Genomic DNA, 66,903 nt, shown 5'->3' on the forward strand with positions numbered 1-66,903 from the left:
TAAAAAAAGAGGCCTTCATTAATGGCATTATCACATCTCATGACAAGTAAACTGATTCAGGTTGAAAACAGCACAATGAGAGACAAAAAACTACTACATCAATATTTTTAAGAAGTCCTGAAGGAACTTCCCACAAGGAATTACAAAAATAAATGTAAATGAATCTGAGAAAAAAGAAAAAGTTTAACTCTGACTTCATAGAAACTGTGATTTTTGTCAAATTGATTCAAATGTATTCATTAACTTTCACTTCAAATGTACAACTCTTAAACATTCACAATATCGTTTACACTGGGAGTGTAATCGCATAAAAAAAAAGACTAAATAATTTAATGAATGTGTCAAAAGCAAAGCTGTTTGCAACTGAATGTCTATTAATTCTGTCAGAAAATGTATTTTGATCATAGTTTTATTGTAATCATCTGAATTTCAAATTTTTAGTGGATTAGATTTATAATGATTTTATTCTAAACTATATCTGTCAAGGATTCAGTTAATCAAAAATAACTCTAATTATGCATTTTGTGTTGATATGTTTATACTTCCCACTCGAAGACCTTACAGCAATAAAAAAAAAAAAAAAAAATCTGAATAATTTTAGTCTTTAAAATTAATTTTTTGACAATTATCTCATGCATTTTAGTAATTGTCATTAAGTCATTGTAGTTATATGCATCTACTCCTCACCAAAACAAAGTATTGGCTTCTTTAATCAGAACCGCCTTCATTATCAAATAACATTTATTACCACATTATATAACACATGTATGCACACACTGCACAGTGAGAGAATGGAACTTTTAAACCCTACTACTTCCTGTGTGCTGTTGAACCAGGAAAACCATTGGTCAGGGAATTCATCAAGGAGAGACAGGCTGTTCCTGATTGACCACTGTTAAGTTATCCATTATCATAGGTTTTATTTGTTCAGTGGCTAATTAGTTTTTCTGTGGTTATTTTTGCTATTTGATCTTACTGTTGTGTGACAATAGTTCAGAAGCTTGCTAATGACATTTTTTTTAATCATAGATGCTTAAGAATTAACAATTAAGGTCATGACTCAAACTGAAGGCCTGGGGGCCAAATCCGGCCCTGTAGAGCATCCAATTTGGCCCACAGGAGACAAATGATAGAGATAACAAGAATTATTGTGAAAATTACCAAATAATCCAGTTGTAGATATCTCAAATTCACCCATTTAATGAAACTAAGCATTATTTTAGGAGCTTGCCATTTTCCTTTGTTTATGTCACATGAATACAATCATTTTTAATCGCAAATTGTGAAAAGAACTCTTGATTTTTTTTTTTTTGCAATTTTTTTTACAAGCATTTCAACAAAATTCCTCTAAATTACACAAAAATTGGTTACAAAATGAAGAATTTTTGAAGCGAAGATCCGACGGGGACTATCAATATCAATATACTGACATTCTATCCATACGCAGTTCCCCTCATTGGCCAGTTTATGTCACGTGACTAAGGCTAAACCTAAACGTGAACCTAAAAATTGTTGCGATACCCTAACCCTAAGACGCTACTACATGTACTTTGGTAAATGTACCAGTAGCACCAGTGGTATTAAAAACTACGGCACAATTGAGGTGTTTTTTCCCACCTAAAATCTGTCACCCACTTGAGATCAAACTGGTCCATATTTGGCCCCTGAACTAAAATGAGTTTGACATCCCCATGTAACAAAGAAATTATATAGATGTTGACACATTTATGGAAATAATGGTGAACAACCCAATGGGGCGTTTTTACATTAAAAACATCAAATAAAGGGAAAGAAAAATATTTAATGTAAACTGACAAAATGTTTTCAGAACCAACTATATTATTTGGTGGATTGACGTTTTCTTTATAGGTAGTTCATGTTGTGTTGGTGTCCTTGACTTGAGCATAAACACCTTATAGGACCTATTGGCTTGAGGTATTGGGACAGCCCTTGTTTTTGACATTAAAATTTTCCACAGTCAACAGAAAAAAAGTGGACACAACTCAAACTGAATAGCTGTGTGAAACCCCAGTTCTTATTGGGGTACTTTATGAAGACATTACCAGTCAATAGCTACATACCCTTTAACTTCATTAAAGCCCATGAACAGGACTTTAAAGAACTGGTTTCACTGGCTGAGCGACTGCATCCAAGTATTCAGAACATCACATCCACTTTCTGACTGAACTGTATAAAGTGGTGGAAATGTTTTCTCTGCAGAATAAAAATTATTCTCCTGTCTGGGACTCTGAAGGTTGGTTGTAAGAGTTTCTAGGAAAGTGGTATGTAGAGCTACCTGACTGCATTGTCCAAGGTGGGGGGTTGGATGATTGGGATTACTATGGGAGTTAGCTTGCATGGCCTTTAGCTTTAGTAAAAGAAATTTAAAATGTTCCAACTATTTTTCAAGCTGTCTTGAAGGCTACCTGTTCTAATGTGACTATGAACCAGTGATAAAGCAAGGTTCATAAAGTCATGCACGCATTTACAGTAGGTGTAGAAGAACTCTACAAGCCAATCCATTCTGAACCAAAAATAAAGAAGAAAAAAAAAAAAAACATATCTGACGTGGATGAAGTTGTAGCTAGAACCAGTTTTTTTCTATAGGTATTATATAGTATGACTGACTAACCTGTTCCCAGAAGAGTTGAAAGGGTGAAGCTATCCAACCGATTTGTGATGGGTGTATTACAGTTAATATCATGTGTGCATGTATTGGCCCCAGGCAGACTTCTTGCTTTTGAACTAGTGAAAGTAATGGATTACATGTATTCACGTTACTGTAATTGAGTTGCTTTTATGGGTACTTGTACTTTTTTTCTAAGTTCAGTTCTAAATCAGTAATTTTACTTGTGCTTAAGTATATTTTAAAAGAAGTAAAGTAATTTGTTACATTTCTACACCTAGCCATTACTGAGTAAATTCTGTTTTTTTTTTTGTGATTATTTTTTTTCCCCCACATTGAACATAAACGTTCATAGTTGTGCCATTTCTACCTATTATATTGTTACCCACATGGCACATTTGGCATGGCACCGTTTATAAATGTAGTTCATGAGTTCATACATTTAGCTATACGTAGAGCCTGAGATTTTTTCTTTCTTTCTGTTTTTAATTGAATTTATTGTTGTTATTGTATTTTTTAAAAAAGAATTGTACATTTTGAAAAACTTTTTATTTTATACAGATTCCTTTGTAAAAAAATAAAAATAAATTAAGTTTCAATTGTGTAAGATTTGGTATCTTCTTGAAGTTTATACATGAGATGTTGACTGTATGGAAGGGAACTATGGCAATATTTATTACTAAAAATAATAAACATGGGGGGTGAAAATAACTAGTAACTTTCTTTAAGTACTATTTAATTGAGCTATTTTTTTTACTCTTTATTTATGTAATACCTAAATATCCCAAAATATACCCCGTGCCTTTATATATATATATATTTGTTTTACAGCTCATATTAATACATGAAAATGAACGATTGTATTTATTCAGTTAGAAGCTTTTATATTAGTCAACTGCTATTTAAATATTGACAGGTTATCTGTGTGTCATTGTATTATTATGTGATCCTTAAATAAATGAATCCTCGTTTTGTCGGATGAATGTGTTGTTCACATAACGCTGTTAAATGTGATGAGAGGAAATGCTGCGGATGTGTTTCTGAGAGGAAACCATTGCGAGCGTCTCCGTGCGCGCTCCCCGTGTAGACCGCTACAGCAGGGCGACGGTGCGCGTTCCCGTGGACTCGCCATAGAAAACAAAGCTGAACGTCTTCCATATCAACCAGGGGTGCAGACCGGAGGACTGTCCCAATTTATTCTGCGCACATCGGGCTGAGTATGGATCCACAGTGGGTGTAACATAGCGGGAGACCGAGCCTTCTTGGCTGGGGTGACGGCAGGACATTAGCGACGGCAGTAACCTCCGTGTGTTTTCTTTTTTTTTTCTCGGTGCGCTTTGTCTTGTCCACCTAACGAAAGCAAACCATCATCTCGATTATAACAGACCCCAGCTAGTGATCGCTAGCTGCCGCCGGGATGCATCACTATGGTGTCGCCTACAAGTAGGTGCTAAAAAGGCTTGGACTGTGAGGGAAAAGCAAGAAAATCATCTCCTCGGGTCCCCCACGGCTGGTTCACCGGATCTGGATCTGCGTTAGCCACTGTTTGCAGCGATATGGCGGAGCAGGGCTACTCATCCTGGTGAGTACGCACAGGCGTTGCGCTACCGATTGGTAGCTACCTTAGCTGCTGCTGCTACTACGGACATAAGTCATTTCACCAAATAGTCTTCAATAAAGCACTGATTCATTTAGATAGTATGTCCATGTTGCACATTTACGGTTGTCCTTTTTACTCATTTCACAGCAAATGTCTAAGAACTTGTAATTTTCTGTCCTGCAGCTTAGATAATGCGATTGGCTAACTTAGCTGGAATGTTAGCCGCAGCTAATCGTTGGTACCAGCTGATGCTTTGGTCAAATCCAGCGATGATGCTAAAATGCTAGCTTAGCTACCCCTGCCATCAGTTTTGGTCACTAAATCGATGCACTCGCGTTTTTCTGAATATTATGTGTCTGAAATCGTAAACAATGTTCATTTAAAGCGGTATAGCGGCAAGTCAAGTCAAGATAAAGATGTTAGACGGGCATTAGCCGTGCCCATGAATTAGCTTGTTAGCATCTGCCGTCGATCCCATTGCACACAATAACAAAGGCACTGCCATTGGAAGCTAAACCAGCATCACAGTCTGTATTCCTTCTTTATTGGGACACTAGACAGGTTGTCACGTTTGATGATATTGCTCAGTGGTGCTATTATACCTTAAGTAGGTGAATGTTACCTGTAAATGTTACTTGTGGAATAAGGAGGTGTTATGATGAGGTTAATGCGTGTCCACATGAATGAAAATGACCGCCTCGTGGGGGCCTGGCTTTTCGGTTTGGGATTAATGTTCGATGGTTTAATTGTTTTTGCTCGTTTTTACACCATAATGTATTTTTGTAAGTCTAGTAGGTAAGCGCATTAAATTGTACAAATACCACATGGGTACGTGGACACTGATGCCTTACAGCTGAGACTTAAAACCCCACACAACTAGTCGCAAAGTTTTGTATTTTTTGGGGGTGGGGACAATTTACACAGTTCACGAGACGGGACAATATACGATACTTAACTCACGATAACGACACAAAATAATATTTTTGGAAAGGGAAAATGGACCCAAAATATATTTAGAGAATGATTGTTTTAAAATAATAATAATAATAATAATAATAATAATAATAATAATAATTAATTTGACATTAATTCTGGGCATACTTGCATATACTCTGAGTATATATATATATATATTTATATATATATAACCTTTTCAACACAAGTTAATATAAAATAATAAATAACAATAACGTTTCCTGTTTAAAGTGAAAAAAGTGCTATTCTGCAAATTGTTGTATCCATCCAATGGCAACAGGTAGGGATGTCCCGATACAACTTTTTCACATCCGATATCGATATTGCAGCCTTGTGAAATTGGTCGATACAATATGATACCAGCACGAATCATGCATAATTTTATTACTTATTTTGTAGTGTGGAATGTTAAAAAAAGGCTTGATCAAGTGATGTTATTCAAACAGAGAACAATGGTCAGTATAAGAAAAACTGATTTCAATAAATGCCCTTCTTCAAAGTAATGCAGATAACTAAAGAGCGGGCTTGTATTGTTCTGCTACTGTAGCATGTGCTGGAGTTGATTATCAGAGTAGCATCATTTAAGTTTGTGATTGACGGTGAGAGGTGAACTGTAGTTTATTTAGATGTTTGATGTCTGCCAAGATGGAATAAATAAGCTTAATTTTATGGTTTCTGTCAATGCTGATCAAGAGAACTCATAGTATCTTTCTCCGCACCCCAACACCTGAATTCTACCGCACATCAAAACCTAAAAGCAGAAATATAGTCTTGAGTTTCCATGTCAAAATGTTGAGAGCTACCCATATCTGTTTGCCTATTTCCATTTTGTTCCCATTTCATTGGCTTTCACTAATCAGATGTCATTAGACTCATTATTGTCTATTAAACTTCCCAAAATTGTGCCAAACATGCTTAATACAGGCAATTGAGTCAACTAGTTTTAATTTTGTAGTTCTCTGCTGAAAGATTGTGCTTAAATGTCTGATATTGTCCAGAAAAATGCATGTGAGGGTATATTCTGTTATATTGGTATTTCTGGTGGATTTTGTTTATAAATATAAATAATCAAAACTATTAACATTAATGCAATTTCCATTTCAGAAGGATGAAATCCGTAATTTCCATCCATTATCCACATCATCAAAAGTCAGATGTTCTAGAAATACATACAGGTCAGCTTTTTTTTTTAAGGAGTTTTATACAACAGCCCATGATAGGAATGCAGTTTAGAATTGGTTCCCAACCTTTTTTTTTTTTTGTTCAAAGTGTTTTTATTTTAGGCATGATACAAAACGGAAGAGAAGAAAATACAACCATTTCTTTTTTTTTTTTTTAAGCTTATAACCCCCCTCCCACAGAACACTCCCACCCTGTTGCACCTTAAAAAAAATTACTAATAAAATAGAAATATGAATACGACATCATTCTGATAGAATAAGTGAGGGATCCACCTGTTTAATTTGATCCAAGATGGGTTGCCAGAGAGTAAAAAACTTACTGACACAACCTCCTATAGAATATCGTATCTTCTCCAATGTTAGATGAGACAAAAGATCAACAAACCACATTCTAAACGATGGAGGGTATTTGTCTTTCCATTTAAGCAGTATATGCCTTCGGGCAATAAGTGTAGTAAACGTGTAGTAAATCATATCTTTTTGCTTTTGATTAAATTTAGAAAAATGAGATACAATACCAAATATTGCCGTTGTGGCGCCCGGTTCAACATTAATCTGAAATACATCTGAAAGAAATCTAAATGTGGATTCCCAAAAGTGTGTCAATTTTGAGCAGAACCAAAACATGTGAGATAGAGTCGCTGGTTCAGTTTCACAGCGATCACAGTGGGGGTCTAGGTCAGGTTTAAATTTTGTCAGTTTCACTTTTGACCAATGCAATCTGTGAACAATTTTAAATTGAATTACCCTATGCCTTAAACAAATTGAAGAAGAATATATATTATCTATCACAGATTGCCATACATCTGCAGGGATTACAGTTATAAATTCCTCCTCCCACTTTCCTTTGACACGAGACAATGGTTCCAAATCATAGGAATTAATAATAGCATAGATTTTACCAATATGTCCTTTTGAGTTTGCATTCAAGTCCAAAATGTTTTCAAGGGGTGTGTCAGGTGGTCGTGATGGGAAGTGATTAAGTGAAGCAGACACAAAACTGCGAAGCTGAAGATATCTGAAAAAATGAGAATCATGAATTTGAAATATCCCTTTCACTTGTTGAAATGAGGCAAACATGTCCTTCAGTGTCCTCAGGCCATGGGCGACCCACACAGCAAAAGACTCATCAACAACGGAAGGGACAAACATATGGTTTTGCATTACAGGAGCGTAAATTGACTGATTATTTAGACCGAAACTTCTTCTGAATTGAGCCCAGATCTTGAAAGAATGTTTAACAACTGGATTTGTGGAAAATTCGCATAAAGGTTGAGGGAGAGGTAACTGTACAAAGCAGGGAATGCAAAGAAGTAGATCTACATGACATGTTCTCAAGTTTCAACCATTTAAAACTACTGTTGTGTGAAGAATGAGGCCAATATAGCATTGCGCGGATATTGGATGCCCAATAGTAATATTGAAAATTGGGAAGTGAGTCCTCCATTTTCCCGGTGTCATTGCAAAATATTTTTTGAGATGCGTGCACTTTTCCCATTCCATATAAATGATGAGACTAACTTGTCTGTGTAAGAAAAACGATTTTGTTAGAAATAATAGTATAGATTGAAATAGATATAAAAATTTGGGTAAAATATTCATTTTAACAATATTTATTCTGCCCCCTAGAGATAATGGTAGTGTATTCCAACGTTCAAAATCCTGCTTCATAGAATCTAGTAGTGGAATAAAATTTGTCTTATACATGTGTTTGTAAGTTTTTGTTATCCATACACCTAGGTATTTGAATTTCTACTCAGTTTAAATGGGAGTGACCGCAACATATTCTGTTGTGCTTCAAAATTTATGGGCATAAGCTCACTCTTCTGCATGTTTACTTTATAGCCTGATATTTTCCCAAAGTCATCCAAAAGGTTAAGTAACCTTGGAAGGCTTTGAAGTGGCTCAGACAAAAATATAAGTGTGTCATCTGCATAAAGGGATACTTTATGTTCAAAATTTTCTCTTTGCACACCCCTAATACCAACGTCATTGCATACTGCGGCCGCTAGGGGTTCAATTACTAGAGAAAATAATAGGGGAGATAGGGGACAGCCTAGTTCTAGTTTAAAGAAATGTGATGGATTACTATTTGTTCGGACTGCAGCAACAGGCAAAAAAATATAAAGTATGAATCCAGGATATAAATTTCACACCAAATCCAAATCTCTTCAGAGTATAGAAAAGGTAATCCCACTCGACCCGATCAAATGCTTTTTCTGCATCCAGCGAGAGAGCCACTTCTGGTATATCGGGTGAAGTGGGATAATGAAGGATGAAGGACTACGAACATTATGAAATGAATACCGATCTCTAATTCCCAACCTTTTAAGGCTTGTGCACCCCCTTTGCATTTTTGTAAAATCAGCACCCTCACATCATAAGTACCCCCTCCATAATTTCATATTCTGTTTCATTTGTATATCAGCGACCTCTCCTAAACTCTTTTCTGTCTTAGCATTGGTTCCCTCAGACTTAATCCACAAATTCAAAAAAATTTCTTCAATAATAAATAAATACCGTCTCTTTTATAAAATATAGCTAAATATCTATTATCTGTTAATGTGTGACTAATTTGCCTCCACAGCATAAATCAATCCTGTTCAAATACATTACAACAGTATTTTATTTAGCAAATACTATTAGTTGGTGGCAAATTTATCAAAAAGTAGCCAAAAAAGGAACTAAAAACATTGTCCTATGCACTGCAAAGTGCTCCTGTACCCCTAAGGGGGTAATGCACGTATAATACAACTTTGTTACTAATTTATGTCGGAAATGGCTTAGAGTAATTTATATAAACCTTTAAATGCACCTAGCCCTTTACATGTGGGCATCGATCAGTTCAATTCAGTTCAAGCATTGAAACGTCACGTTGACTTTATGTCAGGTGTACTCTGTCACACTCCTATAGAGTCTATAGTGAAATAGCATTCCAATTTAATATGTTGATAGTTATGTCATCCAGTTATTCTTTAAGTTGCTTCTATGGCTGTAAGAACTTGATGACAGATTGAAGTATGTTTTTGCCATGAGTCAGACATCAATGACATTTGCATTAACTAAGGTCAAGGAGCAAGTTTGTAGACCAACGAGATTTATTGCTCAGAATGTCATGTGAGGACAAAGGTTTCATAAGTTGTGAGAAATTGTGAATCACAGTTTTTTGATAATGCTCAAATCAGATGCCCGTTTCTAAACTACTCACTGCTCCTTATCTCATCTGCTGTATCTCAGAGCCTTGTTATGAATTTAATTAGAGATGGTCAACTTTCTTCTAATTAAAAATGCTAAATAAAAGTATATATATATATATATATAGCTCTGTTTAGTTTCCTTATTTATTGTATTTTAATTTAATTTTTTAAACTATATTGGAAAGTCAGGAAACCATTGATGTGAGGTCATGAAGGCATGATCACAGGGCAAACCATACAGTTGATCCCTGTTCATTTTTTTGTTGCATAAAAGCGCTCTGATCAAAGGGGGACTTTTTGTCTTTATGTAAATGAACTATCGGATCTCTCATCTGGAATCAATTATGTCTGGTCAAAGTTAGCGTATAACCACAGCTACTGTTTTATGTTGCGACAGTAGCTGTGGGGGAAGGAAGAAATTGTCTCGTTTAGTTTAACCACTGAAATTCTCAATAGCTACTTTTTTCCCTTTGTGGATAATCCTTCTATAATCTCACAGTTAGCAGATGACACAACATTATTTAAAAAAAATTCTGTCAAAATTCCCAATGCCCTAAAAGGAGTGTACATATAATCTCATCTGTAAAATTCTTGAAAAAAACAGCCAACTTCACTCTCACCTATCATAACCTGTATGAATAGTTCCATTCTGGTTTAATCCATACCTCTCAGGCCACACTCAGTCAGTACATCCAGCTCAAATCCTTTAAATCAAACCCCTCCCCCATCACTACAGGTGTGCCCCAGGGCTCAGTCCTGGGGCCCCTTCTCTTCATCATTTATCTCCTCCTAGGCAATATTTTCCGTAAGCATGATATTCACTTTCACTACTACGCGGATGACACCCAGCTTTAATTCTAATTGAAATTGTTCTACAAAAAAAAAATCCTAAAATCTTAAATGGCAGGCTACAAAGAAACATTTCAATATTTGGTAGAACATTGTCAACAAAAACGAAAGGAATTTCAAGAATTATCTCCCCATCATATTTTGCTATATAGTGGCTACTATTTAAATAGTCGAATATGTTAGAAAATTAAAATGTTATGGGTTTTTTTTTTTTTTTTTACCAGGAGTTTATCAATAGCCAAACCTTGTCGTATGTTATGCATTGTATTTTTATTTTAAACATGGCTTTTTTTTGTTGGTAATTTCTCATTTTGAATTTAAATCATTATAAGAAATTAACTTTATATGATTTGCCTAAATAACTGAATGTAAATTGTAGAAATTCTGTTGTAGATCTGGACTGATGCCATGTGTTGATGAGTTTAAGAAAGTGTTCTGCCAGAAAATGTCATCATTAGACATAATCCCCTCAATCCTATTTTTAAGAACGCCCAAAATGTTCTAGAATGGAATCTTGGCTTTTGTATGTGCTTTCTAATCAAGAGATTAGTTAAGTTTTGGATGTCTCTAAAGCTAAATACTTTTTTGATTCGGGATGGGAATCAAAAACCAGAAAGAACCGGTTCCCAGTAATTCAATTCTTCGTTTGTTTGCTTGCCTGTCGTTTCCGTTTATCAGTTCCTCTTACATCGCAAATGCATAATGAAAAACTCCTCCAGATCCTGTATATTACATTTATGCTAGCACCAAGTGAAGCACCGCTGTTCTTTGTGCTCTGTTTGTAGCATCTCTGTTGCTATGCTACTCACTTCCGGGATCTGTACACTCGCGCAGAAGTTGCTTCTTGCGCAGACTTTACTTCCAAAAATGACTAACTTCAGCAAGAACACACACCTCGTCGCCATTTTATGTCCTCATAACAAGTAATCAAACACAAGAGACGGACTGGTACTGATCGTTGTCTTTAGTTTACTGTTTCACACTTTCAGACACGGCTGATGACGTCACATGTAACAACGGGGACGGCGTCTCTGAAGGTCCATTTATAGAAATGTAAACAAAGTCTAAACTAAAGTTTAACTTTAACAGTTGAAGCAAACAAATCCATTTGTATTATTTAATTCCCTCACCCAATGAGAATCGGTAAGGAATCAAATCGATAAACAGTATCGATAAATTCTTATCAATTCCATCCCTATAATTTGGAGCCTATCCTATTAGCGTTTGTGACTTCATTCACAGACTTGTTTCACTTTGGATTAGTGAAGCACCTGTTGTCAGTGGCTTGAGCTGAAGTACCAGCAAGATTATCCTTTACTACCCAAACCCAATTAGTTTGAATTTGAAAGGATGCAAGTGGCTTCCATTATCAGGTTGAAGTTTACAAACGTGGCGTGATCTAAAGAAACAAATACCAAAAACAAATTGTTCCCACAGCTGTCTTGGTCTGACCGTGTGATTTTTGTGATTGTGAAGCAAAAACAACACTAGGTTCAGGATTTTCATTACATAAAACTTTTAACATTTATTGAATTACGGTGATGTTAAGTCTTTTTCGGTTTTAATACTCGGTGAGCAGTTTGTGACATGGAATTTATGCAACATGCCATGTATGATGTATTTAGATTTTAATAATTTATAAAAGAGACAATACATAATGAGCTTACAGTAAGTGTGTCATATTATAGCAAGAACTACCTGGACCTTGTTTAGGATTTTGGTCTTAATTGGTTATAAAAATGATTGAAGTCCCTGTAAATCAACAAGAATAAAAACAAATGTATATATTCTCAGATTTTACATCTAGAGCTGAAGGAAAAAAATGGATGAGGAAGAAAAACTAAATCTAGAGCCTCTGATTTTCTGCTTCGGATTTTCCCTAAACTTCTCAAAACCATGCTAATCTTGATTAATTAGGTGAACTAATTTTGAATTCATATTTCTAAGCTTCAGAAAGGTGCTAAGGTAACGTCGTGCTAAAAACATGCAAGAACTTGGACATTTCCACCTGTTTGCTACACTTTCAGACACTTGTTTTATTGGGGAAAATAGGGATCCATGATGCAACCCATTGTTTATGGGAGAAATAGTGTGTCAATGTGTGCTATTATTCCAAAACATTTATGTGAGGGTATATTCCTTGTCACATTCCCATTTTTGTTTGATTACAATAAATCAATATAATTGCCATTTCAGGACGTTTTACTGCTCAAAAACTAGAGCTATATGAAGACATATTTACTTTTCTATGGGTAGAATGAACTGAAATGCATCCATTTGCTTTACGTATCACCTTTATGTCAATCCAGCTTCTTTTTGAGATGAGAAAACACACCTGGCAACTTACCTGAGTGGTGGTTTTTGTAAAGACTTAAGGGCAAGAAAGAGTAATAATTACATTAATTTGATAATATTGTCTTGTTTCATTTCCTGCAGCTTTTGTAAGAATAAATCTCAGTGAAAACTGTAAAAGATTGAGTTAAATAATATTGAAAATCCTGTGTCAGTTAGTCATTTGTATTTAACAAAGTGTTGAATAGCCATAGCTATAGCAACATGATTTACAAGAGTCATTATTGCAAACAGGTGGTGAAGCCATGCAACTGGTTTGATGGTCAACGATATTGGAATTGTATTATTGAAAACCTCGTCTGTCAGCGAACAACGGTGTCTTATGGCACTTTGGGCCACCATCCAGGCCTCAACAGTCCGGGATTGTATTTAGTTTTTAAATGTTCCATTCATCTTTCTCAGCCATGTTCTACAGGCTTCTGTGCACGGAATTCAGACCCACCAGTTCGATCCCAGAATATGAATGAGGTCTCTGGACTTGCTCTGCGTTGTGTTGATGGTGATGAAGTGACATCATAAATGTCAGTGTGGCGATGAGGAGGTCATTTTATACAAGAGATGAGTTTGACTTTAAAGCTACTATTATCGTATGTCATGTAACCTGTTTGTTTGAATCTACAGGGAAAGTCTGTCTACAATGTCATATTGAGTCAGAAAAATTGTTGGACATTTTTTGTCACCTCTTTGTTGGGTCAAGTATTTTTTAGACCAGTGTTTCTCAAATGGGGGTATGCCATGGCACTACGGGGGGGGTCGCCTGGTGTTAAAATGGGGTTGCCTGAAATTTTGGGGAATTTAAAATAGATTTTTGAAAATGTTTAATTCTTTTTTTTTTAAGTTAGAACAACATGCAATCTTGTGTTTACGAAAAAGGATTAAGGCCACTGGAAGGGGAGGGAGGTAAGGACTGGAGAAAAAAAAGCACAGGATACAACAAAGTCATCTCAAAGCACCTAACAATATAAAATTCATAGTAAGAAAGAAAAAACCCAATAAGATCCACATGAACAATCATTTAGCGACAGTGGGAAGAAAAAAATCCCTTATTTTGTTTTTATAACAGGAAGAAATCTCCGGCAGAACCAAGGCTAAGAAAAATAACAATTTTCTTCCACCACTGGCTTTGTTTTTTCAGTGGCTCCTTTCTTTTTTTCTTCCAGTGGCCCTAATCCTCTTCCGTGTCAAAAAATAAATAAAACATCTGAGCTTAAACATGATCAAAAACTAATTTTAGGAAAAAAAACCACTGCACTAGGGCTTGGACAACGCATCGACGCAAAATATACGTTGACACAAAATGTGCGCGCCGATGTGTCGTCCTACCAAAACAAAGATGGCGGCGCCGGACAATAAGTAATGCAAGTGGCTCCTCCGAGTTTCAAAAGTGCAAGGCAGTGAAGACACGCTCGTTTGTCGAATGTAGCTGTTCCCCGTAACCCTCGTCAACAGCAGCGCATCATTGGGACAAGGCGGAAACACCTGCCGTGACATCAGTGGCAGCTACAGCAGCCGCACGCGCTTAGGCACACACGCAACGAAAGAACACATTTTCGTACCACTGTGATATTCTAGTAGTCCGTCCTGATTTGTAAATTAAACACAATGTATGTTTGCTGTACACATAGGCATCTATTGGAGTTTTTCCTTTGCAGTCTGACCTTTTATTTTAAGAATAATCGTTGATCCCAGCCCTACACTGCTCTAAATACAGTTTTTTTCCAATTATTTACAAAATGAGATTCTTTAAAATGTGTGTTATTTGTTAATTTCATCATTATGCTCTATAGTTGTTTTTAAATAGTTTTCTAATCAAAATGTTGTAGTCGGACAAAGGTGGTACTTGGATTCAGAAATAAGAGAAATGGTTTACTTGACCCTAAAAATTTTGAGAACCTCTGCTTTAGACCTTTGTGCAATGACCTTACTGTAAGGATAATGCTCAGCTATTAGGCAGGAACCAGTTTTGCACCTGTAGAAGTGGAGAAAAGCTAAATGATGTAACTTTGTCCTGGTGGCTTGTTTTCACTGTGAACAAAGTGATACCTCATGAACCAGAGCAGAGACTCCTGCTTCATTTTAACCTGCAGTTTCACAATGGAAATTGCTGAAGTGCTCCCGAATGAAAATAAATTAGCATGGTCCTTTTATGAAGTTCTATTACTGTATCTTTAAATGGTGTAAAATGGAAAATAACCTACAAAGCCTAAAGAGATTGCATTGCACTGCATGTATTGTTTTACTTTCCTATTTTTGACAAATCGGAAGCTGTTTTTTTTTTTTTTTTTCTTTGTTCTTTAACTTTTTAATAGAAACCCCCCTTTCAGTGTTGAAACTGTTCAATATTTCACTCTATCTGGGTCTGTATTGGCTAATGATCTCGCATGCATTTTTGCTACCACTATCAATCATGTATGTATTTTGTAATAGGAAAAACACTTGAAATCAATAGTAATCAAATTCATACTTGCACTTGAATGAAGATAGGAACACCACAATGCAACCTTTGTGTTTGTTAAAGAAAAAATTTTGGATTACAAAGTCAAGGTGTCAAATGACTGATATGGAATTGGTTTTATCCTTAAATAAAGCATGGAAAACGCAAACACTCTAAGGCATTTAGGGGGTATACTACAAAGCTAGATAATTATATCCTGGATTAATCTCCGTTAGCGGGCTTCACCTCACCACACATTTCCTGTCCGAGAGAAGCTGTCCTACGAAAGTCAATAACAACACGCTAATTTAAAGGGGACATATCATGCTAAATCCACTTTTTTAGCCCTTAAATGCATTTTGTTGCATTTTTAGAGTGCTTAGAAGTACAGAAAAAATCAAATTAGTCTCTTCAGGTGCTCCGTAGATATCTTTATATTCTGTTTTGGTCATATTTTTCAATCTGTTTCGATTTTTCTATTCTCTATTACGTTTTTTGAACTACTACGTCACAGTATTTGCAGCGGAACTGCCAAATTAGGACATCGACTCCAGGCCCAACACTCCGCCCTTTTTATTTCTCGCTGTGATTTTGTAGTCCAAGCTCAAGGATGCCGAAGTTAAGAGAGGATAAGTCAAAATGTTGGGTTGTTGGATGTAGTATCCCACACGCTTCATTACACCGTCTCCCAGCATCAGAACCTTTTCGAAGTGCCTGGTTGAGTTTTATTTTTTATGGAAATGTACCCACATCTGTGGGTAAGGTCATTTTTGTCTGCACGAAGCACTTCAAGAATGACTGCTTCGGCAACCTCCGACAGTATAAAGAAGGATTTGCCGAAAGACTTTGTCTGATTGAGGGTTCAATTCCTTCTATCTTTGGAGACGACGAACAGAGCACTTCAGCAAGCTGTAAATAACGCTAAAAAGTGTGATGATAAGACGTACCTGTCATTGTTTTGTTAGCATTAGCAGTTGCTTAGCAGTTGCACCGTCTTCAGACTTCATCTGTTTGCGCTGTGTGCTCGTTTTAGATCCTTGATGATATGGCCTACGTGATTTAATTTAAGTCTAAAGTTTTCATTAGTCATTTCATTTTGCCGTTTTTGTCTCAGAAAAGACTGTATGAAAATGCATTTCGTGATGTTTGCTTGGCGCTAGCGTTAGCTCGGTGCTTGTGTTAGCTCACTTGTTAGGGTTCTGCAGGTTCATCATCTTCATTTTCATCTCGCTCCGTCGGGTCCGACTCTGGCTCGAACATGTAAGGCTGGATGGACAAGTCTTCCGTTGTTGACATTTTGTAAATAACCTCTGATTAAAAAGTTTATGTGCCGCTACATAACCGCATCTCTTCTATCAAACTACAAAAATGGCCGAGCAGGGTGGAGTTGAACCGAGTGTCACCTCTGTAACCTGAAGAGGGGGCGGGGTATGGAGTGTCTCATTTGCATTTAAAGAGACCGCACCAAAACGAGTTGCTCTCAGAAGCACGGTAGAAAAGGGGCCTGTGGAGCTATAATAATGAGGAATTCAGACCCAAGCATTGCAGTTCTGCTTTATATAGACCACAACTGTATGATTTATATCTAAAAAGAAAGGATTTAAAACCATGATATGTCCTCTTTAAGCCAAGTGATTTTAGCTTGCCTACATGTGTACCCCCATAAAAGGGGTAGAGATTGCAGTGTCTGATAAATCACTAGAATGGAGAAATCTGGCAGAGTGACTGTCTTTACAATGGAGGAACAGCTTATGATTTTAAACAAATGTAATGGTTTTGAAACCATGACGCCAGCGAAGAGCAACAGTGTTAGTGCAGCGCACACCAGGAGGGATTGGTTAGGAGGCCTGACTTTTATACTCACTAAGATCTGATCCACATCATAACCTGGTTCAGCCATCGGCTGAATTTTTATTTTAGGTTGGTATTGGCGTCAGCCTATTGGTCGACCTCTAGAAATTAGGATTGATTCCAGGCTACATCTCTCCCGTCTTCTGATTGACATTATCGTCAACGAATAAAGGACAAGACGAAAATCCAATCAATTCATCAAAAATCAAAATCAAAGTCATAATTTTAGTCTCAATCAATGACTTCTTTTTTAGTTTCCGTTTTGTTTTTTTCTGTAAAAATATATTTGTGACGAAAATATTTAGTCAACAAAATTAACGCTGCTACTGTGATGTGTTTCAGAAAATCTATTTGAAGTGGGGTTCTGACTAGATTAGTAAAACAACCAAAGCAAAACCATTTAGGATGTCAGACACGAGTGCAATCCTCCACCAAGCATCAAATATCATCTTTGCCAGATATTGTTATCTGGATCAGTGGTTTTGATCATGGATGGTACCATGATCATTCACACTTTAAAGGCTTGGAAGACATTTATATCTGCACTGATAATGGGTCCAAATGTATGGGCATCCCTTTTTTTAAAAAAAAATTGAGAGGAAATGTGCAATCGAGATCCAATCTGTCTGCAACTTCCAGATCCCTCTCTCCCCCTCCCTCCCCTCTGCTCTCTTGCCCTGCCTCCAAACTTTCCAAAGTTCCTACCTCAGAGTAGCTAACAAGCTAACATTAGCCAGACAGCAACATCACAGTAATATAACATGCACTGTTAAAAGCATATTACTGTTGCTGCATTCATGTTTGAACATTAACCCTGAGGACATACTGTGTCCCCAGTTCTCAGTCAGAGGCTTGAAACAAGTATTGTTTTGTTGGAGTCTTGAAATTCATTTGTGCACATAAAGCAGGAGAGCTAAGGCCAGATGGTGCACGTTGCTTAAGGGCCGTCTTTGCTGCTACCAATCCAGATTTGTTGAAATAATCTTCTGTAGGTGATTTCAGTGGGTGGCCAGAGTAGATCTATTCCTCTTCTAAAATCTTATTAACTGCACTCATCAGAGAGGCTAATCTGCCACAGCCTAAAGAACAGAGGCTAATAACCAGTATAGGTTCTCAAACTTTTTTGGCTCAAGTATCCCCTTTTTCTTATTTCTGAATCCAAGTACCCCCTTTGTCTGACTACAACACTTTGCTTAGAAAACTGTTTTAAAAAACAACTATAGAGCATAATGATGGAATGAATGAGTGATAACACACATTTTAAAGAATCTAATTTTGTAAATATGTGGAAAGAAACTCTATTTATTACAGTGGTTTGAAATTTGAATTTGAAATACTTTATTAATCCCTGAAGGGAAATTACATTACACTGTTATATTTAGGGACGAATCACACACATGCACAAACAGGAACTGTGGCCATGCATTAATGGAGAGAGATGTCCCTTCATTGCTTTTACGATGACGCGAGCACACCAGAGCGGAGTTGGGGTTGAGTTGGCAGTGCCCGAGAAAAACAACTTCCGTTTTTTGCTCCACACCGTGACTTGAACCGGTGACCCTGTGGTTACCAACCCATGTCCCTACGGACTGACCTGATATACATTTTTTTCTATAATTATTTTTTGATTTTAAAAAAGAACAATCGTTTTTTTTTTAAAAAAAATTGAAAAACCATTTTAATGTTTCAGAAATTTCAGTCGACCCCATTTAAACTCCAGGCAACCTCACATGGGGTCCTGACCCCGAGGTTGAAAAACACTGAATTAGTGCCTCCTGAAAAGATTGATTACAATAGTTTTTATCTCTGCTCTGACTGTTTAAGATGTTTGATACAATAGAATCCAGTTTGTCTAGTTTTACGAGTCTGTAGGAGTTCATACCAGGTGAATGGAGTTCAAAGTGTAACGGCTGTAATAAGATAATGATGATAATAATGCTAGTTTGTGGCTGACTCAACTTTTCTTTACTTGCGCATTCAGTGGAGGGAAACCCCTGCGTACCTCTTTAGTAAGGACATGACGTTGAGACAACATGTAGCATCACCCAACTGCAATTATTTTTTCTAATTGCCTATTTGGGCTGCTGCTTTGTGATTATATTTGTTGCCTCAATGTGAGCTCTTTAGCTACAGTACATTGATGAGACTACAATGCACCTTTTAAATTAACCTCAGTAAGCAACATTTCATATTCAAATGCTCTTTTATTTCCTGGAGGAGCCAATTTGTGCAGCTCAATAAAATGACCAACTACAATAAGTAAATAAAATAAAAATAAAAAATAGGAGTCGGACATAATCCTTGAGTTGCAAGCCAAGGATACAATCATTTGAACCAGAGGAAAAAACAGAATACAAAAGTAAATGAATGTTAGGGAATTATTTCTTTTGTCCCTTTTTGTTAATTATCTTTCTGATTAATTCAATGAGCCTCTTTTGACATTGTTTAATGAAGTAATCTTCCAGCTTTATAATTACACAACGAAAGTAGAATTTGTGTATACCTGTTTTGATACAAAACATAGTGGCACACTTTTCTTTTATGTTACAATTTTTTTCAGGGGGTGGTTAATAAATCACAACTTGTGTAGTTGTGTAGTGTGGCTTGTTTAGGGGAAGGTCAGAAATCATCTAACTGGGATTTTCCTTCTGTTCTGAGAAGTAATGAAAGCATCAACTCCTAAAGCAAGTGGTTTAAAACAAAATAAGCTAAAAAAAAATTATATATATATATATATATACACACACACACAAAAGCGATATTGTAATTTTCTATATCGCCAAAATAGAAACATATCGATATATTGCCCAGCCCTACCCAGGACACAAGTGAATAAATATTCATACTGTAGGGCTGTAAGACTCGTTGAGCAGGTTTTAGGTTTGTTTTAGGACAAGATCGTAAAGAATGTCATTGAAGATCATTCACACCTTAAACTAATTTCCCACAAGTCACAAAATAGCTGATGATGGAAATTTTTAAAATGCTCCCCCAAGACTCACCGACTATATCTAACAGTACGGCTGAAACGATTTCACATTTTTGTGACTATAGAAATTACTTGATGCAATTCTTTTTGATTTAAATCATTGTTTAATTCCAGTCCAACTTCAGCTGAGTGCTGGGTTCTGCTCCACCTGGATAGGCCTTTGTAAACAGTGTTTGGAATAATGCCGTTTAAAATAACAGCATTATGTAACGGCGTTTGTTTTTCAGTAACGGGGTAATCTAACTAATTACTTTTTACGCCGTTATCATTACTGAACGCTAAATGCAGTGCGTTACATGCATTGATTGAATAAACTTTTATCCCAAAGCATCCCTGGCTTCTTACACAGCTGTTGCGAGGATGTGGGTTAAAAACAAGATAAGCGATTATGATTGGCTTAGGCGGCGTCATGTTTCATGGTAGCCAATCAGAGCCAGTGTTTTTACACATGTGCCAGCAAGAGGAGGCGGGTTAAAAACAAGGTGAGCGATTATGATTGGCTAAGGCGACGTGCCAGCACACACGACACACACACACACACGCGCGCGCGACACACGCACACTACAGATTTGATGAAGCAGCAGAGATGTTGAGCGTGGAGCAATCTGATGAAAAGTTGTCATTTTTAAGGTGACGATACAAACACTACTTTAAATTAATTGTGGTCAAAGGCAAGAACGTACATGTGAAGTGTTGATTATATCCAGGAGTGAAGAATTTGTCGACATCCGTTGTAAGCAACTCAAATTTAATGAAGCATCTCACGACACATGCATCTAAAAAATGTGAATTATTTGACATATAGCAACTTTTTTTTTTTCAACAGTAACGCAAATAGTTACTTTCCTTGGTAATGAGTTACTTTTATTATAGAGTAATTCAGTTACTAACGCAGTTACTGTTTTGAACAAGTAGTGAGTAACTATAACTAATTACTTTTTTAAAGTAACGTTCCCAACACTGTTTGTAAAGCACAAAGCATCTCACACTCATGCTTGTGTTCTGATAGCTGAGTGCAGCTACAGTGGATATCAACACTCTGGTGAAATTTGCGCCCAGAGTCAAACTGTTGTTACAGAAGAAAAATAAAATAGCCCTTCACTGACTGACACTTTGTGTGGAGTGCAGTCTAGTCGTCAGCCCAAGGCCAAAATGTGCACCGCGTCCTGCTTATGTCTGCCCTCAGACCACAGTCTGAAGACCCTGAGTTACTGTGTTTACATAAACATTGACATAAGAAACAGCATTTGGGAAAATGCACAATTAAAGCAACAAATGCTTAGAAAAAAAGCTTCAGCTCAAGTTACTGTGTCCATAATATGTAATATACAGTATATAAGTTGATATTTTGAGTTTGTCAGCCCTTTACATCTGTAGCATTTACCTGTTGCTATGTAATGGCTGCATCTACTTGTAGCTCTGATTTTATGTTAAATTTAGAAACTAATCTTGAGCGCTGCATGAAATATTATCATTGGAAATATTTTTATTTTAATTTTCAAAATGGATTGACATTTTTGTTTATTATTGTACCTAAAAAAGGTATGTGTAAGGGAGTGTATCTAAAGGATTTTATTTGAATTTTAATTTAAAAATTGAATGTAAAAAGTCGCCTTTGAGAAGAATTGAATTGTTTTGATTGCAAAGAGTTGTATTACTCATAACCTCAACTGGCATTGAAGCTGCAAATTGCATTATCTGATTGATAGACTAAAGAATGAATGCAGCTCTTGTATGTATACATTTATCGTTATTATTCTTTCTTGTTTGTTTTTCTGTTATTTCATGTTCTTCGCAGCAACCACCAAGTTAAATTCCCTGTACTGTCTTTAAACTGTACTTTTCTGTAAAACTTTTTTTGATTCTGATTATTTGACATCTAAAATAATTGTTTACGGCATTTACAATTTGCGTCACTAAGCTCAAAGAAGCACAAGTTCTGTATATAATTCCCCCTCCTCCTGCTTCACTGCTGTGTTTGAACTCTTCTGAGGACTTTTCAAGCTCATAGCCTGACGAGGGAGCATGCATTTGTATGGAGGCTGTTACTACTTGAGACGTGCAGCTGTACTATATACAGTACTATAAATTATATTATAATGAACACCAAGCCAAGAGAGTTGGAATCTTAGATGGCTCATTTATGTTTTCCCTGCATGTTTTAATCAGTTTCTTCTTCTTTGTTTGCAGGGCATATTCCCTCGTGGACTCCAGCCAGGTGTCCACCTTCCTTATTTCCATTCTTCTCATCGTCTATGGCAGCTTCAGGTTTGTTCACTCATTCATGATGGTACCTCAAAGACAAAAGAAAAGTATTCTTTAAAGGCATAATATGTCGCATCAAAAATTGCTGAGCACTTTGGCTATGCCTAACCTGGTAAGAGCCAGATTGATGTGTAGCCCGCCCTCTAACTCGAGTTCTCCACATCAATCTGGGTCTGTGTCTAGCGAATCCTTTCGGAACCAGGGAGAGGGACGTGAACAGAATGCTTGAAGCTGATTTCTCGAAGCGCCTGTTCACCATGATTTGTTTTAGCCAATCACGTGGTAACAAATGATGACGTTGTCATCAGCATGCGCGGGAGACGTGCTGCTACAACAACAACAAGGCTCCTCTTGCTGGATTCTTCTAAAACTGAGTTTATAGCAGCTTCTACACATTCATCCTCCTGCATCGACATCTTTGTTTTGATTCGGAGCTATGCTAATAGCAGTAGCCCGGCTTGTTCCTCTCCCCGCAACTGCACATGCACCAGTTTTGCTTAGGCGCCTCTGCCTTAGTCACACCCGGATATCCCGCCCTAAACCACAACACTGCCTCATGATTGGTTCGAACCATTTCGGTTCGGTTTCGAAAGGCAAAGGTGGAAACAGCACAAGATGGATTCTGGTGTTTGTGAACACCAGCAGAATCCATCTTGCAGGCAAGTTAGGCTATGCCATCCAATTACACAGAAACAGGATTTTCAGTGAATGAGATCACTATTCATAGTGTATGATGTTAAGTTTGCAAATCCCATTTATTTATAAAGCACGTTTGAACACAAACAAGGTTTGACCAAAGTGCTGTACAATAAAAGATAAAATATATACAAGAAATGCAACATTGAACATAAAAAGATGATCTCAAAAATGACATCGACTCACACGGTGTTAAAAGCCACATCAAACAAATGTGTTTTTAAAAGAGATTGAAAAATGAGAACAAAAGAGTCTTTTCTTATATGTAACGCTAGCTCGTTAGAGAAGGCCCGATCCCTTCTGAACTTCCTTTTTTATCCTCTGCACGGCCAAGAGCATCTGGTCAGCTTAGCGTAGAGCCCGAGATGGCTGAAGAAGTTCAGACAGTAGGATGGACTGAGGCCATTTAGACATCTGTAAGTCAATAAAATCATTTTAAAATCTACCCTTTGGCAAACAGGGAGCCAGTGGTGTTTCATGCTCCCGCCTTTTTTTACCAGTCAGAAACCGGGCAGCAGTGTTTTGTACCCACTGGAGGCGAACAAGGCTGCTTGGCTGAACCCAACATAGAGAGAGTTACAATAGTCTCGTCATGGTGTGATAAAAGCATGGATAACAGTCTCCAATTATTTCTTACCTAAAACAGGTTTAAGCTGACCTGCTCATTATTAACTCATTCACTGCCATCTCTTTTCAGAGCAGCCAACTCCATATTGCCAGGCGTTTTAGATGATTTTCACTGATTCTTTAAGACCCACAGAATATTTTGTACTATATGACAATCTGAAATTCTGAAAAATTAGACTCTAGTTTTATCAGAAAAAATAATTTGGTTTCTAGCTTGTTTTGTTCTTCCGTAATCAGCAGTTGGATAGAGGCAAGTTTCACATAAATCGCCAGTTTGTGACGAAAAAGCTGAGAAAAACGTCTTTTTCTGAAAAAAAGTATTTGTGACTTTGAAGCAATTTTTTTTTTTTTTGTTTTAGTGACACCTCAACATTGGTTTCCTTCTATAAAACACTGAGACTGGGCTTTTGATGGCAAAATTATTATTATTTTGCTATCTGGCTCAGAGTTGAATGGTTTTTCTCCTGAACCAAAAGAGGATAACAGGGTAGCAACAAATGCAGGGTTGGGATCAATTAAGACTTTTAATTACAATTACGTCTTCAATTATCCATGTTCAATTACAGTGACCAGCGTTTTTCCCCAATTAAATTATTTTTTTTAATTATTTTCCCCCTGAAATTCAATTACAATTATGTTCTCAATTACTAAAAATCAATTACAGTTAAGTACTGTTACTTAGTCTGAAATAAATGACCCCATAATACTTAACCTTCCTCTAGTGTTTGCTTTCTGTTAGCATCTCTTATGATAATGGGTCAGATTTGACCCATGTCTTAAATCAAGAGAAAAATAGACTAATATTATCTACCTACTAATTTGTATTTCATCCCGAGATTTGCATTAAATTAATTATAATTTGCAGATTTTATAAAATGTTGATGCCAATTACAAAATACCTTATCAAAACTCAATTAGAATTCAGTTATGATTATTACGGATTTTTTAAATTATAGTTGTGCCGTAATTGTCATTAATGATCAATTCCACGATTACAATTATAATTTTCCCCAACCCTGAGCAAATGATATATTTTGCAATAGGACAAAAAAAAATATTGTTTTGTTTGTAAGGTGAAAAATTTATTCTAAACAAGCCCCCACAGCTATCTCACTCTCCCTACAAAACCACAACGTGTCCATCTGGTGTCTGATATTGCATGTGTAAGGTCTGACAGGAAGGAAACACTATCTTCATCCGCTTATGTTAGAGCTATGCCTGCAATGACTTTTCACTGGTATGGATGTGAGGATAGATATATAGATCAGAGCTATAGGCTGTTTGCAACATGCAGCAAATGGGTGGGAAATGATTTTGGGGCAGCATGAGTAGCTTTTCTCTGAAAGGGCACATTATCGTCTTTTTTACAGCGTTCTAGGAGTGTTGCAATGGAAAAACTATGGACTGATGTCTTTTTTTTTTTTTTTCATTTTTTTGGGGGGCAGCTTCAGATTGAACAAATTTCTGTAATTTCCACATTGTTTTACACATAAGTTTCTGTTTTCTTTACATGACATTGTCTTTTCATAATCAGATGTCATTACAGGCTCCTAAACGCCCCAAACATGCTTAATACTGTTGATGAGGTTAACTAATGTCATTAGTTTGATATTTAGAAACGTGCAGAAACCAGCACACTGAGAACATGCCAGAATTTGTGCAACATTTGATTTGACCTCCAGCCATTTGCTACGCTTGCTAAAGCTAGACATTTAGGGAAATGTGCAACATCGTTGTCCCAAAACATGTCTGTATGAGTTCTGTTTCCCAGTTGTTTCATTTTCAGTAAGTGGGGGCGAGTGGGGGCAAACGCATCCGCCCACAGATGTGGTGTGAAACAAATGAAGTGTGTCTAAAAGGGGGAAAATAAATCTGTTCTGTTACATTCTGTGTGTTTGTGCATATCGTATGTGTGTGAGTATGTGTGCATAGTGAGTGTGTGTTTGGAAGCACTGTATGTGCGTAAGACAGTTAAAGAGGAGGGGAGGTCAGGGTGGAGAAATAAATATATAAATTATTAAATAAATAAGGGTTTGATGTTTTCTGTTTATCCTTTGCGATGCGTTTCTGGATTTGGACATGATTGATGACTGTAACCAAATTATTTTATTTTGTATTTTTATTTTTATCTTGTTACCTTCTGTTTCTAAGTTGTAACCCTTTGTGAGTTGTTGTGATTTTTCATCATTTTGCGTGCTGTTCTGTTTTGGTGTAGTTTGGAATTGTGTGCATGCAGATTTTGCTCGAGAAATAACATTTCCATCTTTTTAACCTCCTGTTTATGTGTAATTGCATTATATATTTTCCCAAAACATCCATCTGAGGCAATTTTCAATGTCAATTTAGAATTTCCATTCGATATTGTTTGAAAAAAAATTGAATAAAAATAATTTGAAAAATAATTACAATAAGGAATTTCTTATTTTTTGTCAATTTTTTCACAATTACGGCCCTACACGAGCCCTTCCCCTGTCTCTCAGCATTCAGGGGCTGCTCAGTGCTTACATAAAGTCAGATTATTTGTTTTATTGTACTTTGATGTGGATAATAATTATTTCAGTACATTAAAACATTGTACTGGTACTTCTGTGTGCTTGCACTGTGTCCAAAGGTTTTATCCTCATTCCCTTGATTTTTTTTTTTCTTCCTTTCTGTAAAAATGAACAGATTTTGAAATGAAAATGATTGAAAATGGAGTAATTGTAGTTTGTACATCTGAAAACCATTAATCAAACGTCTTCTTGTGCGCAGGTCATTAAACATGGATTGTGAGAACCAGGAGAAGGATAAAGATGGTAACTGCATAAACACAGGGTCTTTCAATAACGGCAGCACAAACAACAGTAAGCACTTATCACTAAACAATAGTAGTAGATGTACAAGTAAAGAGCAAAAAACATTCTTTTCAAGACATTCTAGGAGTATTCAGCACAATGCAAATACTGAGATTGTCTTTTTGATTAGTAAACTGTTACCTCTGTTTAAAAAAATTACAAATCAAAATGATTATTTCTGTGTTTGCCACTTTTAATTTTCTCTACTTGTTCTATGATTGTTTTCCAGGCATTCAGACCATAGACTCCACACAGGCCCTGTTTCTGCCCATAGGAGCCTCCGTCTCTCTGCTAGTCATGTTCTTCTTCTTCGACTCGGTACAAGTGGTCTTTACCATCTGCACTGCAGGTAACTATTCCTGCTGATCAATGCATTACTTTACTAAGTAACGTTTAGCTTATGGAGCTGATAGAAATCCAAACAAATGGTCCAAATCCCATCACACCCAGACTGCTCTCACTGCTGTTCTTTGTTCTTCTCCTCAGTTCTCGCAACAATTGCTTTTGCATTCCTATTGTTGCCAATGTGCCAGTATCTGACCAGACCCTGCTCCCCACAGAACAAGTAAGGAAAACCACATTTTGTCAGGCTGTTGCTCCAACTGCTCCGTGCTTGTGTTTTATTTGTTCCTTTGATAGAAAATGAATGGGAAATCTTGCCAGTAGTTCAGCTTATAAAGACGATGATCTATGTTGATGCTTTGCTTTGATGCTGTAAGAGCCTTTAATGTTTTCTGTTGCAAGAAACCAGCCTTACTCTTCTCCACTGTTTTTGGGAAATATCTCGGCCAATTGTTGTCACTAGGTTGCACACTATTGCCAGATTGAAATAATTCAAACATGTTGGAGCGGTTAAAAACAATCACTATAAAGCAAACGTTGATGGGATGCGACACACCCTGGGAGTGTGAGGCCTGTGATGTGTCCACTCTCTTATTGTGGATAGGATCTGTTTGTTTTTGTTCCACAAATAATTTGTGGCAACTGATTGTGATGTTTTTTAAACAGTTTTAGATGATTTGTGAAAAACTCCTGGGGCATTTCCTGCTGAATTGTTGCATATACTGTAACTTGTTTTTTTTCTTTGTAAACTTGTACAAATGTTATTGATAATTAGTGAGGATACAGGAGGCATCCTCACTATTGGTATCCTTAAACTTTGTTGTGGTTATTATTAGGGATGTCCTGATACAACCTTGCATATCGGCCGATACTGATATTGATCAGATATCACATGATCATACATATTTTTTTTCCTTTAATAAAAAAAAAAATACATATTTTATAGTGTGGAATGTTAGAAAAGTCTTGATCAAGTGATGTCACTCAAACAGAGAACAATAGTCAGCAACGGTAGGTATGAGAAAAACTGACCCATTTATTATTAACCAATTGGTTACATACGGAAGAGCTGGAGGAAGTGGCCGGGGAGAGGGAAGTCTGGGCCTCCCTACTGAGGATGCTGCCCCCGTGACCCGGAAACGGCTAAGCGGGAGAAGATGGATGGATGGATGGATTGGTTACATACATTTTAACCTTCAACATAATATATACAGTATTCTACAATTGAATAAAATAAATAAAAATGAATTGGGGGAAGAAAAAAATTCTGAAATTTGAATCCGATATTTGTTTTCAGGCTGATATCGGGTTGATATTTTCAACCGATTTGAACAAGTTTGGGCTCAAACTTTTCAAATATTTTCTGGCCATTCTTCTGTCTGTTCACTCTCAGATAAAACCTTTAACCCATTACAACCTTTTTTAATCTTAATGCTAATGTTCAGCTATTGCTAGGTTAGTGCTAATGCTAGGTTAATGCCTATGCTTGGTTTATGCCAATGCTAGGCTATTGTTAATGTTAGGCTAATGCTAACATTAGGTTAATGCTATTACTAATGCTAACGTTAATGCAAGGCTAATGCTATCTAATGCAGTGCAACGCGGGCCAGTAGCTGCATCCCCACTTAATTTTCTTCAGGAAATGCAAATATTCTAGTTACACTTTATATTTGCATTCTCATTCATCAAATCGGTTCATTGAACGTATTTGTGGTTTTCACAGTAAAAAAATGACCTGTTTTTTCTACTCGAATTTGGTGTTTTTGTGTGATTTTAAGTCCATTGTGTTTATACATTATGTCAATAGTTATACCCTGGACTCCAAAGGGTTAAAACAAACACAAAAAACCAAATGAACCTCTGTGGAGACTTTTTAATACTGAAAGTCAGCCTAAGCATGATTCTGTTTAGCCAAAGTGTTGCAGCAGCTATAGCTAAGCTGCACTGTCCTCTCCTTGTTGCTGGAAACCAGTTTTCACTACCTACTGAATACGCCGAAGCTGAGAGAGGACAAGCGGAGCATTCATTCATTCAACCTTTGGCCTGAATCTTTTTTTTTTAAGGAAGGAGAAATATTCTAGGGAGTGAGGAAGGAGTAGTGTAACATCTGACAGCGCAATTATATTTAGTCTTCAGACAAATTGGATTCGTTTTTAGTTTTAATCTCATTTCAGTCAACAAAATTGCTTCTATTTCTTTAAATTGTACTATCCGGAGGCCCAATTTATAGTCATTTTGCTTTTTTTGCATTTAATCTTGTTTTAGCTTTGCTGCTTAAAAATCTTTTTGACAAAATCATAAGTAAATATTTGTCAAAATCTTAAGCACTTTCTGTCAAACACTGTACATTTTGAGCAAAGCCCATTGTTGCTAAGATGGTAAAGAATCAGGAAGCATCTCCCTCTCTGCCTCTGTTGCAGGATTTCGTTCGGCTGTTGTGGGCGTTTCACTCTGGCCGAGCTCTTTTCCTTCTCCCTTTCTGTTTTGTTGGTGCTCATCTGGGTGCTGACCGGACACTGGCTTCTCATGGACGGTGAGTCATAACGCTCCTGTTTAATTGACTGCAGCACAGTTGGAAACGAGCACCTGCCACAAGCCGGAGATTCTATGGAGTTCTAAAGTTGTACAACTGACGCTTGACAGTTCTACAACTAATAAAGTCTGTTCAAATGGCAAGAAACTGTTTTTATTGGTAGGAAAGATACATTCAGAGCCTATAAAAGACTATCGCTCCCATTAAAAGATACCACTCTACCTAAAAAATATTACTGAGGAAATTGACATGAGGATGTTCATAATAATAATGACATATTTTATTTAAAAGCACTTTACAGGTTAAAACAACAACAGTAAATACAGTGATGAAAACAAAGAAATATAAATCAGAAAAAAGAACATCAGTAAAAAAAATAATACGATTGAATAGTTTTAAAAAACACACCTTTTCTGATTTTAAAGATAAACTTTTAATCCAACAAATCTCTGACAAAACCTTGTATGTGCAAGGTTGAAATGCCATTTTCACTAAATATAACTGTTGGACTAAAATTGGAACGATAGAATCAATCATCTTTGTTATCAAACCACTTACGAATCAGAATAGCATTTGATTATTCACATTCTTTTATGATGAAATGTGACTGTAGGATGCTCAAATTGACTAAAATTCATCCCAAACACACTAATAGAAAATGTGTTTCCCATGGTGCAATGCTTGTATGCCTCATACTCCCACTGTCGTGTTTCCCCTCTCAGCTTTAGCGATGGGCTTGTGTGTCGCCATGATCGCCTTTGTGCGCCTCCCCAGTCTGAAGGTGTCATGCCTGCTGCTGTCAGGACTGCTCATTTATGACGTGTTCTGGGTAAGAAATGCTCCCACTCATAAAAGTGCAAAGGTTACTGGGAAAATCTGTGTTTATATGTGAGCGAAAAATAAAACCCATCCATAATTAGAGCTGCTGCACAGCAATGGTCGGGGCCAGGCAATTTTAGGCAAAACAGACAGCAGTTGTTCGTGTAAAGGCAGATTTCAAACGGCTATCAAAAGGTATAATGAAAAAAAAGTCAAAATACACAAATTGCATCTGAACCAGTGTTAATTTTGACAGCAAATTTGATTTAGTTTTAGATTCATATACCATTGATCAACCTGATATTGGATCGTATTAGTTTCAGTAAATACACACAGATTTGATAAGTTCTGATTGGATGTCGTCCCATATGACAAAATTATAGTAAAATTGTTATCAGTCGCTGAAAATATCAAATAAATTTTATATAGTCTAGTTGAAGAAAACTGACGAAAATCCTCAGTTGACCAAGTTAAACACTGAGCTAGGCAGTATGTTGGTCATTTGTTTAAAACAATGATTTATTGGCTCCATAAGTGAAAAACTAATGTTTAAAAATGCTATTTTTGCATTGACTCCAATGTTTCACTTTAGAGCAAAATTCAAAATGCTTTAAAGAATATTTTTTTGTTACCATTGAAAATGTATTTAGCAAAATTTGTATGTCATTAAAAGCTTGGTGTCAATTGAGCAAAAAGTGCAGCTAAAGGCAGTTTTTACAGTTTTTGAAAATTAAAAGTGAATATACAAAAGTTGACTCAGTGTTGGGGCTACATTTTAGTGGAAGCTGTAAGTCTGTAGCAGATATGTTTTATTTCTTGTTTTTTCTCAAAATGTTGAACTTCAGAGGTTTGCTGTAGCGCCACCTTTAGGACGATTGGCACGTATTTGCAGCTCATGCTATCTGGCATTGGACTGGAACTAAATTTCCTCAGCCCGTAATAGTGGGTCAATTTAACCATGCAGATCAGATTGTCATGTGACTGTTATTGTGAGGATCTGAATTTTTGTTTTATTATGTCTGGTTTAATATTCTAATGAAATTGGATATTAGTGGTTGAATAATGAGATTCTTCTCTGCTCAGTGTTTTACTATGCTTACTTATTCTCTATAAGACTGTAACTTAATTTTTCATTCTGTGTTGGTAAATGCTGTAATGTGTTAAAAGAAGCTAAAAGGAATTCTTTTTAACATATTATTGAGAATTCAAAGTTTCATCCATATGGCAAAGTAATGATTGCAGCTGTCAGTCTGAATATCTATTTAACCATCACAACACCACAGTTGTGATGTTAGTTTAAATTTTCCCTCAAGCAACAACAGTTTTCTGTGGTAGGCAAACAACGTCGGTGTTGGATAAATAAATGCGATCAAGCACAAAGCTGAGAAAAAGATGTAATGATGACAATAACAAGCCCTTTTCTTTAAAGATGAAGTGATATTATTATTATTATTATTATTATTATTATGTGATACACAGCCAGCTGACTCCCTCCCTCTCGTTTATCCAGGTGTTTTTCTCAGCCTACATCTTCAACAGTAACGTGATGGTTAAAGTAGCCACCCAGCCTGCTGAAAACCCCATAGACGTCCTCTCCAGGAAGCTCCACCTGGGGCCTGGGATGGGCCGAGACGTTCCCCGCCTCTCTTTACCCGGCAAACTGGTCTTTCCCAGGTAACTGCTTATCACTGCAAAGAATAGGGAAAATACATATGGAACAAAACATTTATGTCTCAAAATGTTAGCGTTAGTAATGTAAATGAGATCATAAAGTTCTTTATCTCAACTTATAATGTGCTGCTGACTGATGTTAGTTTACAATAGTTCCAGCAAGATTGATTTAGTTTTTTTTTTTTTTTTTTTAGTATGTTAAGTTGAGGTTTTTCAGGAAATTTTTATCTCCCGACATGTTTCCAATGTCAATTGCCAGTCTTCTTCAGAGGAGTTCTGCTGATCGCCTTTGATGGTTCCTTTGACTTCCATGTAATAGTTACAACAAGATTAATTTTGTCTTCTTTTTGAGTAGTATCATAAGTTCAGGTTTTGTTTATTCAGACAAGGTTTTTCAGGAAAAAAAATTCCCCTGACATGTTTCGACTGTCAACTGCCAGTCTTCGTCAGAAGAGTTCTGCTGATCGCCTTTGATGGTTCCTTTGAAGTTTCACTTAACTCACATGGAAATAAAGATTTCCTGAAAAACCTTATCTGAGTAAACGATTCAAGTTACCCTTCGTTTTTGTTTTTTAAGGCTGATTTTCACACCCAGAATTCAGAGCAATTTTTTTTAAAGAAATAAAGATGAGAAGTGAAGAAAACAACCAGAGAAGTGACTGTATTGAGTGGTGAATGTTGCATTATTTTAATTTTTCTGTCTGTGTCTCCAGCTCCACAGGAAGTCATTTCTCCATGCTGGGCATTGGGGACATTGTGATGCCAGGCCTGCTCTTGTGCTTTGTCCTGCGTTACGATAACTACAAGAAACAAGCTTCTGGGGAAGTTCCGGGGCCGGGTAACGTGTCCGGACGCATGCAGAGGGTCTCCTATTTCCACTGCACTCTCATCGGATACTTTGTGGGTAAGCAATCAATGGATGGATCTCAAACGCCAAAGTGCAGATGTGCACCTTTTGGTTCATCATTTGGATGAATGAGCAACATTTTATATTGTCATTGTATTTGTTTGATTTGAGGATGTTTTGACTTAGTGTCTTTGTGTTTTTACTCAGGTCTGCTGACTGCGACTGTGGCCTCCAGGATCCATCGTGCTGCTCAGCCTGCACTGCTCTACCTGGTGCCCTTCACCCTGCTGCCTCTGCTCACTATGGCCTACCTGAAGGTACCCACTGGTCGCCCTATGCCTTATTAGTTTCATTAAAACAGAGAACACCATTCAGCAACAGTAGGTATGAGGAAAAACTACCCATCTATAATTTATTGGTTACATACATTTTAAACCTAAAGTAGGAATATTCTACAATTGAACAAAATATGGAAAAAAACAGATGGGAAGACCCATACAAAATAATCTTTAAAAAATCTTATAAAAGCAATGTATATTATATTAGAGATTTAAGATTCAGGCCAATATGATTTAGTTTTTTCTATTGGATCAATATCAATATTGACCCCAGGCACTTCCATTAGGAGGAAAAAACCTGAATAGCAATGACAGCATGATGGTTATATCTTTGATAAAATAGAGTAAAATATGCTATACATCTTTTGTTGGCAAATACGTCTGATGATTTCTCTCCCAAGAAACAGCTCATTGGCATTATAACTGAGTAAATATTTTGAGCTGTAAATGCAAATAGTAACTAAATAGATTGAAATAGAATTAATCGACTTACCAGATGAATTCTAACAATTCATTTAAAGCTGTTAATTATTGTGTTGTGTCCATATCAGACTGAAAGTTTCTGGATTGAAATATTGAACACAAGGTTTTATTTCCCTTCCCTAACTGAAAAGTGACACACTTCATAGGTACCCATACCTGCAGACAGAGTTGAACTTTTTTCAGTTAGAAGTGAGAATAAAGATCTCTGTGCTGCATGAAGCTTAAGTTTTTAAGCTTCATGCAGCCAAAAACTCGTGCACCATCACATTAGACCAGGCGAACCAATGAAACAGTTTACATGAAATTGTTTGCGCTCCCACTGAATCATTCTGATGAGTCATTTTGTCATGATGCACACTGCCTCATCACGGCAAAGCAAAAAATGTTGTCATAGAGAGAGAGCGCTGCAGAGTAGCCTGGATTTGTATAAGTCAGCCAGTTTGTAATAGAAGAAGTTGTTAAATTACTGCATTTGGTTTGTTCTGGAGCGATCGATGCTCTGGACTCTGAGGCTGATGGAGAAGCTTACGTAAGGACAGACAGACGGAGTGGAGATGGTCTTTATCAAAGCTGTTCTGATCTTTGCTCCGTCTACAGAAATGGTCAGCCCCTTTTTAATAGTAATAAACAATAAACAGCATGAAGCTGCCAAATCACTTCTTTGTTCAGAAGTAATTGCGTTCGTATTCTGACTCAGAGTCCAGACTCGGCGTGTTCGTACCACGGTAGTTCACGGTAAGAAGAACGGAGGGAGCAGTGTATCAGTCTGGATCCAGTAAAAGGAAACTCATCAGTTGCCTGCTCTGATTGGCCGAGTCGTTTGAAGGGCTCCCTCACCAGCATATAGGGTTACGATGCAGCCTTTATTTGGATTTTTCTTAGAAAATTACTAAATTATTGGAATGCGGTCAATATAGCTTTATAGTCCAGAAATTATGGTATGTTCCTCCCTCCATCCACTCTCGATGCTAAACAAGCGTATTTTGTCCACAGGGGGATTTGCGGCGCATGTGGTCCGAGCCGTTTCACACCAAAACCAGCAGCTCTCGCTTCCTGGAGGTATGATGCAGCCGGGGCGAAAAAAAACCAGCGTGACAGAAACATGGTGGATTTTTTTTCCCTTGACTAGCGGGAAGTAGAGAAGGCACGCTCAGAGTGAGGCCACGTCGTCATCACTTGTTCATGCTTTTCAAGAATCTTCTGTAAAAAAAAAAAGAAAAGAAAACCTCAGAAGGGACACGGATGTGTGGATCACAACGCCCAGACACAACCCATATTTGGTCCCCTGTTTCCTCTCCGGTTCATCCACCGCTTCCTGTTTGCTGTTTATTTCGTCTTTGCAGCACAACATCCTGCTAGTATTTTTGTTTTTTAAGTCCTTTTTATTATTTTTTTTAGGTTTCATTTGCTACTTCCTCCTGAGGCCTCGTCTCAATCGTCAGGCCTTGTTGAGTCTTTAGGTTTTTTTTGCATTTCTGTCTCAGATGAACTCATGCTCCCAGACTCACCCCCCACGCCCCTCCCCTTTTTTTGTGGACTTACTGTTGTGAGACTTGGCTGGGGTTTATATATATTTTTTTAGCATTGTCGTGGTCATTAATATTATTATTACAATGTTGGAACAATTCAACCATGCAGAGAAGAGTTGGAGTGACGGATTCCAGGAGCACCGATGCAGAGGAGGAGAAATGCCCCGCCCCCACCTGTCCATGTTTGCTCCGCCCACCTCTGGGTGACTCCTCCCCCCTCCTTCCTGTGACATCTTGCTCTGTTCATCTGCTGTCCTCATTCCCCAGCCTCACAGATACCTATGTATTTTATTTAGAAAGGTTTTATTCTTGGCATATACAGAAATGATGCATTATTAACAGTCCAGCTGCCCCCTCCCCCTGCAGCATTGGAGGACTCCTCTCTATTTGTATATATGTGTACACAATGTATTTGCAGTATCCTGAATTTGTATTTGTGTTTCGGAGCATGTTGTTGAAGTGGGTGGAAAGCTAATGCCAGACAACAACAGGAATTTGATGAGTTTTTTTTTTTCTCCCAGGCATCTTTTAATCTGAGGTTGTCTTCTTTTAACTTGCTCAACTAAATCAATTAAAAGCAAAACTAATGATTTTTTTTTTTTTTTTTGAAAGGAGGGGGGAGGGATCTAAAAGCAAAAACCATCAATATCTGTTGCTGGTCGATTCTAAAGTGAACTTCCTGCTCTAGTGTTTGTGTGCGTGTGTGGATCACATGAGCCAACGGTTGTTTTACTCTGGTTTTTAATTTGAGATCATGAATGAGTTGTTAAAAGAAGCAACAAATGGTCAGGTTTGCATCGTGCTGGGAGTGTTGGATTGGAGCATCGCGTGTTGAGCTTGTAAAACTCCCAAGGGTCACTTTCTAATCCTAGTGTTGTGTTTTTCTTTTTTTGGGTTTTTTTGTTTTTCTTCGGACAGACAAAAAATGTAAACAGTGTTTTTTTTTTTTGTTTTTTTTTTTTAAATAAATGAATGTTGACTTAATTTTAAGGTATGCTATGTTACTTTTCTAAATGACTGCACCACGCTGGGGTTTTGTACTGAATATCCTGCTGCGCTCGACTTAACTTATACTAAAAGCTATACTTTGCTTTCGCCATTTTACAAAATGTCTTGGAAAAGAAGAACGATGGAACAGGAATACATCAGTCGATGGAGGCGTGGCTATTGTGAGGTGATGATGAATGATGTTTCAAGAAGGGGTGGATGGATGCTCGTGTGTTTGTGTGTGTTTGGATCAAACCTGGACCTATAAAGATTCTCTAACACCCTTTTCCTAAAATCTAATAGAAGAATGAAAATCAAAGTTCACCCAAAGGATTTAGTTTTATGTAACATTTGTGTCTCTCTGCTGTTTGGTGGTTCTTGGACATTTATATTCTCCTATCCACACAGATCTGAAAGATCTACGGACGAGGCAACTTGCAGGTTTTTACCTCCCACTCCATTTTTGCTGTTTTTTTAACGCTCTCTGGCCCTGCATGTCAAATATAAAGTGTATGATTTCTCAGATGTTTCAGCTCTGCTGGCCAATTAAACACAGACGCACTGACTGGACCAATGAGCTCCTGTCAGCTGGTAGAAAAACCACAGCAATTGGTTACTGATGTCCACTTTAAAACGCGGAGATATAGATTTATATGCATATATATTTTCATGTATATGTGTATATAAACGTCTAAAATATCTATGATTATGATCATAACGAATTCCTTTTTTTTAAATGCAGTATTTTTTATTTTTCCTCTCTTGTTTCTACTCCTTTCGGCTCTGTTGGTGCATTGATATCAGGGCTGAGTGGATTCTGTATAGACAAAAATGGTGAATAAAGTAATTTAAGAACTGTGTAGTGAAACAGTGATTGATCAGAACACACATTGTCTGCCCGCCCAGCCCCCCAACCGTTTCACGCCTTCTGTCCTACTCTCATTCAGGATTCTGATGTAAATAAACATGACTTTAACTGTAACCACACACTGTTTCTTTATTGTCTATGGAATGAAAAGTTTGTTACGACCTGGGAATAACCAAAAGGACTTCATGTCTCATGCTGAATCTCAATATTACTCTTGTCTCATCTGCTCAAACGCTGGCAATATCAGTACACTTTTCTCTGTTTTGGCATCATTCAACCCCCTGACACCTATCCCTCCCACTTCTACTGCTCTGATACCTGTAACTCCCTCCTCTGTTTCTTCATTGATAAAGTTAATAACATCCACCAGCACTTATCACTCATGACCTCCCCTCCTCCGAACCTCTTCAGCCCATGCCACCCTTTTCTTCCTTTAAATTTCTCCCCCCGTCAGAAATTTCAAAACCTCATTAAAAAAAAAATCTAAACCCTCTTCATGTCAGCTCGATCCCATACCCACAGTCCTGGTCAAGTCCTGCCTCTCTTCTCTGCTTCCCTTCACATCAGCCATCATGCACTCCTCCATGTCTACTGGAATCGTCCTCCCTCTCTTTAAATCTGCAGTCATCAACCGCCTTAGAAAAACCTGATTTCAATAACCTCTACCCCATTTACCACCTTCCCTTCATTTCAAAAGTTAAAGAAAAAATCGTTGCCTCTCAACTCCACTCCCACCTCAACCAAATCAGCCTCCAATCCTGTTTCCGTCCCCTCCACAGCCCTGAAATTGCACTCCTCAAAATCACCAATGACCTCCTCATGGCAGTACGTTTAATCTGAGTACCATTTCTCAACCCATCCTCCTCTATAGACTCTCCTCCATTGGTGTCATTCACACACCCTTCACTGGTTCCACTCCTACCTCTCAGGCCACACTTTCTTCAACTCAAAACTTTCACTTTCCATCCCTCCCCCGTCACTTTTGGTATTCCCCAGGGCTCCCTTCTCTTTATCATCTATCTCCTTCAACTCGACAATATCTTCAGAAAATTCAGCATTCATTTTCACTGCTTTGTGGATGATACCCAGCTCTATCTGTCCAGTAAACCTGACTCCACTCCCCCCCCTTACTCACTGCCTTTCAGAAATTAAAAACTGGTTCACCTCCAACATCCTCTAACTGAATTCCAATAAGACAAACTGTTTTTCGTTGGCACCAAATCCATCCTCTCCAAAACTAACTCTTTCTCCCTCACCATTGACAGCTCCACCGTGTCCCCCTCCCCTCAGGTCAAGAGTCTGGGTGTCATCCTCGACAGCTCCCTATCATTTCACTCCCACATCAATAACATAGCTGCATACTTCCACTTATGCAACATAAACCGTCTCCGCCCCTCTCTCGCTCCCACTGCCATCCTGGTTCACAGCCTCGTCACTTCCCGGATCGATTTCTGCAACTCACTCCTTTTCAGTGTCCCTCACAAATCCCTCAATGAACTGGTCCAGAACTCTGCAGCCTGTATCATCACCGGAACCCCCTCCTCTGACCGCAGCTCCACTCCCATTTAGTTTAAAATCGACTTCAAAATTCTCCTGTATACTTTCAAGGTCATCCACAACCTCGCCTCCTCCTACCTGTCTGACCTCCTTCATATTGTCACTCCCTCTCGCTCCCTCAGGTTTTCATCCTCCATCCACCTCACTGGTCCCACTGCCCGCCCCGGTACCATGGGAAGCAGAGCTTTCAGTTGCTCTGCTCCCAAACTCTAGAAGTCCCTCCCCCTGGACATCAGTAACATCGATACTTTACCTCTGTTCAAATCCAGACTCAAAACCCATCTCTTCCAGTCGCCCACTCTCTGTAAATTATCATCCCTAATTTCACCTTCATTGCGTTTCTTTTCTTTGTATTACACTGTTTTTAATGTATTGCACTGTTTTTTCCCCGTTTTTATTGTCAAGTGTCCTTGGGTGACAATGAATTATTTTTAATTTGCACTTCGGGGGAAGGATTTATCACAGCAGTGGCTTACAGTCACTAAATATAATTACAAGATATGCACAAAGTGTGAAGTCTTATCTGGTTTCATAGTTAACTATAAGATAGATCATTTTGTTTTGGAGGTTTTGTGTTTAGTAATGCCCAACAGTAAGTTAAATGAAAAAACAAAAAAATGCAAACGCAGGCCTAAAAGCCTGCCGATATCAGAATTTCTCACCTTGACAGGTTGGATTACGTTTGATGATTCAGCAATAATTTCGCAATGTTATTTACAAATTAAATCAGATGATTGGATGGTTATTAAAAGTAAAACAAAACTTTAGTATCGTGCAATTTAATGTGTTACATGATTAAAAAGTGCAACAAAACACATAAAACAGTTTAAAAATCAATAAGAACATTAAACAGAGAATGAAATCAACACTAAACAGAAATACCGTATATGCCAAAAACATGCAAAGTGAGAGAATATACAAAATAAGAGAAAAATGTACAATATTCCAACAAATACACAGATAAATCCAAAGATACAAAAATACACAAAATGAAAGAATATATTAAATGAAAGCAGCAAGCGGCGTCATAGGGTCCGAAGAAGTGGGCTGGATTGGTAACCCAAGCTCACGCATCCCAATGTTTGGAGATTAGGGTTTGGTTTGATCGAATTTGGTGCAAAATGGTGGAAAAACAGCTGAAATATTGCATTTAAAAAATGTTAGCACTAGCCTAGCAATAGCATTAGCTAGCAATAGCTTAGCATTAGCATAAATCTATCATTAACATTAATGCAGCATTAGCATTAGCCTATAAATATCGCTGAGCTAATATTAGCATTAACCTAGTGTTAGATTTAGCCTAGAAATAGCATTGACCTGGCATTAGGCAAACATTAGCATTAACCTAGCAATAGCATTAACGTAACAATAACCTACCATTAGCCGAGCAATAGCAATGCTATTGCAGTAAGGCAAGGCAAATTTATTTGTATAGCGCATTTCATACACAGGGTAACTCAATGTGCTTTACATGATCAAAAAGTGCAACAGTAAACATTCAACAGCTTAAAATCAATAAGAACATTAAAGTCGGCAAAAAAAGGAACATTTAAAATCATCAACAAACACATGACATCAACAACATAACCATAAATCTCCCTCTCAATCATACGCAGTAGAGAAAAAAGTGCCTTTAACTTTGATTTAAAAATGTTCTCATTAGATGATGACTTCAGCTCTGCTGGCAGTTTGTTCCACTTCTTTGCAGCATAACAACTAAACACAGCATCACCATGTTTACTGTGAACTCTGGGCTCCACTATCGGACCTGTGTCCATAGATCTGAGAGACCTGCTGGGTTCATACCTGACTAACATGTCACTGATGTATTCTGGACCAAACCCATTCACAGATTTATACACCAGCAGCAGAACTTTAAAGTCTATTCTGAGGCTGACTGGAAGCCAGTGTAAAGACTTTAAAACTGGAGTAATGTGTTCTGATCTCTTTGTTCTGGTTAAGACCTAAGCTGCAGCGTTCTGAACCAGCTGTAGCTGTTTGATGCTCTTTTGGGGGGATTCCTGTCAGAAGACCATTACAATAGTCCAGTCTGCTGGAGATAAAAGCATAGACCAGTTTCTCCTGATCTTTGGGAGTCATTAAAACATTCACTCTGGAGATGTTCTTTAGGTGGTAGAAGCTGTTTTTGTGATAGATTTGATCTGATGCTGAATGTCAGATCTGAGTCAATCAGAACACCAAGGTTTTTGACTTGGTCTTTAGCTTTTAAAGATCAAGATACTTGCTGATAGCAGTCTTCTTTTTTCTTTGTTACCAAAGACAATCACCTCCATCTTGTCATGATTGAGTTAAAGGACGTTTTCACTCATCCAGCAGTTTACTTGTTCTAAGTAGTCACACAACACCTCTATGGGACCATAGTCATTTAAGGTGAGTGATAGGTATGTGTGCCATCTGCGTAGCTCTGATAATCAACAGATACATCCAGTAAAACCAGTTACAAGGTCTGTTTACACAGTACTGTGTGTTAAAAACCCAGGAAAGGAAAAACCTGTCAAACCAGTTAAAATCAATCTCAGTGAATTTGATGCGAATCCATTGAAAAAATAGCCAAATAGCAAAGGATTGTCCGGCGACATTATAAGCCCCTCCCACTCCTCACAGCCTGTTTTTTTTCTTCATCAGCGACCTGCTCCCATCTTATATCATCCAACAGTATTTCGAGGTCAACACGACATATCATCTTTCCACTAAAAGTGGCATCCTCCGAGAACGCAAGGAATGATGGGTAATTTTCACATTGAGACTTGTTTAGGGATGGACAACCATCATGTGTATCAAATATGAGGCAGTTTGAACTTTGCATGTGAGAGCTATATAGATTTTTCTATTATGGCATGCTATAGGTGCTAACAGTGAACGTGACCGTAACAGGCGCCAGTCGAAAACACAAGGCATGATGGGAGATGTTTTAATGCAATCATGAATAGGTTATGACAAATGTCATATGTGTGAAATTTGAGGCTGGTCAAACTTTGCGTGTCAGAGTTATGGAGATTTTGCAATTGTGGTGTGCTAACGAAAATTAGAATTGCAATTTTGCGGCGGCGCCACAACCAAACCGTTAGAGATACGCTAATTTATTTGATGATTTTTCATCTTTAGTGGGTCCTAAGTGTTCCGGTCGAGTTTGAAGCGATCGCATGAAGCCCCTCAGACTAGTCCACGCAAATGCATTTTGCCATTTTTGACCTTTGACCCAAGATGGCTGACTTCCTGTTCGGTTATGGGAGAAGTCATAACGTAACCATTTGCACATCTTGGGTTCAATAATAAATGCTGCAAATTGCGTACATATCGGTCAAACCCGCCGGTCGTGTGATTTCATCTCACTTTTTGCATCGATAATGCACACTGCGCACGCATTTTTCTAACGATTTTTTTTTTTAATCGCGCCAAATTTTGGTGAGACTTTGGGCATTCTCAGGGGATCAGATTAGCAACCAAAGACAATGTTGGAATAATAAAGAATAAAAAGAGCAATTACAATAGGTTCCTTTGTCCCTTTCTGGGACTTCGGACCCTAATTACAAATAACAAACAGATTGAGAGAAAAATAAATAAAAGTAAAACAGAAACACGCAAAAGCAAAGAGATAAATATATTTTGAAAATACACAAATTTACAAATAAAATACACAAAATGATTCCAAAAACACTAAAACCTGTAATAAAGCTCAGATTGGTCATTTTTTTCCTAAATGCTGATAATAATATTGATTATGTGGCCCTCAGATCAGATACGATCACATTTTGTGGCCCTGCTGTGATTAAAGCTGCTGTTTTTAGTCCTCGTGGAGCTCATGTTCTCCACCTGCTGGTTTACAACCTTAACTACAAGATAAGACGGAGTTTAGGCAGAAAATTAGAGACTATTAGGGTGACGTCATGACGTATCTCTTTCCAAAAAAAAAGAAAAAAAGAAAAAGCTAAATCGTGTCTGTCAATTGGAAAAAAAAAAGACTCTTAATGCCACTGTTTGTTTTAAAAAACTTTGCAACACATACGAGTCCATGTTTGTCCAGCAGAGGGCGACATAGTACAGACATGAAAAAAAACTGGCTACAGATAGGGTTGAGTTTCTTTTCTTGGTAGGTGTGCATGTTTGCATTGGACTGCATTCATTTCACAGATAAGTGGGTATATACTGTAATTATTGGCCTCTAATTTGTTCTTCCTACGTTCCATTGAATCCAGCAAGTTGAAGGCTTTTGTGTCCCTCTCTGTTTATCCTGATATGCGACTGCATCTATCTTAAAGTCTCAGTTATAGAAACACAGAACAAACAATCCTCTGCGTCCTAGAAAGGAAACTGGTTCCCAAAAACAACTGCCATAACTAAACCAACAAAGTGTTTTACTACAATCCAAATATTCTCCTTCTACTATATCCACAACTGTGTAATTATCGCTTAAACATCACAAGTTAATGCAATATTCTTGGAAAATACAAATTGAATTAATAACATTTACCAAAACCTTCTGATTGTCTTTATTCTAAAGTTTTTCAAATAAAATAAAACACCTTGCTGTATAAGTTTCCATTGCTTTTCAGTCGTTTTATTCTATTACTATCGTGCGTGGCATTTAAAGCCTGGTCCTTTTTGTTTCACTTCTCAGATGATTAGCTGTCTTCTCTTCTCTCATAGAGCTGAAGAAATCTTGATGATTGTCCAAACTTTATGCCATTAAACCCACTGCGGAGCCCAAAATGTATTTACTTCCACTAAGGAGGTCATATTTCTCCCACCATTTATTTATTTGGTTTGTTGTTTGTCTGTTACCAGGATCACGTCAAGGCACTTAATGGATTTTGACAACATTTGAACTAAAGATAGACCTTATACGCCATGGATTAGATTTTGGGAGATGATGATGATTCTGGATCAGTTTAAAAAAAAAAAAAAAAAATCCTATATCTCTCATCATTGGTGAAAATTCAAAAAATTCTCACTTCAATTCACATTTGACTGTTATTTTCTGAAATTTGATTCCGTTATGTCGGGTTGGTTTCTTAATTATCCCAATGAGTTTCATCCAGATCGGATCCGTATTGCGCATCTCATCGTGATTAATGCAAAAAATGGAGGTGCACAATAAAAACATCACATTGCACTCCCACCTTTTAACAGTCAACTCTTCCACACCCATTCCATCGTCCCACCCTGACTCCCTCTTCCCTGTTCCCTACCCCTAGGTGTAACACTGCCCTCTTTTTTTTTTTTTTTATATATATTCTTCCTCTAACAAAGTTTATCTTGCCTTTCTTTAGGGCTGGCGATGGTCACAGTTGTGCAATAAAATACATTTATTGATTTAATTGCAATGATAAAAACGTGCATTGCTGTGACAAAAAGATTGCACTACAGTGATGCCCTTTGACAGCATGTGCAGACTAAGTAAAAAAAAAGAAAATGGGGGTTCACAAACATTTGTACTGTATTGAAGATAGAAATTTCTTAAAATCTGTTAAAGTGTTAACCAAGATCAGGTTTATTGATCCCGATGACTGACAATATCTTGCAAAGAGGATATTTGGTCCTTGGTGGAGGTTTGCGCTTTCCGATGCTCTTTTTGTTAATTTTTCATTAATTTGCCTACATTACAGCTTGGTTTTCACAAATGATTCAGAAGACCTTCAGGCAGATTCCTTTGACTCCATGTTTGCTCATCAAATCTTGTTTCTTTTACTACTAAACTGTACTAAACAAATGTTTGGGGCTCAACCGTAAATTCAGGTGAAAAAAAAATGTAAAGAAAACTCTGGCGATCATAGAGACGACCAGTGACCATTCATTTACAATCAGCAACAAAATAATGAATTATTTTGTGTGAATTCGTGAAATCCTGGGTTTGGTGATGTCATGAGATCACCTACTGACACCAGCGTCAAATATCAGCTATGGCGCGCTGATGAAGTGGAGAACACGGCGACCACCTCACATTTATGAAGAGGATGAAAAGCAAGACACTGGTTTGTGTGGAGAAGATGGGGGAAGGTTTGGAAAGGTTGCTAAGGTCAGCACAGGCAGGACATGCCCCTCCTCCCCTATTGGCCAAAGCCACAAATGATTGCCGTGAAGCTTTGAAGCCTTGAAGTGGACAGAATTCCACCACAGCCATGGGGATTGTAGCATGTCTTTTGTAAGACATTTTGGCGAGATGGTCCTAAAATGGAGCGCTGGGCCTTTGGCTGGTATGCAGGAGTATTTAGAGGCGCTCAAAAGGATTCCCTGTGATTGATCCTGAAATTACAGCAGCCAGAGACTGGGCAGCTTCAATTAGGATGCTGCTGGGAGGGTTAGAATGGTTTTCTGATTAGACGAAGAACGAAGATGAACTGAAGATCAACATGATTAGAAGTAATGCAGCCTGATGGCAAGAATGTAAGGAAAAGTAAACCCAGCATTAAAACGGAGAATAGCCTCACAAATAAGTCTGTCATTACACATTTAAATGACACAAAAAGAGTGTGCATGAGTCGGAACAGACGGAATCTGTTGCCTTAGATCAAGTGTGTAAAACTCAAGGCCCGGGTGCCAAATCAGGCCCTTCATAGCAGTAGATCTCCAACTTTTTAGGCTCAAGTACCCCCTTTCTCTTATTTCTGAATCCAATACCCCCTTGTCCGACTAAAACATTTTGCTTAGGAAACTATTTTAAAAAATGACTATAGAGCGTAATGATGGAATTAACTGCTGATAACACACATTTTAAAGAACCTCATTTTGTAAATAAGTGGAAAAAACTGTATTTAGTGCAGTGGTTCCAAACCTTTTTTGGATTGTGACCCCGTTTTTATATTAAAAAAAAAAACATAGTGCAAATATAGAAATACAAATGTTTAAGATGGTGTGTTGTTTTAATTAAAAATACTAACTAAAAAATTTTAAAAATCTATTTTATTTCTTCTGAAAATTAAGGCGACCCCATTTAAACTCCAGGCGACCCCACACGAGGTCCCGACCCCCAGGTTGAAAAACTGATTTATTTCTATAGTTTTCATAATTTCCGGTCATTTCACGCCTGGAGTGAGACCAAGACTGACACTTTATTTGTTAATTTTTTATTCGCTCTTTCTCAAGTACCCCCTGTAGTGCCATTGTGTACCCTTAGGGGTACACGTACCCCCATTTGAGAAGCACTGCTTTAGAGCATCCAATTTGGCCAGCAGGAGAAAGTAAAATCACAGAGAAATCATGAACCATTGTGTAGAATACCAAATAATTCAGTTATGATATCATGCGATTCAGCTAATTTTCCAATGCAACTTGCTGAAATAACTTTTCTATAATCCTACAATTTCACAGCATTTCCCTGAAACAAATACAATTTGGTCACAAAATGAAGGAAACTTAAAATCAAAACCATGCTGGGAGTGATATGTCACTTAATGCTTGGATATTGTTTGTCTCACTTAACTTTATATGTAATTAACATCTGGAAATTCAAACTAAAAAGCACAACATTACGGCCTAAAATCTTACGGCCCACTTGAGATCAAACTGGTCCTTATTTGGCCCCTAAGCTAAAAATTGGTTTGACACGCCTGCGTTAGACAAACGTAAAGATTCCACACATCAGCAGCACCCAGCCTACAAAAAGTCTGTTGGTTTCAAATCTTCACAGAGAACGGAAACCTTTAGATAGAACGACAACATGTTCATACTCTCTGAATTATTAAAAAAAAAAAAAAAACACAAGTCATTTAATGTATTCAGACATTTTCTCAGTCTTTTCGTTAAACTCAGGAACAAAAAATGTAATAAAATCAACTCCTCAAAAGCCTTTTTAACTTTGTAAGAAAAGTCCAGCCATTCTGTACTATTAACAGCCTTACATTTTAAAGCCCTAATGCAAATCATTCTACTCAATATTACTCAATAATCCTGATTTTTGTCGAGTTCCATTAGGAGGAATTATTAAATCATCAGCAATTTATTGCAGGAAACAACCCTCATTTCTAACTCTATCAAAGCCACAAAAAACGCCACAAAATAAAAAAACACACACACACATGGTGCTATATAATTTTCAGTCAAATCTATATTTACTTTTATTGGGAAAAGGAAAAAAGGACTGTAACATTATGGAGGGGTGCCTCACCTTTAGCGCTACGTTTAAACACATATGGTGACTCTTCCGCTGCAGTCCACCAGTGGATGTCTAATTCCCCACTAACTAGTAAATATATAACCGGGGAAAGCTCATCATAAATTTCAGAGTCAGTAGCACATGAAGTGAGCCAGTGGAGGTAATTTAAAAAGTGCTGGTATTTATTGGTGGCGGTGGCCCCTGCTCGTTTTTAATGGCACACAGGTTGCTTCCCTTCTTCTTCTTGTTCTTCTGCTCCAACCAGGCATTCCAGGCTTGTTTAAATAAGGTCTGCCTGCCTGGGCGCGGGTAGATTCCCCTCTGGCCCTTTGCCCTTTGACCTAATGTGCATTCCGTATGTAAAGTGAGGAATTCCTCTGAAGTTCAGTTAATGGGTTGAGTTTTTTTTTTCCATCCTTTGGACTCCTCTCATGGACATGGAAGGCGAAAACAAGTTTGACGAAGAGTTTAGTCGGGGGTTATTGAGGTTTTTCTGTTGTTATAGAACATATTTATGAATAACGTGTTTAAACGTGTCACACTTGCAGATTTTGAGCCTGGGTGCATGCGCTTCATGGCTCATGCAGAGATCCATGCAGATCATGACTAATTGATGTAATGGAGCATTTGTTGAAGGGAAACAGGTTGACTTTGTTGGGCTTTTTCATTGGCTGTTGACTTTATAAAACTGTGCCTGTGGAGAAAATATTAACAACGCCTATTGTAATATACAACATTACTGACACTTTTCAAATAGCTTTTTACTTCTATTCAAAAGTAGCATCGAGGAACAAAGGCCAAATTAATGATCAAGTCTTGGTATTTGAACATATAACTTGATTTAAAAGCATTAAATATACAGTATTATTGAAAGATGCTTCACACAAGAGAATTATGAATTATTAATCAACCTTATTCATTTTGACCCAATACAAATTCACCTAGATTAGATTAGATAGCGTTAAATTGATGAAGATACTCTTGTGTTCAATAAGATTGCATGTGAGACAATAAATGGGCTTGAAAAAATTTGACCTGAATACATTCTATGCATAGAATTATTCAATATAAGGACATTTAATTAGAGTATGTTAAAAATGAATCCATGAATAATAATAATACACATCAACAATTGACTTTATTAATCCCTTGGGAATTTGGCTCCGTCAGGGAAATTACATTTCCAGCAGCATTACAGGAAGAAAAGAAAAGCAAGCACACAGGGTTGAAATGATATATAAATAAATATTAATATACCTGTATATTATTTTAGCAGTTATCTAAATGAGACCTGGATACTACTCAACACTTTATAAATTAAAACATACACACATTTTCTGAACATTTAACTGGATTGTCAACCATCACATGCTTTTATAGACATGTCATATATGCAACAACAGACTTAGAATACATATATTCTTATTTTAATAACAAAAAAAACTGTTCATTTTTGTAAAGATTGTAAAGTTTGTAAAAAAAATAAGCTTTAACCCAAATGCTGCTTATATATAAGAATATTAGCAACACATAAAAAGTGCTTTTAATCCCCTGTTTATGCACTTCATCAGACCAGTATGCTAAAAATGTCTTGTGCGTTGTTTGTAAAGGTTAATATTAGCTTAGAATAAATGGACAGTTCTGAAAATTAAAAACAACAACAAAATAAAATCACTACTGAATTTGTTTTTTCTAACGTTTGAAAATCCATTAAGTTCTTGTTCATGAGGTGTCACATCTGAACGTCTGAATTACAGTTTAGTAGTTTAGGCGTGAAACTAATGAATCCTCTAAAATTGAGATGAGAACAGTGTTTGTCCACAGGGAACTCCTGTCTGCATAAAGAACGAGTGTGTATAGAACAATCTGGTTTTACGCTCCCAGGAGAACCTTCGGGGTCGTTGGATGTCGTTGGAGGACCAAACCAAACCTGGAGAAGCACGTGTAGATGGATCATCATGGGTCCGTGCGTGTGCTGTTGTGCTTTAGGAGTCCTGTGTACTGTTGGAGAAGCTGTAAAAGGCTGTGCCACCCACACAGCTGGAATGTCATGCATGCAGTCCATAGAGTCTGTTTCAAGAGGGAGTCTGAGGGGGGAGGAGGGCTGGAGGGGGGGAGCCTGTTTGGAAGGGACTCTGTGTTCGAGGTGGGGTCTCCAACTGCCAACACCCTAATCTACTACTACTACTACTATTGCTTCATAAAAAATAAAAAAAAAACATCTTTTAGAAAAAGCCAGCTCCCCCATTAAGGATTTTTGACTGGGAAATTTATCAATGAACGTCCATCACAGTTGTGTGGTGTTCAGGCGGCGAAAGGGGAGAGAGGAAATGTGTGGAGAGAGGCATGTGTGATGGAGGGATGGGGGGTTGGGAGAGGTCAAAGGGCAGAGGAAGAAAGGAGGTACATTTTCGGAGGATGGGAGGCTGGGAGGGGAAAAGAGGGAACAATAACTCCCATGTTTAAAAGGCTTTTCTCAGCCCCCATGACACCTCACACAGGCAGCAGTTTGAAAGTCAGGCCTTTCAGTGTGTGCCACTTTCCCTTCAGCTCAGAGGAAACACACTTCAAAACACATGAAATCCATTTCTCGCTACTTTATCTCAGCTTTTATTAGATTTTATTCAGACTGCACATTTTTTTTTAAATATATACTCCACACAGTTAAAACCCCTCTTTGTGTGGATACCTTTAAAAAAAAAAAAAAAAAAAAACTCATCAAATTTAAGATTATAATACAAAAAAAAAAAAAAAAAAATTAGGATTCATATCTTGTTTCTGTTTTTCCAGATTTTTCTAAAGAAGTCAATTGTTTTAGATTATTTAGTGGTTCCAAACTGATTTAGTTTTTAAACTTTGGGTGTGTTTTTAGGGGAAAATCGTTTTAAAATCGAATTCAATCCTTTTTAAACATCATTTTAAATTCATGTTCTAAAATATCAAAAGTTTTCTTTTAAAGTTTATTTTCTTCTAAAGAATGGTTGTTTTGTTTTGTTTGAAATGGAATTGAATACACATTATTAAAGTTGTGTTCATCTGTAAAGTCTCACACATTTCTGATAATAATTAGAGAATTTCCAAAACTTTTCTGAATGTTGTTTTATTTAGAAAACCATTAAAAATGGCATATTTTAAGGAAGAAATGGTGTTGATTAACTTCAACAGTTTGGTGTTTTTAATTTACAAAGTTTGAGATAGTGAGCATTTTCTCTTTTATTGAGCACTTTTTTTTATTATCTTTTGCTGTCATAGTTTAGTTTTAATTTGTGTTATCCACTGTGGAAGAGTCAAACAAGCATATTTTAATTGAGATAATGATTGTCTAAAAAAGAACAAAAAATAAATAATATTGTTATCTTGTGTAACATGAAAAAGTTTATTTTTTGAAAACAAGATTATTATTTAAAATCTTTGAAAATATAGCCTCAAACAAGCAAACAAAGAAAAAAATCATTTTCTAATTAAATAGTGAGAATATGTGTTAGAAATCGTAAAAACGTTTAATTAATCTCAGATTACGTAAAAGATTGAAGTTGAATGTTTTGGTTATATTTTCTCAGATTATTTCATATTAAAGCTTTTTTTTCCTATCATTTAAACTTTTACATTTAGTTTTTTTTTTATGCATCTTTATTATTATTTGAACAAAAAACTAACTTATTTTGTTGTTTTATAATTAAATAAGGGAATAAAGTTGTGTGTTTATGGAGTTCCTGGAGTCAGAAGGTAAAAATAAATAAATAAATAAAATAAAATGGATGATTCAGTGCATGTTTTTAATGCTAATGTTATGAGGTCATTTTCGCTGGAGGCTTCGGGCGGTTCGTGGGGAGGCCGACACCGGATCAACGCTGCTCCCGACCCGAACACTTTTTTTTTTTTTTTTTTTTAAATTATTTTTATTTTTAATTTTTGCTGCTGTGTCGGATCCCCTGTGATGGGGCTGGGGTCGGGGTGGGAGTAGAGAGTGGGACCTCTCCCACTGGATAATACCATTATTTCAGCTCCTCTGGTCAGGAATGCCAAATTTCACAGCCCGCTACTCTTCTCTGTGCGTCAATCAGAGCCGCGCAAAAAAAAAAAAAAAAAGGAAAAAAAAGAAAAAAAGGGACGTACCCGCCCACCATTTGCGCCCCGCGCCTCTTGATCTGATCCACGCATTGATCGCCTTCATGGTCTCAGTGAAAAAAATAAATAAATTAAAAAAAAAAACTTTCTAGATAATATTCCATGCACTGCATAAAAAATGGAAAATTTCAGCTTCAGAATGAACTTTAAGTCCATGAGCACAAAAATAAAAAATAAAAAAACACTTATCATGGTGTATATATTATATGATTTAATTAAATGTTATGTTTTGAATGTTATTCACAGGCTAATTAAATAGGCTTATCCCGACTGCTTGTTTAAGACCCAGTGGTGTTAAGCCCATGTTTGAACTAATTAATCACTTCCCCAAGTGATCAAATAAAGACTAAAGCCATCACATTCAATTAGATTCTGTGCTTTTGAGATGCACTACATTAATTAGTGCTCGTGCGTGTAGATTTGATAGTGCGGGGAGGGGGGGGGGGGGGAGAAAGATGAGAAATTTTGTGAATGGGACAAGTCACATCAGCTATTCGTTGTACGCTGTGACGCGTCGCAGCGCGCAGCCAATCACGAGCTCGCTTGAGACGTCGACCACGCCGAGGGTCGAACCAATCACGCGCCGGGAAGCCAAGACTAGCGCAAGAAGAGGCCAATGAGCGCGAGGCATGCAAACGAGGAATTTTTTTTTGCTCCGGCACGGCTGTGAATGTCAAGTAGTCAAAGATGGAGTCCGATCTGCGAGGGCCGCGCGCCTGTCCGTGTTTGGCTCCAGACCCCCCCTCCTCCTCCTCTTCCTCCTGGCGCTTTCTCCCCGGGACCTTTGCACATCTAAGCCGCGTTGTGAGCGCAGGGGCTCGGCATGAAGTGGAGAAGCTTCTCCGGACTGTGGTTTGTGGACAGGGCGGCTTTTTTCTTTGTTTTATGGACTTTTTCCTCTTCTCTCTCCCTCTCTCTCTGTTTTTTTTTTTTTTTCTTCCTTCCTGACCGCCCCTCCCCTTTGCTCAGATACTATTCATGGTTTTGTAGAGGGAGGGGTTGCTGGTTGTAGAGAGGGTTGGGGGAGGAGGAGGTGCTGCTGCTGCTGCTCGGTGCTTCGGTGGGACTGACTGGGGAAGGCTGTCCGTCCGCTGTGAGTTGGAACCGATTTTTCTCGCGTAAAACCTCCAGCAGCTCCTCCGCAAAAACTTAAGAAGAAGCAAAAGGTGGAGGAAGATGCGTGGATCGTGTGTGTGTGTGCGTGCGTGTGTGTGTGTGGCTCGTGGATAGTTGAAGGCGATCCCGCGTCGCTGCGCATCTGGAGGCTTCACAGAAACTTGACCAGGACGCGATTTTGACGCCTTTGGTGAAGGAGAGCAGCGCGTGCTCAGGAGCGTTTTTCCACGGTGAATCCCTGCCTGTGTGAGTGTGTTTGTGTGTGTGTGTGTGTGTGTTGTGCAATCCACCAAGTATTGTGCTGTGAGGGGAGCTCCCAGTGTGAAGGAGGAGGCGTACAGGCCGCTCACAGATGTATATGGCGCATAACGCGTAAAAGCTCCAAAGGATCAGGTAAAGAACTGAACCGGGGTTGATGGCACATGGAGCTGTTTGAGCTAGACTGTGATATACTATAATACTCTAAGGAATTGTGAAGGTTCCTGGCCTTCTTGTTCTTCTTCCTGGTATGGTATGGATTCTGTAGGTTGTGTAACACCGCGTTGTTGTGCAAAGTTGCAAAACCTTTTTTTTTTTTTTTTTTTTTTTTGCTCTTTCACTCTTAACTTTTTGCTCCTCGTTTTAAACATGAATCTCTCTTTACTTTCACTGTTTTTCATTTACAGGAAGAAAAACCAGGACAAACCATCTTCTGCTGCTGTTGAAAGTGAATTTATACGCATTATTTGCCACAGTATCAGCTTCTGAGTGTGTGTGTGTGTGTGTGTGTGTCCACCCCCCGGGTCTCAACCTCCCACTTCTCCACCAGCATTAGAATGCATGTCATTCACTGCAGAGAATAGTATGGGCCCACATGCTGGGAAATTCCCACTCTCCCAGGGTGAGGGTAACCAATGCTGTTTAATTTAGGGAGTTGATTTAACTCCACCTCTGAGGAGTCCCAGTGGTGGTCAGTGAGACCCCCCCCCCCCCCCCCACTCCTGTCCCATGTCCTATGACACCATAAAGTCTTTGAAGATGTGAAATAGCACATAACGCGTTAAATAATAGCTTTAAACACTACAAGATTGGGATATTTGATAACTTCTACAGTATTGTTTTAAATTTATTTAATTTTATTCTAAACCAGGTTTAAAAAGCTGTTTATTGATGCAAATAGATAATTGGGTTCATATGTGTGGTGGTGATTATTTTGTTGTCCATCGCCCTTTTTCTGTTGCACTACTGCACACACTGGCATGAGCAGTGCAATATTAAAAGGGCATTGGCTGATAAAACAGACCCCATACCCACATTATTTAACCCACTGCCATATGAAGTTTTCATTACCAATAAGAAGCTGCAAAACTCCCATATCACATCTTGACCTGTCCTTTTTCTGTGATTTCAATCTGTGCAAAAACCTTTTTTCCCTCACTAACTTAAATTAAAAAAAAAAAAAAAAAAAAGGACTGGCAGTGAAGAATGGCCGTCCACTCGTCCACGTGCTGACACATGCTGAGGTCAGCTGCTTTGACAATGTTGCACTACTGTACCATCCATTCTAGCAGTGCAATAGTATTGTCATAGCATTTGGCCTGAGCTCTGGCACTGACTATTACACATCACGGCGGCTCGTCTCCACACCAGGTTCTGCATGTGTAGAAGTGGAGCTGATGGCAGGTGGCGGCTCATGGCTAAAAAGCCTCAGCCTCGACGTGTGTGTGTGTGTGTGTGTGTGTGTGTGTGTGTGTGTGTGTGTGTGTGTGTGTGTGTGTGTGTGTGTGTGTGTGTGTGTGTGTGTGTGTGTGTGTGTGTGTGTGTGTGTGTGTGTGTGTGTGTGTGTGTGTGTGTGTGTGTGTGTGTGTGTGTGTGTGTGTGTGTGTGTGTGTGTGTGTGTGTGTGTGTGTGTGCGCAGGAAAGTTTACACACGTTTGTTGTAGGCTGACTGTTGAGCTCTCGTGACCAAAGTTTTGAGGAAAAAAGCTGTGGGGATTGTAGACTCTTCAAAGGAAGGAAACACATTACGTAATGTTTTTTTTTTTTTTTTTTTTTTTTTTTTTTTTAACAACCTACAGCACAGATACCACAGAAATCAAAGGTGGCTTGTTTTTATATTATTTCTATATCATTAGAACTAAAAAGAAATATGAATCTATAGGTGAACGAACCATGATTTTTGAGCCATTTGTGCTGTTGTTGTTCTGTCGTCACACCAAACACCCAGGCTGTGTATTGATGGTGGTAAAATAAGCAGCAGAAAAAAAGGGGGGAGGGCCAGGGGGGGGGGGGGGGGGGGGAGAGGTCGATGTGTGGTTCTGAGCATCCTCAGCGGTGGCAGGTCGATGGGGGAGGGGATGTTTTGGAGGAATGCAGGGAGCAAGGCCCTCTCACCCCCTTTTCCCTTTTTTTGGCCTTCTCCTCTTTCTTTCTTCCTTTTCTTTTCTGTTGAGATTAGGTATCACTACTCGTGTGTGTGTGTGTGTGTGTGTAGTAAGAGAGTTAAAGAAGTTTGTTTGTTTTGATGAGTGTCAGCAGAGTTCTTTAGGTGGAAATGTTTAACCACAGTCCAGTGCCTCAGACGGATGCCGCTCATTATTAAAAACAGACAGGAAGCATTTTTTTTTTTTTTTTGGAGGGGGGGGGGACATCTGTGTGTCTCCCCCGCTGCAGTAAAATGTAAAAAAAAAAAAAAAAAAAAGACGTGTTTTTCTGTAGAAGGAGACCTCATTCACTTGACTGTGTGAAATTCTTACTGGGTAAAGAACGTGACTTGTTTAGGCTTGCTTGCAATGCTTGCTGGGAAATCCTGGAATGTGTGGAATGGGGGACGGTGGTGCTTCTGCAGTTATCTGACTGCACAGAGCAAGCCGAGATCATGAAACACAGCCCAAAGATGTGTGTGAACCCCCCCCCCCCCCCCCCCCCCCCCCCCCCCAAAAAAAAAGAAAGCACATCAAACGCTGGTAAAATCAGAAAATGAGAGAATGACCTGTCGTTTAAAAACAAAACAAACACAAAAACAGAGTGAAAGTTTTTTGTTCTCAAATAAATGTCAAACTGTGGCTGATAAATACATGTTTTAAACCATAAAGTTTCTCTGAGATGTTGAAAACTAATAAAGTTTAATAAAACAATAATGAGTATGTTTATGATTATGTTAAAGTTGTAATTTGTATCTTTATTGCATTCTTTTAATGGTTAATAAACTTTTAATGAAACTTTTTGTATCGCTCTCTTTAAATAAAGACTCTTTAAATTTTCTTGATTGTTTTGTCGTTATTTTTAAAAAGTCAAATACATTTTAAAGCTTCATTTTTTCTTTGAAATTGGATTCCTGAAATGAGCTCCTGGCCTAACTGTCTGTGCCAGCTCAGTGTGAAGGTTTTATGCGTTTTTAAAGCTCGGCCATGGGTTCGGCCTTTGGAACCAAAGGGCAATCAACAACTTTCAGTCGAGAAAAAGTCAAGAAAAATGTGTTTTTCAGTTTTAAAAAGAATCTTCAGAGTAAAATATGGGTAAACTGTAAAATACTCGTAAAAATGAACATTTGGTTTAATATATAAATTATAAAGGCATGTTTGACGGTTATTTTTTCTTGTTAGATCAACTAAAATCGCAAGAAAAAAATTGTTACATTTCAGATTATGACAATTTCATAATTGGTCCAGGGAAATAAAGAGATAAGCAAGGTATGTTTTTAATGCTTAACACTAGTGGAGAAGCTATAAATTAAAAATACCATAGATTGACTAACCTCTTTAATAATCATGATTAATTTTTAATATTTAAAGAAGAAAAAGTGACGGTGAAGACAAAAGCTTGAAGTACAAAGCCACAGAGAAAAGAGGAAAAAGTGCTATTCCAACATAATTGTGCTTTGATTTTAACACTTATGCAAATGATTGTATATAAATCATTTAGAATTTATTATGGTGTTAAGCAGACAGGGTTAAATTTGCTATACGCACAAAATGACTCTGAAAGCATAAAAAAACAACAGCAAATTTAAACAAAATCACTCCATAAAACATACAAAATTACACTAAATGACAAAAAGGTACCAAAAAACGCATGTAAAATGTCAACAAAATTAGAAAAAAATATATTGTAAATGACTACAAAACACAAAAATAAACCAAAGAAAAAACACAAACCCTTTCTTTTTACTTGTATCAGTGCTCATATTGATTTTTATTCTAAGTGCTGACATGAATGTTGATAACGTGGCCCTGGGATCAGATAACATTTCTGTGCCCCCGCCGTATTAAAAGTTCCCCATCTCAAGTTGTAAAGCCTCCAGTTATTATGCTGTAAATAGATGCAACAGCTATATATCCACTGAGTTTTAACATTTTAAGCAGTTCACATATTTCCATAATTCTCAAAAACAAAATAAGAGGTAAAGGTTGAATGGGAATGCAGAAGATGTTTAGAGTTTGAGTTCCTCGTGGGTTTATTTAACGAGTGAAAGCTGGATGTTTTTCAAAGGACAGGGTCATTAATACAGAGCGTATCAATATGAACAAAAATGATCAAGAAATCTCAGATGTTAGAGGTTTAAATAGACTAGTGCAGTGCCCGTAGGAAGTGTGTGTTGCTATAGAAAAGTGGGAGGTTAAGAAGCTTTTTCATGGATGTTTACATGGGAGCTTTAATTCAGAATAAAAGAGAAATCCTCTTTAAACTGTCCTAGTAAACACTTCATTCCTAATGCATCAACATTGAGCTTTTCTAACTTATCCTGAGTTGCCATGATTACCTGTTAACATTGAGCTGTTCTAACTTATCCTGAGTTGCCATGATTACCTGTTAACATTGAGCTGTTCTAACTTATCCTGAGTTACCATCACTACCTGTTAACATTGAGCTGTTCTAACTTATGAGCTATCATGACCACCTGTCAACATTGAGCTGTTCTAACTTATCCTGAGTTATCATGACTACCTGTCAACAATGAGCTGTTTGCTGTTTTGCAAAGCGGCATTTTAGACAATTTTATGAAATTTATGAACGGTATCATTGCAGTCTAAGCTAATCCGACATTGCACGCACACCCTTGAACCAAGCAGCAGCCATGTTGAAAGTCTCAGGTCAATCTGAGCCTGATTCACGGGGATATTTGAGGAACACACACACACACACACACAGATTCCTTGCTTTATAGATAGATATATAGATAGAAGATATTATTGCACAGTAAATGTAAGGAGATTAGTGTCTGTTTTTTATCAGCCAAAAGGAAAGACATAATCATGATGATCCCTGTATATAAACAGCAAATAAATCAACAGTTGGTTAAAAAGTCTTGGTTAGTGTTAGTGCCCTTTGTCCAGTTGGACAGAAAATAAAGAAGATTCACAATGACTTATATAGTCTACTAAACTTACCTATACTCCTATCATTTAACTGATACTTGTAAATGTAACTTTACACACATAGATTACTTCTGATTGGCTTGTTTAGTCCCACCCATTAACACCTACTTGCCCTTTTCTCCAAATGAACCAGTCACTAAACCCTGAGGTTATGGCTCTGCGTGGAGGCTGAGAAATGGGCGGGGCTCCATGAGCAGTTAAAACACGTCCAGTCTTAACTATCAAAACCCCAAAGAGCAATCTATGCTAAATACTCAATACTCTATATACCTTTCTATTGGCAAATCACTCAATCCAACCTACTCACCACAGATCGTAGAGTCGACAGATGTTAGTTTTTATAAAAGGGGCGGGGCCAACAGTGGTGGTTCGTGATGAGATTTGCGTCGAAAACGTCATTGAGCACCATCTCAGCTTAATGTAAAAGTTGAGTGTTTTTCAGCTTTGGGGTCGCCTGGAATAGGTTAAAAAATATATTTTAAAATATTATTCCTTTTCAAATTAAAATTCAACACACAATGTTAAACAACTGTATTCTATACTTTCACTTTCTCAAATATAAAATGTAAATGTAAAATAAAATGTAGTATCAAGTAAATAAGAAAATGCAGTATAAAAACATCTGAGCTGGTGCATTTATGAAAAAACATGATCAAAAACTTATTCTAGAAAAAAACTGTGATAATAAAATGGGGTCATGATCCAAAAATGGTTGGAAACCACTGCCACAGAGGGCAGTCATTTTGATATATATATATATATATATATATTTTACAACTACATTTGCCAAATTGAAATACTTTAAAGAACATGTCAAGAGTTGGACATCATTAACATCATTAACACTACTGCATACACAAATAAATGTGTTTTCAGCTAGAAAATGTTAATTTGTAGTTTTGTTACTCATTAAGTATAATTCTGATGTACAACTTGTTTATTCTAGTTATTCTGCCTTTGCTTGCATTATGTTTAGTCTCGTCAAGCGATAAAGTATAGTAGACATAAACTCTGATTAAAGTTATTTGTTAAAATCCACTAGGGGTGTCCCGATTCTATATTGATATCGGTTCGATATCAGCCAGAAAACAAATATCGAATTTTATCCGACTGCATCTGAAATCTCCAATATAAGCACTCCGATCAGTTTTTGTTGTTTTTGTCTCCGCCCTCAGTTGTTCCCACCATATACTGACAGTAAAAAATAACTGAAGTGAACTTGAATTGCTGATAATTGTTCTCTGTTTGACTAACATCACTTGATCAAGGCTTTTCTAACATTCCACACTACAAAAAAAGTAATAACAGTATGTATGATTTGTGCTGATATCATATCGGATCGATATCGGTATCGGCCAATACTCAAGGCTGCAATATGGGTTTTGTATCGGAAGTGAAAAAGTTGTATCGGGACGTCAGTAAAATCCACACTGGAGAGAAGATACTGAAGTGAAATCTGATCAGTCACAGTTGTAACAGTTGTAAAAAAAAATGTTAATTTGAGCTTTGAGGAGATAAAACGTTACAATGTGAGTGAGAACTATCTTAGCAGGTGATCACACAATAGCAAGGGAGGCCCAAGAAGGCCTGAAATAGACCTGAAAGCAGAGAGGAAGTCATCAAGGAAACACATGTGCACATAGGAAGGAGGCTTGAAATACATGTTGCACTCTGAATTTATGTTTTTAATGTTTTTTTTTAAATATCAAAACAAGACGGCAGACAAAAATGTGTGTAAAGATATTTCTTTCGAATGAAATCTTCATATATTATTGCTTAAAATGCCATATTTAACACAGTCACGCCATAGTTCTCGTAATTTCCGAAGACTTTATGGCTGCAATTAATGAAAGCAGATGACAGAGGTTTAGGAAATGCCTGAAGTGAAGTGGAAAAATTGTTTAATATAAAACATTTTACCAGCAACTGTGACACACAAAGTATTTGAGATGTTTCAAAGATAATTACCTACCACGGCCTGAGCTCCATTCCACAGAACAGGCTTTGAAAGCAGAGCCTCACCTGTAACCCTGGATTGACTCAGAGCAGGAACATCTGGAGTTTTTAGTTTCACTTTAATTCACCCAGTTCTCATCACAAGCTCTACATTTTGGACTCAGAACATAAACCCCATCCAGATTTAAATATATTTAATCTGAATAATCTCTACCCTACTGTCAGTAAAGCACTAAAATAGAATTTTAGCGATCATCCTGAGACTATTCCAATCACTCTATTATTAGGTTATTACATAGCTTGCTGCTCTGGCACTAATCTCCAAAAGGCTATTCCAACCCATTTTTCCCCAACTATCGTCTTGGTTTATTATAAGAACAACATTGTGGTCAGATGTCCAGTGTGTGAACCATGTAATGCATTAGAACGACAACCACTACAACCAAAGATTTGCCTGTTGAGTCAAAAAATAGAGTTTAAATGTGTGTGTATTGCATAACACCACAGATAACAGTTTACCAAACTATGTAAAACTTACAATAAACACAAAATAATTAAAAACCAACAAACACACAAACAAAAAACAAAACAATTTATTTTCATATTCAAGTAAAAGTGATATAGAAATTATAGAAGTTCCTTTAAAAAAATGCATGCACAAAATATAACAAAGGCTGGCATAACATATTAATGCATACAATAATGCCAAAAATACCTCCAGTTGAACAAAAATATGCTATATTCCCATTCATATGTGGGATTGGTTAGGGCCAGGTAGTGCCACACCTTTAAAAAACAAATAAATAAATAGAAATCATTTTATTTTTAACTTTTGGAAACTAATTACCTCTCCTTTTCTTCTATAAAATAATTAAAAAATAAAAATAAAGCATTATTTTTGGGATCTATATTTAATTTGTATTTCATTTTAAACACTACTACAGTATATTTTTCCTATTCAACATGTTTTAAAATGTGACCTCCACTTTTCAGTCATGGGCCAAAAGTAATGAATCTATTCATAGATCTAATTGATACATAGTATATTTGGTTGCAAATCCTTTGCAGACTGACGGTCTTAAACCAACAGACCTGAGCAGACGCAGGGTTTTCTCTCTGATGATGCTCTGCCACACAGGCTTCTCCTGCAGCTGTCTGCTGGTTTTCTTGGCATTTCCCATTGAGTCTTGCCTTTTAAAAGTTAAACTCGTGCTCAGATGGATTAACGTTGGGCGACTGATTTGTCCATTATAGAATATTTCATTACTGTGCAGGTTTTTTTTTATGTGTTTTTTTTTTTTGCAATTACATTTGAAAGTTTATCCACCTGCAAAATAAGGCTCCTTACACTGAGTTGTAGCCTATTCATTTTGCTGATTGAGTATTGAAAGGATGTCTGAAAAACTTCTCCCTGCTTTTGTTAGAGTCGAATCATTAATAAATATAATCAGCTTTAATAATTGTAATCTTCTTACATCAAACTGATGCTCTGTTTGTTGAAACACTTCCATCACAACCAGCATCATGGACTTTTCCAGCAGATTGAGCCCAGCATTAAAGTAATTGGCCAATGGCTGGTAGTGACCTGTAGGGGGCACTAGTGTGTCATAATTATGATTTTCTTTCTCATAATTATGACTTTCTATCTCATAATTATGACTTTGTTTCTCATAATTATGACTGTTTCTCATAATTATGACTTTCTAACTCATAATTAAGACTTTCTTTCTCATAATTATGACTTTCTAACTCATAATTATGACTTTGTTTCTCAACATTATGACTTTGTTTCTCATAATTATGACTTTGTTTTTCAAAATTATGACCTTTTTTGTCATAATATGACTTTCTTTGTCAAAATTATGACTTTCTATCTCATAATTATGACTTTACTAACTCATAATTATGACTTTCCAACTCATAATTATGACTTTCTTTCTCATAATTATGACTTTACCAACTCATGATTAAGACATTCTTTCTCATAATTATTATTTTTCCTCATAATTATAACTTTGTTTCTCATATTTATGACTTTCTAACTCATAATTAGGACTTTCTTTCTCAAAATTATGACTTTGTATCTCATAATTATGACTTTACTAACTCATAATTATGACTTTCCAACTCATAATTATGACTTTCTTTCTCATAATTATTATTTTTCCTCATAATTATAACTTTGTTTCGCATATTTATGACTTTCTAACTCATAATTAGGACTTTCTTTCTCAAAATTATGACTTTGTATCTCATAATTATGACTTTACTAACTCATAATTATGACTTTCCTTGGTGAATTTTTATTTTATTTTTAGTGGCAGAAATGGGCTTCCATAGATGGCTGCTGCTCATTCTTCTTCTGAAAACATTTTCATGCAACACCCAAAATAAAGACATTCTTCTGGATAAATATTGAAAAAGTGATAGCCAATCTGTGAGATAAAGAGTTGAGAGTCACAATGTACGTAAAAAATACAAATGTCTTTAGATATCTTACTTTTACTGCAGAATTTCCTATAGTTCAGTTTCAGTGTCTCAGCTACAGTCATTCTAGGTGATAAAATAACGGTAATCTTCTTCGCTGAAAATATTTCAGTTTTTCATGCTTTTCACAAAACATTATTAATTTCTGCACGATTCTATAACCTTAAACCAGCTGCTATTTTTCCAGGCAATAACCCTGAATGACGTTATCTCAGGTATGTAGCAACGTGATCCTAAAGCTATTAAACTATAGCATTCATTTAGCTTTTCAGTTACTGTTAACCAACTGTGTCAAACTCAAGACCCGGGGGCCAAATCCGGCCCTTTAGAGCATCAAATTCAGCCCGCTTGAGAAAGTTAAAACGATAGAAAAAACATGAAACCTTTGGTAATTTAGTTGTAGAGATCTCAACCCCGGCAAATACAAAGAAATCTATTAAAATTCACAATATTTGTAGAGCTTTTCAGTTACAGCTTTTATATCACATGACAGCAGTCATTTTTATTCTCAAATCGTTGAACAAACCCTCACTTTTTTCAAAATCTGGCATATTTTCCTCATTATATTCTACAAAATGTCCCCAAATTCCCAAAATCAGGGAAATTTAAGTGAAGATGTTGCAGGGACTGATATACTCGCATACTTATGCAAGTTATACATGGTAGTGCAAATCATGGCACATTCATTTTGAATTTGCTCTTTTTCCCACCTAAAATCTGTGGCCCACTTAAGCTCAAACTGCTCTGTATTTGGCCCCTGAACTGAAATGAGTTTGACACCCCTGCTTTAAACTGACCCGCAGAGAGCTGAATGGACTTCTTATTAAGTCCATGAATGAACGGCTTCTGTCTTCTCAGTCTGTCTCTTGCTTCCATTCAACCATGTGTCTGTGTTTGTTTGAAGCACCTCACACATGTTGTTGTTTGCTCTGTGTTGCCAGTCATATGAAGGAGTTGTGCAGTTATGTGTGAGCGCGTCTGTGGGTTTTCTGTTCAGTAGTGTTTGCTGGTGTTAATGGCCTAAAGTGCTGATCCCAGCAACTGTGAAAAGTACCTGGTCATAACGCCAGCGACGTTGGACCGTTGGGCAGCTTTACTGAGGTGATACACGGACACTTGTACTTGGACGATTTACAAAAAAATGTAAGATGGGTTTGAAAGAAAATAAAAACCCAACATCTCTCTAGATGATCGGCTAACATGGAATGGGGAAAACTCCCTTCAAGGGATGCCATCTGCCAGTGTAAGTCAATATAACCAAAGGTGTAAAGAGAACTGATCATATCTACTAATGTAGAAATACTGTTACTTGATTGATATTGTACTCAAGTACAAGTACAAGTAAGTCATACATAACAGAAAGTGTCTATTTGTATGGTTGCCGTACGGACAGCCCCCGGTGCTATTGGTACGCTTACCGAAGTACACGTATGTAGCATTTTAGGGTTAGGGTTAGGTTATAACCCTATATCGCAACAATTTTTAGTAATAGGGTTATGCTGCGTTCACACCAAACGCGTTTCGGGCGTCAAAATCGTACGTCACGCTCCTAGTTGGGTGCTTGTGCTCATTGAATCAGCGCTACTTCCGTCTCTCCTGTGCCCAGTTTGACGACCTGCTGACCGGCATCGGTGCTTGCATCTCCTACAAGGACACCAACGACAGGCGCTCTATTCCAGCAGGAGAGCGCCTGTTCATCTGTTTCCAGTTAGTGTTTTTTTTTTTTCATTATTCTGAATACATCACGGTTGGGGAACGCTACCGATTGCCCTAAAAGTTCAACAATCCCAACTCTCGCATCGGCTGCGTTGGACGTGTAGCGGAACCTCTGACGCTCCTCGAAGCGCGTCCACCATATATTGTCTATATATTATATTGACACTCTCAACACTTTCAACGCTTTCGACGCGTTTGGTGTGAACGCGTCATTAAGGTTAGGGTTAGGTTTAGTCTTAGTCACGTGACCTAAACTGGCCAATGACTGACCTTATCACATGACCTAAACTGGCCAATGAGGGGCACTGCGTATGGATAGAATGTCGGTATATTGATACGTCAACTGTACGGATAGCCACTGCCTACATAAAATACTCAAGTACGGGTAAAAAGTAGCTCAGTTAAATAGTACTCAAAGTAAAAGTTAACAGTTACTTTCACCCCCCACATTTATTGTTAAAAAATAAATCTTACCACGGTTCCCTCACAGTCAACATGTCATGTATAAACTTGAAATCTTGCACAATTGGAACTAAATTTATTGTCCACAAAGGCAAGGTTTTTTGTAGTTTCACAATGTCCGTTGATCGTTTTGAAACAAAAAATAATAATTGACTCAGTAATGGGTGGGTGTAGAATTGTAATGAATTACTTAACTTCTTTTAAATCGTACAAGTACCCATCAAAGCAATTACAGTAACATGAGTACTTGTAATCTATTACTTTCACCTCTGAGTCTAACCCATAAGTTGTTGTGGCCAAAATTGCAAATATATGACACACTGCTAGAAAAATGGCTTCAAAATGGCTTTTTTTTTTTGTCTTGTGACAATAAGTGTCCTCTGAGAACCAAACATGACACGTCTGCTCATCAAGTGTCTGTAACTGTCAGTGAAACAGACGCAGTCAGTTCCTTGGTCCACCTGCAGGGAAAGTGCTCAGGACACAGACTCATGCATTGAATCCATAACTGATAAAATCACAGAAATCACCCTTTAAAAAGCTTTGAAATCAGGGAGAAAAAAAAGCATTTAAAACTTTGTTACGGTTTAATATTGTCGTCTTCGTTCAAATTTAACTTTGAGTTATTAATGAGATTATTTATATCTGGATGTAGAGATTTGCAGAACATGAAATACAAGTTGGGTTTGGACAGTTGTGAGAAATTTTCAATACTGTGTTGTTGTAGTTGAAGTCCTGCAGCTAGAACTCTGCTGCCTCCTCAGATCAGTCACCATCCCAAAGCACAAACAGTAGTAGCGGCTGGTAAAAATGTTTGTATTTTTGGGGTGGGGGGGGGCTATACAAATATATATATAACATTATTTGGACTCTGTCACTGTACCTTTGTGCCTTTGCCTTGTACTGGAAATAGAAGCAGTGAAAGCCAAATAGACAAGAGAATGAAAAGAAACAATCCACACAAAATTAAAAATGTTTTTTTGAAATCTTGAATGTTTAAAATAGATCAACAACTATACAACGGCCAAAAACTAGTTCTCAGAAAACTGAATGTGTCTTCGGTCAAAAATGAGGCCAAATCACCTGAGCATGACAGAGTCTCTCCTCACATGTCAGTGAGGTCATCTCGTCTTTACATGGTACGTGTTTCTCCTGCAGGTTCTCCTCATGTTTCACGTATTTGTGCAGCTACTTTTTTTTTTTTTTTACTTTAGGTCCATTTACAGCTTCGCTGGAGAAGACCAACAGGGTTCCCTCCAGGTTCTGCTGTGGTGGGGCTATAGGCGCTATCTAGTGGGCAGCTGGAAACAATGCAGTATATACTTAGATACAAGAGAGAGCTGCCTTTAGGGTGACCAACACTCTGAGAAATAAATACAATATAATCAAATAATGAGTCAAAAACACAGGAGTCAAACTTAGACGAAAAAATTCAGCTTGAATACCAATAAATGAAAATATGGAGCTGTTTTTAGCTGAGTGTATAGAATATCCAGAGCCGGCCCTACCACTAAGCAAAATAAGAGGCAGCTGACACCCAAAATCAAAGGTAAGGCTGTAGTAAGGCATACAAATGGAAAAATTTTGGATTTTTTCAATCTGAGATAATGCTATCATTAGACCCTCAAAACTAGTGCAAATATGATAAGGACACTTAAACTGGGATAAAAATCAATTAACTCATAAAAAATGAGAAAAAATGACAAACACCTAAAATCAGAGGTAAGGCATAAAATTTGAAAATGTTTGGATTTTTTTTTCTGAGATAAGGCTATCATAAGACCCTTAAAACTAGTGCAAATATGATTAGTACACTTAAACTGGGATAAAAATCAATTAAGGCATAAAAAATGAGAAAAAAATGACAAACACCTAAAATCAGAGGTAAGGCATAACATTTGAAAAAGCTTGCAAATATGATAAGTATACCTTTACAGGGATGAAAATGCATTAAACGGGACTAAAAAGGCTATAAGGCACAAAAAATTACAAGAAACAAAAATCACCCAATATAAAAAGTAAGGCTTTAGCAAGGCATTTTTTTCAAAAATTAAAAAATTAAAAAAAAATGAGTTCGGACCATCATTAGACCCTAAAAACTACTGCAAATATAATGCACATACTTAAACAGGGCTAAATAAGCAGTAAGGCACAAAAAATGACAAAAAACTAACTTTTCTGAGATAAGAATTTCATAAGACCCTAAAAACTAGTGCAAATATGAGGAGTACAACCTAACTGGGGTGAAAATGCAGTAAGGTGAGAAAAATGAGAAAAAAGTGACAAATACCCCAAATCAGAGTTAAGGCTAGTAAGGCATAAAATGTAATAATTTGTAAATTATTTGTATCAGTAACCTTTTTTAACGCAAATGCACTAAAAGTAAAAGTCAAATATTCCTCGAGCACAATTGTTAGTAAGTCAAGTACAAATGGTGTTGTGGATAAGGCTTTGGTAACATGTGGCATTGGGTCACTGTCCAAGCATGAGCATGGGCTCAAATCCTCCTTTAACATGACACTTAATAACTGATAAGGTTGCACTTGAGCTGGCATGATTAAAGTGACAAACACCCAAAATCAGAGGTAAGGCATAAAAATGTGATTCTCTTTTTTTTTCTGAGATAAAAATATCATAAGAATTTAAAAACTACTGCAAATATAATGCACATACTTAAACAGGGCTAAATTAGCAGTAAGGCACAAAAAATAAAAAAAACAAAAATCACCCAAAATAAAAAGTAAGGCTATAGCAAGGCATTTTTTTCAAAAATTTCAAAAAAAAAAAAATTTGAGTTAGGACCATCATTTGACCCTAAAAACTACTGCAAATATAATGCACATACTTAAACAGGGCTAAATTAGCAGTAAGGCACAAAACATGACAAAAAACAAAAATCACCCAAAATGAAAAGTAAGGCTATAGCAAGGCATTTTTTTCAAAAAAAAATTCAAAAAAAAAAATTGAGTTAGGACCATCATTAGACCCTAAAAACTACTGCAAATATAATGCACATACTTAAACAGGGCTAAAGAAGCAGTAAGGCACAAAAAATGACAAAAAACAAAAATCACCCCAAATCAAAAGTAAGGCTATAGCAAGGCATTTTTTCAAAAAT

At 37.2% G+C, this 66,903-nt stretch overlaps 1 protein-coding gene across 1 annotated transcript; it reads left to right on the forward strand.

The window, feature by feature from the left end:
- Positions 1–3,718: 3,718 nt before the first annotated feature.
- Positions 3,719–37,007, forward strand: sppl3 (signal peptide peptidase 3). Its single transcript, XM_028463230.1, has 11 exons — positions 3,719–4,208; positions 22,245–22,322; positions 26,394–26,485; positions 26,706–26,825; positions 26,963–27,041; positions 29,239–29,351; positions 30,074–30,180; positions 31,681–31,844; positions 32,555–32,745; positions 32,896–33,005; positions 34,503–37,007. The coding sequence occupies exons 1-11, from the start codon at positions 4,183–4,185 to the stop codon at positions 34,572–34,574; spliced, it is 1,152 nt and encodes a 383-aa protein (XP_028319031.1). The 5' UTR covers positions 3,719–4,182; the 3' UTR covers positions 34,575–37,007.
- The last annotated feature ends 29,896 nt before the right edge of the window (positions 37,008–66,903 follow it).

The sequence above is a fragment of the Gouania willdenowi genome, chromosome 12 (assembly GCF_900634775.1).
Source record: "Gouania willdenowi chromosome 12, fGouWil2.1, whole genome shotgun sequence".
Lineage (NCBI taxonomy): Eukaryota > Metazoa > Chordata > Actinopteri > Blenniiformes > Gobiesocidae > Gouania > Gouania willdenowi.

Excerpts from the sequence above, each read along its gene's own strand:
- sppl3 (XM_028463230.1), top strand. The coding sequence starts at position 4,183 with ATGGCGGAGCAGGGCTACTCATCCTG. Across the intron at positions 27,042-29,238 it reads CCCTGCTCCCCACAGAACAA|GATTTCGTTCGGCTGTTGTG; the intron begins GTAAGGAAAACC and ends CCTCTGTTGCAG. Across the intron at positions 30,181-31,680 it reads TCATTTATGACGTGTTCTGG|GTGTTTTTCTCAGCCTACAT; the intron begins GTAAGAAATGCT and ends TCGTTTATCCAG.